At 44.3% G+C, this 60,948-nt stretch overlaps 1 protein-coding gene across 2 annotated transcripts; it reads right to left on the bottom strand.

The window, feature by feature from the left end:
• Positions 1-997: 997 nt before the first annotated feature.
• cnksr1 (connector enhancer of kinase suppressor of Ras 1) lies at positions 998-36,014 on the bottom strand. Of its 2 annotated transcripts, none has more exons than XM_036542450.1 (21): positions 35,899-36,014; positions 32,793-32,950; positions 30,670-30,872; positions 28,247-28,331; positions 18,173-18,214; positions 17,633-17,752; positions 14,784-14,843; positions 11,981-12,049; positions 11,215-11,346; positions 10,305-10,375; positions 9,550-9,656; positions 9,048-9,193; positions 8,694-8,724; positions 8,217-8,404; positions 7,200-7,273; positions 6,373-6,444; positions 4,586-4,659; positions 3,809-3,882; positions 3,273-3,375; positions 1,958-2,139; positions 998-1,639 (listed from the first exon to the last, which is right to left on the bottom strand). In XM_036542450.1, the coding sequence occupies exons 1-21, from the start codon at positions 35,948-35,950 to the stop codon at positions 1,262-1,264; spliced, it is 2,421 nt and encodes an 806-aa protein (XP_036398343.1). In that variant the 5' UTR covers positions 35,951-36,014; the 3' UTR covers positions 998-1,261. The 2 variants fall into 2 exon arrangements, with proteins under 2 accessions (XP_036398343.1, XP_036398344.1); XM_036542451.1 differs by having other exon boundaries at positions 8,217-8,392.
• Between the last annotated feature and the right edge of the window lie 24,934 nt (positions 36,015-60,948).

The following is a 60,948-nucleotide window of genomic DNA, read 5'->3' as shown; positions in this document are numbered from 1 at the left end:
AAGCAGCAATCATGTCAAGAAATAGAGAGAAAAGATATTGTTCAGTATTGTAAAAAACTATCCTTTTCCACTTAATGTACTCTCACAAAAATTTTCATAATCTCCATTGACATTTCCTCATTTGCAATCTCCTTCCCTTGCCAAGAACATGTCTTGCAAATATGCTCATATTTTCAGATATGCGGCAACCAACAAAAGTAAAAAATTATGTAGGAATGGATGAGAGATATACTGATAAATCACATGAAAATGTTATACTTGGGTAGTCTTGCAATAACTATTACCGAACAAGCACTTCTCAGTGTAAATAATATTTTCATAAAAGTCTTCTGTGATCTTATTGCTATTTTATTGGTTTAATACAATGGACAACAGAGAACGATCTGTTCTCCAGCATCATTCTGCAGTGATGACATGCATGCTTCCACAAATCGGGGGCATTGAGCAACAGGGGTCACATGAGGTTTCCCCCTCACCTGAGTTGCCGCGGGTGCATTGAAACGGTCACACTGCAGTTAAATCCAGAGTGCGTCATGTGTAAGGGTAAGTGGCTGGCTAGATGCAGCCTAAGGAAAGTGATGAAGCGATCAATGGCAGGTCATGGCTCTGCAAAGTAATCATCCATGCAGCCAATGCATGAACACACTTTTCAAAAGGTCATCGCTTTCAATCACGAAAGCAACATCTTGGCTCTCCAAACTCCTGCTGCAGTAGCTGAAACATCACACCCTAAATTTCAAAATAACATTGTCTCACATCCTGCGCTATAGCCAATGACCCTCTCAATCAGAGCAGAAGAAATGTCACCCTTGTTGAAAATAGATACACTTTCACTTTGTTTTTTATGGCAAAAACCTAATGAGGTACTTCTTCTTTACAACATGTATAAAACCAATATACACACACACACACATATATATATATATACAGATATATTAAACATTTCCATAAAATCAGATAAAGCAAAAACTGGTTAAAATTGCACATGGAAGAATAAGACTGTACTGTAGCCTTGAACCACATAAATACATAAAAATACACATGTTGGAGTCCTGACAGAATATGTCATGAAATCGATATCATTCACTCCTCAACCCACCCTGTCATATGAAAAGTGACAACAAAGCACTTTTTAGACGAAAAAAAAGAAAATTATTATTTTCCACTCAATAAACTTTGATTCACATCATTTGGCCATTCTGAAACTAGGTACTGAGATCCTAAGCGAAACAATCACAGCGCTACGAGACACCAAACGTCCTCATATGAAGAAGTAACTGTCTGTCGACGGAGGGGCCGAATTAAGGCTTTGTCTGTCCTCCAGCGAAAGATCCAGGTCGGAGCCCAGGTCGGAGCTGACATTATTCTCCGGGCTGGGCGGGTCTGCGTCCACCAGCTGCTCTCCGTCACTCAGCCTCAGTCCGTACGCCCCGTCGCCCATGGGGCCCGTCTCCGCAGTGGGCAGTTCTGACCCCGGGTGCGCCGGCTCCTTGCCCCGCCGTCGTGCCCTGGCGAGCGCCTGCCGCTCGATCTCCTGATACAGGTCCTCGTTGTGCTCCTTCCACTGGCGGAACTTGAGGGAGTTCAGCTCCTCGTCCTCCAGGATCTTGTTGATGAGCTGCAGCTCCACCTCCTTCGCCTGGACAACAAAAATAACAAAACAAGACAGACGGTAAGCTCTGATTAAGAGTGCAGGGGACCCATGTGACTTTCTAGAGATCCCTGGGAGTAATGTGCCATGCCCCTAACAAAGCCTTGCAGTACATACAAAGGTGATTTATTCCCGACACTGAACAGCCCAATTTTTACCATAAAAGCACGATAATTCTGCAATAAATATCTTGCCAACTCTTCTGAATGGTCCACCTGGCTGGTGCTGATGTCATATTCCCAGGACTGCAGCCTACAACAGTACCTATAGCCGTGGTCAAGGGTGAAGGAGTGGGTCCAGTCTGACCTTTAACGTGCTCTGTAGAGCCCGGAGCGCGTGAACCTTCTCGTTGATGATTGGATTCTTATTCCGGCGAATGAAAGATTTTCGGAACTGCGCGTGCGTGATGGGTTGTTCATGACCAATCAGAGAGACCCCGTCCTCCTTGAGTCTGTTGAACAGCATCCCCATCTCATCCTCTGGGGCAGCTGAAAAAAAGAGGACAGTGGACAAACAGAGATACTGAGATCAGTGAGCTGTACTGTATTAGCAGCCCTGCTGCCTCCTTGCAATGAGTGTGCTCTACCTTTAGTACTACTGACCCTAGGCAGTATAAGGCAGCCACACTGTATCTGTAGCTCTACTGCCCCCTTGTGGTGAATGGTAATGTGTCTCAATGTTGAATAAGAATAACATTTTCCTGAACAGATGTGATTCATACAAGCGCTATATTGGATCAGACTGTACTGTCTCTGTAGCTGTGCTTCCCCCCTAGTTAATAGTTATTGAATTGTTCATTAGCTACTGATCAGACATTATTTGTTGTTTTAATAGTCAAATACATACAATACATACATTGTTTGAGCACTATGTTTATTATTCCTTCAGAGCTCTAGAACTAATTCTTGTCAAATGATTGAACAGTTTTTCAGTTCAAACTCGTAAGAAGTTCACACCTTTCTGTTTCTGCGCAATTAAATTTTTATATCTCCGTATCATACAGGTACAGCTTCTTCCATGTTCCTCTGAATCTTTCTTTCCCTCTCAGCACTCCTGAACTTTTCTCATTCCAACAGCATTTTAAAAACAGAACCGTGACATTTTCATGCTTTTGATTTCTGTTTTAATATTGCAGCGCTTGTACGCCCTTCATAAAGACATTTCCACAACAGACCTTTCATATACTGTGTGAGGCATATATCACAGGGACCATTATTTTACCAAACTGTCCACAACAGCAACAAGAAGTTATTTTCCACCAGTGGATGCCATTTTTAAGAGATGCAGATGTTGCTATGCCTTTAGCTTGCTAGTAAAATACATATTTCACTCATGGGTCACATGCTGACTTATTGTACCTGAATCAATATTGTCAAATTCACTTGAAACAATCCCCACACTGTATTTGTTTTGCATTTATTTTACTTTTGTCAACCTAATTTTGCATCCTCCAGAGTGACCACCATATCAGAAAGCTGGTGCACAGACTAGAATGTGCACCATATGGCAGCTGGAGTTAAAGCATACCCACTGTTTATAAGTGTTTTTGTTGCATCATATAGATTCTTTACGGAGATGCATGTAATGGAAATCACTAATGGGTCAGAGAGCTGTGCACTACCTGCAGCTTTGCTGCCCCCAGTGGTGGGAGGACCTCCTGTACTGCCAGACGCCTCCTTCTTCTTGGGCTTGGTTCTTGGCAGTGTGTGGGGCTGAGATTTCTGCTGCAGAATGACACACACCAGCGGTCAGAGTGAACACAACAGACACTGCTGCCTGCGAGATTAGCCTGGGTGCGAGTATTTAAAGTGTGTATGCATTGTGCGTGCCTTTGTGTTGTGTCTGTACTGTTTGTGTAGTTTGATTGTGTGTGTTTTTATTTACTTAGTATATGTGTGTATTTTGTGTATGTGTGCGTGTGTGCGTGTGTGCGTGTGTGTGTGTGTGTGTGTGTGAGAGAGAGAGAGAGAGAGAGAGAGAGACAGAGAGAGAGAGACAGGGACAGAGAGAATGTATCTGTAGTGTATATGTGTGTGTGTGTGTGTGAGAGAGAGAGAGAGAGAGAGAGAGAGAGACAGGGACAGAGAGAAAGAGAAAGAGAGAATGCATTTGTAGTGTATATGTGTATGTGTGTGTGCGTGCCTGTGGTAAACTCACACCATAGACTTTGTGCCTGTGGGAGCGTGGTGAATGAGATCCCTCATCTTCTGGCTCAGTCTCACTGTAGCACTCTGCCCATCAGGAGACAGGGCAGCAGAGGTGTTAACACTCACAAAACACTTCATACAGAATGCTCATACAGTATTTACACTTACTCACTCACTTACTTCATACAGGAAACTTGCATATAGCAGACTCTTTTGCGCGCACATGCACCCACACACAAACACACACACACACACACACACAAATGTCCGCTGACCTACCAGCGCCAACTCCTGTGAATAAACTGTTCCATAAAGGTCAAAATTTTTCTGTACAAGGAAGAGCTCTCTCATGGACCAGCTCCCCCAATGTGAGGATAGAGGCCTATACTGGGTTGCTATGGAGACTGGGGCCTAACTCTTAACCCGCAGCCTACGGCAATGTTTTACACCAACAGAAAGAATCTGGGAATATTTATATACCTACTGTATATGTTTCAATCAAACCCTTCTCCTCCAACAGTGCCCACAAGATCCATGACAGTTAAGTACTTAGATCAGTCAGGTCACCACTTCAGTACTTACACTGTATCCTTCATGTAAGGTTTCCTACTGACCTAAAATGGTAAACCCTTTTTGCTTATTCATTCTTATTTTATTTAAATGAATAAAATACTTTGTTCTACAATTTTTTTTCATGTAGATAAAGTCATCTGTTGAGTGCATTGATTACAGAATATTACTTCAGCTTTAAATCACAAAATGGGAACATGGATATCCACTCTATTACCTTCCTCACTGTCCGGTGAACTTTTGTGAAGCTTCTTGTACTTCTGTATGGCTGTTAGTAAGCAGCTAACCCACCTGAGCAAGACACAATGGGAAAAATAAATCAAGGTTTCTAGCTGCACTGAATGGAAATATTGTATTTGCAGTTACATTGCATTGCATGCACCATTACGAAATGCACCATCTTCTCCGTTTTCTGTTACACTGAATACCCCCACATCCCTCCAAAAGTCCAAATCTCCCCTTTCCCCCGGCTTTCCCCTCTGCATTCATTCAATATTCAGATGGAAGGAGCCAAAGGAGATGCTCAAAGCTCTGCTACTAATTATTTAAAGACTTTGTTACAAACATGCAATAAGTTACAGCTTTATCTAAAATGCTTTTCTCCTCCTCTCTCCCCGTTTGAATGCGTCTGCTACTATACTGAGCAGCTCGGGGCGTGCCGGAAAGCCAAGCTCTCGACTGCCCTGTCAGAGAAGGTGTAGGAATCCCATTAACCCACAGCTATAAATATGTCTCATACAATGGAGGCAGTGAGCGCAGAGCACGCGTCATCTGGCAGCTATATAGTGATTCACATATTAGTTCAATCACTGCTACCCAGCTGTATAAATGGATAACATGTGAAAATTGTAACCTGTGTAAGTTACTCTGGATAAGAGCGTCTGCTAAATGCCAGTAATGTAATGTAATGTAATACATCCAGGTATCAGACATCACCTACAACCTCTTATCAAATGATTTAATGGACACGATGAGCTGACACTCTACAATTACAGCTAACATGTTACTAAGGGATTCCCTGACTATCTGTGTTTTGGAAAATACATTAAACGGAGCAATCCTGCGATTTACTTGACATGCACAGCCCTCCCCCCACCCCACCCATTTCTTTCTTGCTAGCCTCCTCTTACTGTAGTAATCACTAGGCACCAGTAGATGGCATAGTTCACCCTTGGTTTTAGTTTCCAGCACTTGTGAAACACTCAACCCACCTGCTAACAAACAACACCATCTGTGTGTCTAGGAGATAACACAGATTTTTCTTTAAATGAGAGATAATGCCTCAAGCAATGGTAAGCAAGACACAGGTCTGTCTCAGCTGCTATAGAATGATTTTACAGTCCCATCTTCTTGTCTTGCTTTAGCTGCTATGGAATAGTGGGGTGGGCAACATTTAGAAGAACTACAACATAAACAGTACATCTTTGTGCCATTTCATTTGTTTGTCCTGTGTGATTTTACTTGCTTCAAAGATATCCTGCTTCAAAGTGCCTTTAAAGCAGGATATTAATTCAACATACCTCAACTCTTCAATGAAACCTTATTTCAGCATATTGATTTTTATTTTTGGGGAAGAACATGACTGCACCATGCATTCACAGTGGAGACCAACAGGCCTCAGAGGAACTGGTCTTACAGGAGTACCTGATGCTTACAGGTTCTCTTAAATTCATTCATATGAGCTGTCAAGCTCGCAGGCTTTATTGGTCCCATTAGTAATACTAGCTTCTTGAAAGCCCAAAAATAATCCATCCAAAAAAGAAAAAAAAAGTGTTTCAAAATGTACATGACAAAACAACAGAAACATCCCTTACTGCCCAAGCACCCCCGCTGAAGGTGGTGTGTCTCAGGCAAAAACCAGACAAAAAACAATGCCAAATCCTTTATCACTTTCTGAGGAGGACCGGAGAGATTTGTTCGAGATCCGTGGACCGCATGGCATGTTACAAACAGCAGTGATGTCATAGATGGCATAACAGAGGGCAAACACAATGCCGCACTCACTTGCTCATGTCGTTGAGGTTCTCAGCAGCGAAGATGAAGGTCTGAAAGCGCTGGTGGCACATTTTGAAGACGCTGGGGATAATCGACGACAGCAACAGTTAAAAACGATGATGATGAAATGCCGAACTGAGAATCCAGCAAAGAGAGTAAAGACACCTCAGTCAAGGGCTGGAGAGGGTTATACAGCACATTGCTAACACTTCACTGCCTTTGTGTGCCTTCACACTTGGTGCAGGGCTGAGCTGGAGACAGTTTATGTTATGTCAATGATGCACAGCATCAGCAAGCCCAGGGTTAACCGTCTCAGCTTGGGAAATATGTAAAAGTCACAACTTTTGGCCCTTATTGTAGGAAATATTTTCCTTTGCATGAAAGAAACATACAAGAAAATAAATAAATCACAGAAGACCTGTACCTGCCCAAAGAGGACAGTAGATTATTTATTCTAAAGTATGACTTCATCCAGGTTAACAGGAGCATGTGCTTGTTAATTCACGATTGCTTGCCAAACACATACTTTCAGATGGAGATGAGGTAGCGTACACCATGCAAAACACCCCTGATGTGCTGCATTACACTGATGAGTGCACTTGTACTCTTGTATCTGACAGTGCTCAATCACCGCACCAATGAACCTCGGGGTATTAATATGCACACCACAGCTGACAATTGCCGCTGCTGTGACTTCACACTCTCCGGGGCATTAATGTGCATTTGCGTTTAGAGCTTAGAGGGAATATTCTGGAGACGCGGAACATAGAAACCCCTGTACCCCCCTCCCCTCCTCCCCAGGGCATGTTCATGGAGTTCAGTGCTTCATTACTTACTACTTCCTCTTGTGCTCCCCTGCACTCTCAATATTGTAGCTGGAGATCTGGACCAGGCCCTCTGCCTTTTCCTCCTGAAAAACACAACTGTTATCAACCATAGCTGTTTTCAGCTACAACCACTTCCACTCACAATGGTGGTCACCTGCTATTGCCATCAGCTATACCTGTAACTATTCGCCCTTAACTGGTTCAGCCGTGACTGTTGCCATGGCTGTCAAGCATAAACTTCATCATCCATTACCAGTGCTAACGGCATCCATGTTTCACCCTAACCACATCTATACATTTTACTGTTTAAATAGACGAGGTAGGGAAGACAGTCACTCAAACATCTTAAATCACCCTTTGAACGCACCCACAAAAAACTGTCTCGGGTCTAGTGTCCAAGACAATGACATTATTGCCACAACTTGTTTTTTATTACTATATTTCACAGGATAGTTGACATTACGTTTTGAGTGGCTATTAAATTAACCAACATTAAGCAAAGGACTGTTTCCACGCTTTTTTCTCCTTTTTTGAAAGGGTAACAATTAACATCCTATTTAATCAGCAAGGACACTCTCCACGATGCAGAAGCTTTGCCATTCAACCTGGGGAAGGAAGAAAGAAAGGAACAAAGGAAGAAAGCCCATTCTGAGAGTGAAGTGGGTGAAAAAATGGTGAGAAATTTAACAAAACCTCCACAATCTTTCAGCCTTGGATGCCAGACGGGAAAAAAAAAACACTTAAGATTGACTCCAATGAGAATGCAACTTCAAATCAATACTCAATCATTCTTCTTTTACCCAGAACCTCTGACAGGAATTTGCCTCCCATCATGATATGCAGGCCTCCAAAGGCAAGAAACCAACAGGCCACGGATTCTGCGACAGTGAAAACACTGCCAGGAAATTAGTTTAAATTTTTTGGGCTAAAGGAGCACATTAATATCGCCGCATTTTATCACGGTGTATGGGCGGGACGGGTGTCTTGTGGTGTTGTGCCGCAGCAGGCTGGTTGCGTCGTGCTCACCTGCTGGCTGGCGTACCAGTATAGGGACGGGCCTTTCAGGACGAACCAGAACCGCTGCCACTTCTGGGCCATGAAGACCCCGCTCTCCTTCTTCTTCTTCCACAGCCAGCCGTCACAGTCGGCCCGGCCTAGCTCACGGCACGACACCCGGCGTCGACTCATGGCCGTCCGTGTGCCTGGGGAGGAAGCACGAGGGGCAAGCGAAGAGAACAAGGACTCAGTGCACACACTGAGACTCCAGAGTCAGTGCTCCACACACTGAGACTCCAGAGTCAGTGCTCCAGACGCTGAGACTGTGCCTAGTCCTCATACTGAGACTCATGAGTCAGCTCACAGCACTGACAGACACAGAAACAAATACTGGTTTCAAGCACATACTGAAGCACTATGTATTCAAAACACACACACACACACACACACGGTTTTACAGTCCCACTGCTGTCGAAGTGCTAAATTAACTTTCAAGCAGCACCTTACCTTTTGTGCTTCTCTTTGGATCTCTTTCATCCTATGAAAAGTGAAGAAAAAAAGATTTTATTATTGAGCCCTGGTATTGTCTGTGATACAAAGCTGTTCACCTACGAGAAGGAGACGTGAGTCACTAACACATGGAAAAAAAAAAACATACACGAGTCAGCAAAATGAATCCCAGTAAATCATCACCATTTCAGTCATTTTTCCTCCTTCTTTGCAATTATTATTATCCGCACAATCATTATTCTACATCACGCGCATCATCATATTCATCCACCCCTTCATCATCACAGGAGTCTATGAGCAAATCCTCCATTATTTCCAGGGCACGCTCAGAGAATCAGGGAGAATCCTGACCCTGTGTCCTGCCACCTCGGGGCAGGAGCTGATGCTGGCTCTTCCCGCCTCCAATCCCCGGGACGACAGGTTGCTAGGAGAAGGCGAAGCCTCGCCTCCAGGGCTGGGGGAGCCCCGTGACGCTGCCCCCTCCAAATCGTCGCTCTCTGTGGCAAATGGAACAGGAGAGAGGACATGGCACAATTTACCCTGGCGTCGCAGATCATCAAAAGTCTAGACTTACTGCAGCACAGAACAGAGTCACCTAATGACTTGCACATTATTTTCTGAAATCTCTTCATGTGATTATATTCTTTAACTCTGGACAAAAGGAAGACAGGGAAAAACAGTATTTTTTAGGTAAAAAATCTGCATACTGAAGCTTAACAGCACTAAAGCTGTGAAGTTGGAAACCATGTTGTATGTAACTTTCTTTAGTCAATGAAGTAGATTCATAAGTTTATTAATATTAGTACATTATCAATAAAAGAATGGGCATGGATGAATGGGTGTATTCTCTCACCCGCCACCTGGTGGTAGGAGTGGTTCCCTCCTGGATGGACACTTTCACAGACCAGTTCCGACTCTTCCTGACCCATGGACCGCTTGGTGTCTGGGTGGACCGCAGCCCTACGGAACATTGGGGGGTGTGGTTTGTTAAAATGGATCCAGACACTTCAAACCCACTAGGACAGCAATAAATCACCATCAAGAGTGACCTTTACATTACATTACATTCATTTAGCAGACATTCTTATCCAGAGCGACTTCCAGCACAAAAGAAGAGAAGTGTATCCATTCAAGTTGAATGAGCACCAGTGTCAGACCAGGCTAACAACACTCCAGTGAGTGTGAGCATAACACTGTTCAAACCCTAAAACAACTTAACTTGTGCAACCTGACCAGACAAGGGAAGCCAAGTGTACTACTATATACCACAGTCACTAGATCACAGTATCCAAAACACATTGTGATGCTACACATAAAAGACCAGACCCACAAGAGTGACTAAGGGTCCTAAAACATGACTGTGCCTATGAATGACTCCCTGGTCCTGATGCAATCACAGACATTTGCCCCTGGGCTTCAGACCTCTGTCTTCCAGTATTGACCCCCGTGACTAATGACTCTCACATTGGTCTCATAGGGCCATTTCAGTCAGGAGAAAAACAAACCCTTGAGATTCCTTCAGAAAAAAAAAAAAGTTTCAGGAAACCTGCTCCGGTTGTGTCTCAAGGCCAGGTCATCCGTGCATAGAAGCAGCGTGGGTGAACTCACCTGAAAGAGAGAGATCGCACAGAGGCTGTGACCCTCTCAAAGATCGAATGCCTGCTCTTCTCCTCTTCTTCCTGTGAAAAGTGAGAGAGAACCAGAGTTACCACCCCTCCTTTCTTCCACCAGTCCAACCCCCCCATTCCCTCCCTGCCACTTAGTATGAGGAGGGTGCTCTTTGCTTTGCACTGAGTCACAACACTCAGGAGAGGCTGATAAAAATGACAGAGCATACTGTCTTTGCTGGTGGGGTCTGACTGCATGGCCATCTCCAGCCTGAAACAACATCCTAAAGACTTCTCAGTGTGCGACAGAAATAGCCTCACCTGAAATCTGATGTTGGTTTCTGATTAGCCGTTGTAAAAAGCTTTTGATCACAAAATTTCAGGACTCCACTCACTGAGTCGTTTACTGTACTCCATTGCACTGACTGAATAACAGAACTACACTTATTAAAACTGTTACAGTATTCCACTGCTCCACTGTATTGACTTGTTTACTGTGTTCAAGTCAGTGAGACTGTTACAGTACTCCATTGCATTGACTCAATTACAGTACTCCTTTCATTTGAGTCTTGTACAGTGTACCCCTCATCTGAGTTTTATGCAGCCCTCCACTGACTTGGCTTCCTGGCTGACAGAACATGCTTACAAAACAGTCACAGGGTGAAGAGAGTTCAATGTGCGTGTGTACAGAGGAGAGATCGCCATGGCGACAACTCCTGTGTGTCAGGAGGTCACGGTTGGCATGGCGATGACTCCCACGAGACCGCAATTCAGACAAGGCCCATCAGAGAAGACCTGTTTCTGGAGTTCCTTCCTCAAACACACTCTAGAGTCCTCTCCTCGACACCGGTAGGCAGGTGGATTCCCCCATACAGGGCACACAAGAGGGCTCAAGGCAAGACAGCGCTCACCTCAGGGGACACCGGGGGCTCTGGGGCACTCTGATGGCGTTTCACAGACACTGGAACCTTCTTCAGGACCAGGGTGACTCCGTTGGGGTTCTCCTTCAGCTTCCTCACCAGGTTCGCCCTGCTCCAACCCACCTGTACATGCCGGAGCAAAGCACGGTAGGAGGTTATTTATTCATTAACTGTGCATACCCTGCCGCATCTCCCACACGTTTGATTAATAAACAAGAAAAGCGGTCAACATCGCATCGTGAAGATTTTAAGGCCCTGAAATATTCACACACTTGACAGTTTCATGACTCACATTTCCTTCATTTCCTCCAGATCGCTTCAAATAAAAACTACACTTAGCCCTGCCAAGATGCAAGGTCACTCATTAACATGTATTAACTTAACAGAGCTAATGTTAATTGTGCCAGTTCAACACTACTGCCTGCCATCAGTGGAATTATCCTTATAATTACAATTAACATCACTCTGACAGGAGTCTGGAACAGATAATCTGTTTATTATAATGAGATATTCAGCTTCTGTATGTCTTCAGTCTGTGAGGTTCTGGATAAGTAAGAGGATATTTCAGTGCTGTCTGTATTCTTCTGCCAACTATGGAAGTTCTGTTTTAGACTACATCCTTTCAATAATGTCCAGAACAAGCCAGCAAATCAGAACACTTATAACTTCAACAATGATGGGGACAGAAACCTCAGTGCGAAGCAAGCATAGCTGATTGCCTGATCGTAATAAGCAGAATCTGGCATGCAACACTCACCACAATCTGATCATTGACTTGTATCACCTCATCCCCAGCCAAGATCTTCTCACAGAATTCAGCTGGTGACTGTATACACACAGGGGGGGAAACACACAGACAGACATACGGTCAGCCCAACCCCTCGTTCCCGAGACCGCCCCCGGAGCTCAGATCCCCAAACCGCTGATGGAAACTGACACCAGATGCCAGCATTCGGCACTGGTCAGCGACACAGAGCTAGTCTTCACAGGCTAGTTCTCATGCATAAGGAATTTCATATTGAGGGTATATATGAATGTGATAGGCTACAACACAGTGTTAGCATGTGTTAACATGTGTTAGCATCTGTACGTGCGTGGGTGTTCGGTGCAAAGGGAGTATGATGACTTCTGTAACAGGAAAACCCCTCGTGATGACGTCATGGAAAAATAGCCTCTCTCCCGCCTCACAGCGAGCTCTTTCCCACTGGACCACTACCCCAAGGCCCATTTCTCATTCCTGCTTCTCCTCCAGATGTTCCAAACAATCACACCCCAATCCAAGTGCACTGAATATCAGATCAGTCTACATCCTTCAGTGTGCCTTAGCCCAGAGTCTCTTGCTGCTTTGCTCCCTCTTGGGGATTCTGCCTCTGATCTAACCAGGGCAGACATGAAATGTAATGCCGCTGCAAGTTAACAGTCATAAACGCTTCATTTCACCAAATCTGTTTATGTTCAGCCACGGCTTTGCTTCGATTACACCAACAGTGCACGAAGGCGCACAAACGTGAGTGTATTTCACATATACTCTGTGGACTATCTGACTTTTCTCACTGAGCAGAATTTAAGAAACTTTACAGGTGAATCTTGTACCTTGTAACTGAAACCTAGGAGACAACAGGGACAGAACTCTCCACGCCAAGTCCTATCCATCTCATTACTAGTGATGTATTTGCTCTGAAGTATCTCATGATTAGTTGGGGGTCGGCATCCTTGTGGGTAAGACTGTTCCACCCACTCCGACCTGAGGAAGAGTGAGATGTGTGTTCCACGCCAGTTGAAAGCACACTAGGCAATGTCATACCATGCCAGTCTGTGGTCTCTCCGTTTCGGATCTTAGGGGGTATATCTGATCACTGGGGTACCGTGATGGGCCATAGAGAGGACTGGCAAACCAGGAAACACACAGATGAATAAGCGCTTGAATCTCCAGTGATCGCCACACAGTCACAGCCTGGTGCAGAGAATTGAGTATTTGTCACTTCTCTGCTTGGCCCCCAAGACTGAAGAGAATTCACCCTAGCTCAGGTGTGTGTGGGGGGGGGGGTGCTCTTGCATGGTGGCACAGTTATCAGGACACACTGACAGTGTAAAAGACTCTGAGACTGTCAACTGTGCACATCACTGCCATCACTGCTGGGGTGTGGGACAGAGAAAGTCACATGATGAAAAGCAGCAGCTATATCTACCTCTTTGTACATGACTGTCCAACAACATGCCGAGGTAGGTCTGTGGATGCGTCACTAATGGTGAGGATGTGTGGACTGACATGCCAGCCACCTTTGCTGTGGTTGTTAGGAAAATGATGAAATCACCTGAGAATGTGTGCAAACATTCCAAATGCCCGGCCTTCACCTTGTGTCAGCACCGCTGCAAGTTATTACACAACAGATCTGTTTCTGTTGCACAACTGTTTGTGAAGCAGCTTTATCTCTCGAATGCAGGCCTGCAGTGTTCACCGCTAGGCCTGCAGAGGCTGAATCCAGCTGCTTTATTATTTAGACACTAAGCTCAGATCCTGGGCTTTTCAAACAACTGAGTAATCAAAGGCCGCTGATTAATTAAGCAGGTCTTTGTGCTGTGACTAGAGAGACATTTTAAATCACATTGCCCAAGGAGCATTCAAACCTTAACAAGCATTCAGACTTCAACTAATAAGCCCTCAACAACAACAACAACAACAGGTGAACAAGATTTACTTCTGAGGCAGCAGATACTGCTTGACTATATATAATACTTCCATTCATATCATTTTGCATTTAAAACCAGTCAAAGCTCTCAAAGTTAAATGCAAACTCTCTCAAGAGTTAACTTTAGAATATATAACAAAAATATAACAGAAATGTAGCCAAAGACAGGAACAAATGTTGCCATGTCATGGTACTGTCCATGCCCTTACTGAGAGTGCATGTGAGCATCTCAGGCCTTTAAATTAGCTGCTGTTCAGCATCATTGCAGAAAAGATTTCTCCACCCACTCTGACCTGAGGAAGAGCGAGCTATGTTCAAATCTAGCTATGTGTTAAATTTGATATCCCACAATTGCAAATGTTTTCTGTTCTACTGGAGAGGATGTTACAAGGTGTGAAACAAATCACCAGTGAAAGCCAAGACCAGAGCTGTTTACAGTTTGATTTTGCAGGTTCCACAGAAAGAGGGCACTGTATTTGAATCCATAAAATGTTGAGCCTTAACCTGGAGGGCAACCTGTTCCTGCCCTGAGCATGTGAGCAAAGCATGGCACACCCATCCCATAGGCCAGTGCAGTTGCTCTCAACAAATTTCAACTCTATGGATGCTCCTGGGTCAGTAGCATGTCAGAAGCTCAATTAGTTAAAAAAAAAAATGCAAACCGCCATACTGGGTCTCTATAGAAGGGCACACATACAGTTACGCCTTGCTCTGTGCATAGAGCTGTCTGGGTCACACCAGTAGTACTCTCTGATTCACAACTTATTTCAGCAGGTGGTTCCACTTCCAGTAAGTTGTATGTCAGTAGGAGCCACTCCTCAGATGCACATGACAAAATGAAGGGCAATAAACAAAGACAAAGGGTCAGACCTCAGCTGCGGTGCCGGTGACGTAGTGAGCGCTGGAGCCAGTGGAGGTGATCTCAATACCCTGGAGGAGGATGGGAAGGTTGGGGGGGGATGGGGGTGAGCGAGACATAGGCTGTTACACCATGGGACATTCACTGAAACTCCCTACAAAGGCACTGATCTAAATGTATTACAGATGCTGCTTCTTATAATTCATTAAATTTATTTGTTTACTGGTATTGTTACAAATGGTGGTGGATTAGACATTTCTGATGAATATGTGATTATTATTGAATTATATTTACCATACTTGTATAACATCCGTTTTGTTCTGAACACTGATTTATAATTCTGCCACTGTACAAGAACACACTGCACTGCTGTGTTCTTAAAGAGAGACAGATAGACGGACAGACACAAAGAGAGAACAGACAGAAGGCAGACAGAGGAGAGAGATTGAAAGAGTGGGGGAGAGAAAATGTGAAGGAGGTGTTTGACTTTAAAGGGAATTGTGCTGTTTGCTTAATGCTAGAGCTAATTAAAAGAAGAATGTTTGCTTACGCACTTGGTTTTGAGGGAGTGCACATCCTTTCACTTGGTATGAGATCTATGTTAGACATACCATCAGCGCTTCAGTAAGAACTAAATGAACTGCTGAGGACTGTGCACCTTCTGTTCAGGGGACATTATCTGTCTCTCAGCTAGGCCGTTTGTCAAATTAGCATCCACCAAATGGATATGTTTGAGTCCAATGTCACTGCTCAATAATTTCCACCAAATTCCATCGCTAGACCAGCTCAATATCGTGGCCGTGTTCACCTCCTGTCATTTCTACCGCTAGACATTTGTAGATCTGACTCGTGCATCAGAAAAGGAAAAACTAACAGCCTCTTGAATAGACAGGGCTGAACAAATCAATAAGAATTTGTCAGTCACGCAGTACTAGCCTCAAAAGGTTTTCAAACACGCCAGGAAATATTGATCAAAATCTGCCGGGAAGGATATCCTCCATCATGTCCTCAGCATCTGCTGCTGAAGTCAGAGACAGAATGGGCTGTGCTCTGTGCATGGCTGACATACAGCAGGCCTCTGCTATAGGCCTCGCATGGGCTGATGTCTCTGGAGTGAACTGACCCGTACTCTCCGCCCTCGGAACACCAAAACATTAAACGCTTCAGAATGCTGGTAGAGCCAGAATGCCAATATCCCTGTGCCAAAAATACACCAAATACATACTCCACATACTCTGCATCCCGCCCTGCATATACTCATACAGTCATGTTTAATATATGGAGCGTCATTGTCTTTATGGATGGATTGAGTGAGGGGAACTGAGTTCTGCCTCTCTCACAGGCATGAACACTCCAGCTTCATAACGTGCGCTGTCTGTAAACATCCGCAGCTGGACCTGATAGAGACGACGCTCACTGATCGCTGTGTCTTTCACAGGCCGTTTAGGCTGGCGCAGCTCCTCTGTGACTGATCACAGGCAGACATCTAAACCTCACCGCAGGGGGAAGCTGGTAAAGCACCAACCTGCATGCAAATACCCAGAAATTCTGATGGGAACTTTAGCTTGAGTCGCACAACAGGTTTGGCCTTTTATGTTTCAGTCGCTTAAACAGCACTGCACATACTGCAACCTGGCTCACGGAGCACCAGGCAGAGCTGTCAGCTGATTGTATTGATTGGTTGATGCAGCTAACATTTTGGAACGCACCAATGAAGGGGTTCACATCCCCCATTTTACTGGCTACATTAATTCCCCCATGTCTCTGACTCAGATGATGTGTGGTTCTTGTATAAAAAGGCTGCTATACATCACCCAAGTGGGAGTGAGACACTGGTGATGACAGAGGTGTCACTTTCACTTCACTTGCAGGAAATCCATCATACCATCCATTACTATCATTCATAGAATAATCAGTAGTAGTATCATTATTATATTATATATCATCATCGTCATCAACGCTAGACGTCCTTATCATTGTGTGACCATGATTGCACACAAACCACAAACTGATGTTCATTAACATAGATATGGCATGTTCTGTGACATTATTGAATTACTTCAGCTTTCTTTGTTTTCAGAGGGAAAAAGAGCCTGTGCTTAATTGCACCTTCCCAATTTAGCTCCTTGACGGTTGTTACATCTCTATGGAGATACAATAGAGGATGAGAAAAGGTTAGGTTAATTTGCAGCTAATTAAAAAGCAATCAGGTGAGAAGACAAAAATACACATGGACACACGGCTTAATTCATAAACATCTCTTCATCTTAATCTTTTCCAACATCTCTAAAAATAACCTGGCACAATCACATCCTCCAATGTACAACCATAGTAATCTAAGGCACGTGAGAACAGACTGCCAAGAAGAAACCCCCCTGCACATTGCACACCAATTCTGTGTGAGGACCCTGATTGGGTATTGTGCTGTTAAGTCACATATGCCTCTGGGCAGAAAGGCAGAAAAGTGAAAAATATGAATGATCCTGAGTGGACCATGGTGGAAAGGTAATCATATCTGAGATAAGACAGGTCCTGAGGATGACCAGTGGATCTAGCTTCTGACGTACAGTGGTAGACTAAACCTTTCCAGATGGAGCATCTGTCAGCTGGTACCACACAGGAGCAGCTTGTCCCTGATCTCAAAGGGAAGGGGAGAGTTGGGTGACAAACAGACTCAGAGACAAAGACAGAAACAGAGAACCTGAACAGAGACAGATGTGATAATGAGAAAAATGTGAAATGAGAGACTGATTACAGAGATGGGAGGGGGAGGAGAGGAAAGGAGGAGTACAGAGAGAAACAGAGAAAGAAACAGAGAGAAGATAGATGGAATTGTGGAGGCCACGAGGTTTCACGCTACCAGTTCGTCCCCAGGGGAGACCGGCACCAGGTCTACGCTCTCTAGACGGGCTGTGTGGTTCAGAAGAGACTCAGGACTGCTACTCAGGATCTCATCACAGATGGCCACCAGCTGACGACACTGCAGGGGCACGTTTGTGGGGAGGGGTTATCAGTTCTATCTTATCAGGTTTAAATTACAAGTGAGGCACTCCTACAGCACTGGCATTGGAACAGCTCTCCTGCGAACAGCCAAATATGTGGAATAGAAGCAAGCCAAATTGCATCGCTTTGGAGCCTGAAGGAAATGATTCAGCGAGTAAAACCCATTATGTGGCACAGGGTCACACTGTGTGCATCATGGGTTTACCCATTTGCATGAATCGGCACAGCGCGGCTTTTGTGCAGTGCTGCAGAGGCCAACTGTGACATCATCAATGACACGGATCAGAACACTAATGCTACTGAGGATAACAACAACAATTATCTAACTAACGGTTATGATTCACAGAAAGTGATGTTCCTGGAACAGACTAGGAGCTAAAGATACAAACATACTCACAGTAGATATGATGTCCTTTTCTTTTTCATAAACTGTAATCTCCTGTGAAGAGAGAGAATGAAACTTGAGCTGGCACAAACAATGACAAGTGACAGGGTAATGAAACGTTTGGGGTAAATTGACTTTATAGGGCAACCACAGCTCCAAGAAGGGAAAGACCTGCTGCGGATGTGCTTTAGACTCCACAGAAAAAGATGGAACCCAGTTACACTGTTAATTTCATATCCTGGGGAGAGAAAAATGCAACTTGGTTTTCTTAGACGTCTTTATAAACAAACTCCTGTTTCAAAGATATGACATCATTCACTGTACGTGTAATCATTAACTGACCTAATGGGATCATACAAAACCTACTTGTACAAAACCATGCCTACTTGTTGCGAAGGACAAATCAGTGCAACACTCCTACACTACCACAACTATGTTAATATGGAAATCAAATCTCTTGATGCAGGTGAAAAATGCACCTCAGCTGAAGAAAGTATCTGCAGACAGACAGAACTATAAAATTGTTTTAAACTAAACTAAGAATTACGGTTCATATTTATGTCTTTATCTTACAAACACAGCCCTCAAAACTATATTAGAAATTGCAGTTTACAATACAATTCATACTGCAGGTTACAAAATTGTAAAAACTGTAATTTAACAAAGGGATTAAAAAAAACTGTCCAGATAAAAGACTCGCCCCAGTCTGCCTCTCTCTGTTCACTGAGCTGAACGCTCAAAGCTTTTATATGCATAAGCCAAGGCCACACATACACACATACACACGCACGCACGCGCACACACACACATGCGCGCACACACACACACAAAAATGTTACTGTTCTGCATTGTGTATTCATTTTGTTCCTTTCCTTTGTCCGCTTTTGCAACACAGAGTCTCTCATTTCCAGTCCATCTGCCGCAAATAGCAAATAGCAACAGACACTGAGACAAACTTTTACTGTGTGGCCAGCAAGAACCCGCCCGTGCAGGGCGTGACGGCCACTCCTCACTGCCGCTACCCAGCAGCCAGTGCACAAGGTGAGTGCCCACTCATCAGCTTCTCCACGCTTGACATTTTAAGGAGCAAAAGCTTGTTCAGGCAGAACTGGAGTCAGGGGCCAGGGGCCAGGGGCCAGGGGCCATGGGCCATAGTTCCCTCTAAATGCAGTGAAAGGGTATGTCCCCCCCCCCCCCGCCCGGTTTGTGCTGCTCGTTACGGCTGGGCAGATTGGCAGTGAGGAGGCCCTAACTGTGCTCCAGTGACGAGGGTGGACACCTGCCACAGATGTAAATCACTGGAAGGTTGGAAGCTCACCTGGCGGCATGGAGGCGTGTGGACAGCGGATGGAGACACAAGCAGATAAATGCCAGCTGAGGACGCTTGGTTTGGCCCGCTCTTGGGGAGCTGGCAAGCCAGAGGCGATAGCTATTTTGGGTCAACGACAGCAGTAACAAGCTGCACTTTGAGCTGCGGGGCGTTGTTCACAAGTACAGTATATGTGCAATTAGAGCGTAGATACTCCCTCGCGTGTGTGTGTGTGTAAAGAACAGATCTCACTCTCAGACAAGTGAGAGAGTTGTACTGACACAAGCCTGTGGCTGTGCTAATGCAAAAGCCATGCCTGCAAGCTTTCTTTACTATATAATCAAGATATTTCAAGTATATATCCCATATATAATTGCACATTGATTGTCACCTAGCCAGTACACAAGTCCCATCATTTAAATTTAAGCAGTCAGCCACACTTTCCGGTCATAACCGAAGGACAGAGGCAAGTCAAACCTTATTTGCATACTAAGCAGTGTTAGCTCTGAATGTTTCCAGCCTTTGATTAATTAATAGATCAGCAAGGGGAACTAGCAACCGCACCTTACTGCTGTGTGAATAGAGCCATATATACCCAATACAGAACAGTTCTCCGTGCAACACTGAAATGTAACCAGGGGGGTCAGAGAAGGACAGAGCAAGTGGCACCTCAGTTATAAACTTCAGGCAGAATTATGACAATTTCCAGTGTCTCATTCTGTCTGTACAAGATAGACTTTCTCCCTGTCTCTCCCTCCATCTTCTCCATCTATCTCCACTCATCCACTCATTTACTTCAGTACCTCTATCTACATTTCTCACTCGCTCATTTGGCAGTTTCTCTTCCTCAGCTCATCTGCATCTCCTTTCTTTCTCTCCTTCTCTCACTCCTCTTCCTCAACATTTTCCCATAATGCCCTCCTTTCCTTTTCCACGAATCAGGAACAAGACACCAATCAGCAAGGTGGCCGCTGAAGAGGAAGAGCTGGAGTCACATTACTGTCACCACAGAAATATCAGCCATGGCCATGAAACCAAGAGACAGCCCAGAACCACCAGCCTAATGAGGTCGAAACTGGCTCAAAGGCCAGTGGAACCTGCAAAAGCAACAGCTGACACACCTAACGAACTTCAACGATTTACAGGGTTAATTGTCAGCCTGTACCTTTTCCAGAGCCTGGAGTATTCAAAGCGGCACTCAGCTGTTATGCAAAGCCAGCCTTTGCGGCGCACCCCTGAAGCCTGATTCGTCCAGCGCGAGAGGGACGCGTGCTTTTCCCCGGGCCGGCACCACGGTTTTCTGGAATAGTGCCGTAACAGTCAGTCACCTTGTCGAAGAGTAGAAACTCTCCCCCAAATCCCCGGGAATGGTAAACTAACGGCACAGTGCAGAACAAAGCAGGCGGATTAAATTAATTAAAGGCTTTGGCGTCATCAGGCTTCGACGTGAGCTCGCCGTGCAAGCGGCAGCTTGAGTCGGATTAACACCGCCAGCATCTCTAAAGATATCGCTGGCCTCTGAACCCACCTTTCCACATTAAATACCTTAATTACATATAGGTCAGCCAAACAGAAATAAAAAGGGAAACTTTTCAGTTGCTTAGCGGACCTGAGGAGCTTGGAGGTATTAGAGGCAGGCTGTGAAATTTTTACGGTGTGTTAATTTTCTGGTTTATGAATTATCATTTAATCTTTCCATTCCCACCAACCACAGGATGAGTGAAACCCTTTGTAAAAATATCCACAGCCTTGTAAGAGATGGGTCATTCCCTTATAAAGAGATCAACAGTTACAGACAGTGTGACTATTGTGATACAGTACCAATCAAAAGTTTGGACACACCTGATAAAGACAGTGGAAAACATGCATTCAAAAGACATTTTGATTAAAGACTTATGCTTAAATGCTTGAAATGTGTTTCTTAGACAAATATAAATAGTGAAGTTGATGCCTATGTATGAATTTATTTCCAAAAAAAATGTATTAAAAACTAATTAAAAAGGCTATTTTGGATAATCTAAACTATAAGACAGTTTTGATTTGTTTATAACACATTTTTGGTCACTGCATAATTCCATTTGTGTTGTTTCATAGTGTTGATGTGTTTAATATTATTCTACAGTGTGGAAAATAGTCAAAATAAAGAAAGAAAAGTATGTCCGAACTTTTAACTCGTATTGTACAGTGCACAGTAAATGCGCACAGACAATGTTTAAGGTACAGGGCCTGCTAAACAGTCACAGTTAGGTCTTCTGAATGGGTGAAATCAAAGGACAGTACATGCTGGACTGAAATTGTCATGTGCAGAGATTATGATTCATCAGCAGTTCTGAGGTCATAGGTTGCTCCTGATGAAAGTCCATGGGTTCAAGGGTATCCCAGGCACAGGCACCACATTCTGGGGCACCTCATTGCTCATTCTACCTTCATACCTTTCATTTTCTCATCACCCTCTCTCTCCGGCTTCACCTCAGTTACAGCCAGGAGCCACGTCAGCCATCCCCTCTACACTGAATTTCGCACCATGTTTAACAAGCCGAAAGCTAAAAGGCTAATTTGGTCCTCCCCGGTTCACTTTGGGCCACGCTGACTTTAAGCACACCTTTTTTCCAGCTGTGTAGTGTATGCTTGTTCTTCATTTCCAAATTTCAAAAACCCACCAAACAGGAAATGATGTCAAGGTGACGTGACAGCCTACCTACTTCTGCCCTGAAACTGCCACTGGCCGTAAAAAGGAACGGTGATTAATGCGACCGCACCTCAACTCTGCTTCTGAAAGCCCTCTCTTAAAACGTGTGTCATTTCTCCTCAAAAAAAACCCCACACACACATATACACACACAACACCCAATCACAGCCACTGTTCCAATGTGTGAACGACAGGTGACGACTTGCTGTGGGTGGGTTTAGTCACCACACCAAGCTGGTTTCAGCTACCCCAAAAAGGTGAATACAGACAAAGAGGTGGAGTAACATATTTGGCAGTCATCATATGTGCCACTGTCTTTTTCCATTTGGCTAAATTCCTAAAGCAGTGTTGCCGAAACAGATCGAGCTGCTCTTTCCAATTGTAAGCTTCTCCTGAGTTATTGGAACTGAAAATCATTTGTATTGAGTCTCTTCAGAGACAGAATATGGGTCATATATACAGGTCATATAAGTGGGTCAATATATAAATAAATGGGTTCATCTTTGCTTCTCATGCATGTGCGCATATTTTATGCATACATGCAAAGCAAACATAGGACATGCACAGTATAAATGTGATAATAGTACATAAACTGATATAAAGCAGCAAAGCTACCCCCAAAAGCCAAGACAGCAAACTACATTTCCACCTAACTCCACATACATTAAACCTCAGTATTGTCTCTCAGAAATCCACTCTATTTCACCAGTGTAACCACCTCTAGTTAGAAACTACTACTGCATCTAACAGTGGAATTGTGGAAGTACAACGTACCCATACATTGTTTATTGGCATGAAAAGCCATCATTAATAAGCATGTTTCATGATGAGAAAGAATGTGCCTCACATTCAATTTGTAACACCCAAATGGAATGCGTGCTCCTTGCATGTGCATGTGTCATGTTGCCTGTTTGGAAGTAACATTCTGCCTTTGCCATCAAATTGTGGCTCGGTGACTGTTAAGATGTTTGAGCACTGGGGCACAGACTTAAATTAGATAAAAAATGATCTCTGCTGCTAGATGATAGGACTCGCTGCAGACACTGACAGTCTAAAAAAAGAGAGGGAAACATAGTTACGGTATATCTGTTACAGCCTACAGTCAGAGGGCCCTCCGGGTGCAAAAATATCACAAATACAACTGAGCTATAAGCACCAGAGTTCCCATTTCCTCAGCCCGTCGTGAGTTAAACATTTATAAGCTTGGGTTCCTTGGAATCATTAATTTAATGAAATCTCTCGAGTGCACTTTGATTTGTTTACGGATGCTAATTTATTTTAATAAGCGGAAATGCTTTTGAGGTGTACACTCAAACTCTACTGATGTGCCCCAATGGGTGGGCATGATTTGGTCTTCATCTCTGTGCTGCTGTTTTGTACACACACACTCACACTCACACACTCTCACACTCTCACACACTCTCACACACTCTCACACACTCTCTCACACTCTCTCACACTCTCTCACACTCTCTCACACTCTCTCACACTCTCTCACACTCTCTCACACTCTCTCACACTCTCTCACACTCACACTCACACTCACAAAATGCCTCTGCCTTCTTTGCAACCTGCTCCCTGACATAATATCTCCCAACAAATATTAAGCACAAAAGGAGTGAAATCTGGGAACATGCCTCAAAGGATAGGGTCACCTGGATACAGAGCAGTGAGCTTACATATGTGTGCGTGTGCGTGCGCGCGTGTGTGTGTGTGTGTGTGCGCGCGTGAGTGTGTTAGCATTCATTCACCTCTGGGATATTGTTTAATGAATGTGTGAAACAGACAGTCTCCCTCAAAATATATGTTTGCTGCAGAGATTTATACAGGAATTATTCTACTAGTTTGACTACTGAACAGAGGAGCCCTCCCAAGACTGAGGGGCCCATCTGAATCCAGTTTGTGGATCATAAAGAGTTATATTTTTCCAACACAGAGTCACAGATTGTGCATGAGCAGCTTGTTGAATTGTAAACCTCCCCAATGCATCAACGCACAGAGAAAGTTAATAATTAATTATTCACTGCATCTACAATGAGCTCTTACCATGTTCATGTTCAAAAACCATCCTAAGAAAAGAAGTATAATTCATTCCTGTCTACTCAGAATTGGAGAATTGAGGATTTTACCTTTTGGTTCAACTGAAGGCAGCCTCAAAGCTCAAGTCACAGGACCAAAAAGTCACATTCAAGGGCGATTAATTAGAAACGCCGCCAACAAAAACGGAACAAAAATTCATTCTCTCATTTTACACCATCTTCCCCTTTTAGGTGTCACATCCCTACCCCCATTCAATCATAAACTCACACACACTGGGCCATGAAGCATGAAACTCCACTTAAAAACAATTTTTTTACCTCTTACCTGAGAACATGCAAGTGTTGCATCACAAGACAGGAAGAAGTGAGTAAAAGGTTAACTACAGTAAGAGGTCCTTCAAGGAGTGACTATCACAGCCTACCCTCCCTCTCATTTACTGTGCTGTTGCCTTCTGATAAACAGAGTCTGAGAGTACTAGTAAGATCACAGTCTGCTCTAAAGTTCTGCGATTCAAGCTGAACATTCAGCTTCAAAATGTTTTTACCAAACAAAAATGTGACACCCATCACAGGCAGCTTTTAAGCTTGTTCGCTTTATATTTCACTTTCCTCAACAGCCTTCAACTCTTTACCAGACAGCGGCTTTCATCCTTTCACACATACATTTTAAAAGATTACACACACGGCAATAGCAGGTGTGATTTAACTTTAACATCTGCGAGCGCGCATACCTCAACAGGACACCGTTCTTCAGCCTCACCGTCTCCACGTCACTCAATCACTTCAGTCCAGTTTCTGTTCTCTGCCTCTCCCTCTCTTTCTCCCTGAAACTCTTTTCCCCTCTCTTTCTCAGTCTGTGACTCGAACGTCCGCTGCCCCGCTCTGGTATCTGAGCCTGGCTCCTGCGTGGGGCCACTGAGCGCTGAGTCAGTGAGAGTATAAATACGGCAGCTGACCCTGCACCGACGGAGTTGGAATACCCTCACTGAGCTACGGCAGGACACCAGGCAGGCATGCAGGCTGGTACTCAATACAGGAAGGGAAAAAGGGCCTCCTTTCTTTTCTATAGGTCACTCTCAGAGTGACGTCAACGCTCACACAGACGCTCACACTCGCACAATGCCTCCCCCTTCCTGGCCACCTGCTCCAGACATAACACCTCCCAAAAAATATTAAGCAGAAAAAAAAAACTATTCAGTCCATGCCTCCCTCTTTAAATAGAGTCAAGGAATGCAATCTGGGAGCATGACTCAAAGGTCACTGGACACAGAGCACCCACGTCTGTGTGTCTGTGTGTGTGTGTGTGTGTGTTTGCGTTCACTGACCTTCTACCTCAGGCACTTGATGATGGTGTGTCGAGAGATGGAACAGTGGAGACAACAACAGCCGTTCACCTGAGCCAAACCATGGGGCTTTCAGAGACACGACAAGTCTGGAAACCCTGACTGATGTAATCACTTTGTGTTTATTAGTGCCTGGAGGACAGTACGATCAAGGCAAAACTTTACTATCGCTACCAGCAAATCTCCATTCTTAACCAGTCACTTGGTGTTTCCACACTTGCTACTTTAGTAGGTGTGATGACAGCAACTCCTTTTACCACCAAAAACTAGAATTATCATCACATTACATTTACATTATATTTTTCATCATTTAGCAGATGCTCTTTCCCAGGGCAACTTACATAGGTTTACAGTTTTTATCCATTTTTATGGCTGGATATTTACTGTGGGTTAAGTACCTTGCCTAAGGGTACAACAGTAGCACTCCAGCAGGGATTCGAACCAGCAACATTTTGGTTAAGAGCCCTGCTCCTTACCACTACACCACACGGCTGCCCTCAATTATCAAAACATACTATGAGATAATCTTTGTTAGAAAGAGATCATTTTTATGCATGCCTAGTTATAATGTCAGGGTACATATTCATTCATGCATTCATTCTGCCAAACTCAAAGAACAAATTTCCCAGTGATGCAAGGTAAGAGAATCCCCAGCTTTACAAAGACATGAATGGTGAAGCAGCGAGATGTCAATACTTACAGAACACTGATCAGCCGCCCTACGGCGAATGGGAAGAACAAAAGGGGTTTCCTTGAAATCCAATGCTATACATTCATTGCAGGGAGTTCAGCTGAAATGACCCAGCCCGCTTACACTGAGCACCAAGCCAAAACAGGCAAAACACTTACAATAGGGGCCAACAAACAGGAACCGGCCAACAATGGCTCGCAATAAAAAAAAAAAACCCACAAACACGATCACCTCGTGCATGAGGACTTCACTGTCAAAGTAACCAAGCTCAATGACAAAGTACTGTAATCACCATCCCTGCAAAAACAACAGTCACTGAGCAATCAGCTTCAGAAATACCCCACTGAAAGCCTCAACATCCTCCAAAGAGACATTGTTTCTCCATAGGGCTCACTACACAGTCATTTCCCCACTTTCCTTCCCCTCTTGAGGCAGAAAAACAAGTTAAATCAATAATGTGTTTAACACAGCATCACTACTTTTTGCCGTAGCATGCAGGAGCTTTATCACACTTTGAATTGAGAAGTCAATGAGCGATAACAATAAGTCTGTTGCTAATGTTCACTAAGAAATAATATTACTAACAACAGAAGATAACTTCAATTGGCCTCACAGAAGCAACCTTTCAATCTAAGCCAGACGCCGTGTGTGTGTGTGTGTGCGTGCATGCGTGTATTGGTGAGCTCAGAGCTTCTTAAAAGACAGCGCACGACAAACCTAGACAAATCTGTCCTTGACTCACCCAAAGGGCAGCTCCACAGCACTGCGATTCTCTCCTCTCTGCTTGGCTGAACTGCTTACAGCAGTTGAAGAGAAGTATAGAGGAGTGTAGAGTTCCAGTGCCCTCTCTCTCTCTCTGGCTCTCTCTCCTTCCCTTCCTTCCCCCCCACCCCAACCCCCACTCTCCGCCCCCCACCCTCAGGCTGGTGACACATCCTGGCCTGCCCTCCTCCACACAGGTATCAGTACCTCTAGTAACCTGTCTAACCTGCCCCATAACCCCAAACCCCACCCACACTGCTGTCCCACAGCCCCCCTTACCCTCCCACTGGACTTAAAGCACCAGCAGGAGGCAAACTTTTCATAAGAAATGCACAAGCAGACAAACACTATTGACTCTCAACACTCACTTCCTCTCTCAGCCTTCTCATAGGCCTTAAAGGTTGTACCATAGAAACTATTTGAGGTATGCTGAAATGAAGAACGTAAACAGCCAGTATATGGTGCTCTGAGAGGCCAGGCACATTTTAGGGAAGAGTGTGTGTTTTGTGTGTGTCTTTCAATCTAAGCCAGACACCGTGTGTGTGTGTGTGTGTGTGTGTGTGTGTGTGTGTGTGTGTGTGTGTGTGTGTTTGTGTGTATGCGTGCATGCGTGTGTGTCTGTGTCTGTGTCTGTTTGCGTGTTTGCTGGGGGGCGGGGGTGGTCCAATAACAATAAAGCTCCTCTGGTTCCTCTTTCTTAGTTTGCACAAGCATTACAAAAGAGCAGCAATGTTCCTTTACTGACAGGTACAGCTTCATTACCAGGAACACCAGTTTAATCCAGATTGAACTGCGTGCACTGACAATTACCATAGCATTTGCAATGGCCATAAAGCCCAGCACGCTGCCATGACACAATGAGACCTGCTCTGCAAAAACACAAAGCTCATTTCATTAACCACTGTGACTGAGCCTTGGACAACAGCCCTACCAGCAATGCCAGCTTGTGCCCTTTGGGACAGGAGAGGATCTCAGTCACTGGATCAAGGGGCTAGTACTGTGGGGTAGTCACTGGGATGGTAGTGTGTGGTAGCCACTAAGGTAATAATGTGTGGTAGTGACTGGGGCATAATGGTGGCAGACACTGACAAGTACTGTATGGTAGTCAATGGGGCAATAGTGTGTGATGGTAGCTTGTGGTGGTCACTGGGACTGTATGGGGTATTCGTCACTGGCTGGTATCACTGGGCCTATAGTGGTAACCCAGTATGAGACTGGGATTTTGACAAGTGGCCGGTACTCGGGACACTGACCTTGTTCACTGTCATCCCCAGCTCCCTACAGAGGGTGATGATGTCTCTGCTGGCCGAGTAACCACTCAGCTGAGAGATCATGTACCTGGACAGAAACACACCAAACAAATGAATGACTGCATGCAATAACAATAATGAATGCACCAATATACAGAGTAAGACAACAGAGGAGACTATATAATGGTAAAGTATAAAAGAAATAAAAATATAGATACAGAAACAGGCAGAAAGAGAGAGTTCTCTTTGACTCTATATTGCTGTAGCTGATTGCTTTACATTATTCTTCATATTGCTTTGGTAACACTGTCCTGCCAATAAAACACCACTGAATTGAACAGAGAATAAGTGATACAAGTAGGCATCTGCACTATGTAGACATGGATCACAAGGAAAGGGCGGTGGGCAATGGTAGACTCCAATGACTGCAACGGAATGTGAGTGTATTTTGTTTTTGTTTTTGCTTTTTTTTTCCCAAGCACAGCGAAAAATAACCCGCTGCAACAGAAGGCCAGCTCGCAAACAAACCCGCCACCATCTCTCCGAGTAAACACACTTAGGCTGCCAGGCCCGGCCTCTCTGCCCTGAGGGGTACTGCTGGACAACTCTCAGCACGAGAGGCATCTGGCCTCTCCATGGAGGAGAGGAGGCTGGCAGGGACCTGCGGTGGGACCAGTTCCAGTACCACAGGCAGGACGGGAAACACTTCACAGATACAGCCCTGCACATCCTCTCTCCATACTGCTCAGCCTGACAAGGTTGCTACCAACAAACAGAGTCCGGAGGAGTGCTTTACTTCAACAGCATGGTCTATTCCAGCGCAGTGTTACCATGAGACCAGCTGTGTTTTTTTAAATTGTTTTTCTTCCTTCCCCCTTAAAAAAAAATAATTTCCTATAACTCAACAGCAAAAAATACTTTCAACTCCCTCTATACCGGGTGGCGAAATCCCAGAAATGAAGTGGAGGATATGGTAACAATAGAGGTACGGCACATTTTACTGGTAAACATTTGTTCAGAGGGAATAACTGGCAGTAAGTGTGGGTGGGGGGGGGGGGGGGGGGGGGGCATTAGGAGAAATCACTGAGCCACAGACATTCTATATATTGATCAGACAGTCACCTCTGTGTGTTCATGTTGAAAGTCCTGTCTTTGCCACTGTCAAAGCTATACGTGCTGTGTTTTGCTGGCTATGGCCATTCTCAAAGTGCTGTGGTTAAAAACAAACAGAATATCCATAGCTAGCATAGCACTGGGGCCTGCAGCACTGTAATAATAACCTCCTGTTACCAAACAGAGCCTCCAAGACAAGGACACATGGAGGACAGAGGGAACACGGGAGATGAATAGAACATCTGTGATTAAATGCTACAGTGCCTTCTTGCAAGGTTTACACTTCTTCCAATGATTTCAAAACTGAAACGACTGAGAAAAATTCGAGATTACCACACAGGGCGCATTGTACAGGGCCCAGCCAGGCAATGGTAAGCCTGCATTTGTGAGACAAGCCTGCACTGCCAATGTAATCCATTGTAACACAGAGGTTTACTTCTTGTACCGAATCAGTGTAGCTACTTGTGTAACCAACATGGTCTGAGCGACAAATCTAACCACGGCCATCACACTCAAACAGTAAAGCCTTGATTACATCACTAGGCCAAAGACCAAGGTCCCTTGGCCAAGGGAATCAGATCACTTAGCCTGTCATCTCCTTATGCAACTCTGTAATGTGCACCACAATCTCCCCCTCTAAACACCCACAGCAACCTCACAGACTGCCCAATAGGCATCTGCCTACAGTATCAGAGTCCAGCCATATCAATGTAACCATTGTGATCCAAGCAGGGAACTGAAGCAAAACCCCTGGCCTCACAACCACATTGCCAGACAAGAGACACAGTTAGTTTGTGGAGGTAAAGACCCAGGTCACTACCCAGACACTAACCATACTCCTCTCCTGTCTCTAGGGACAAAGTAAGCTTCTGTAGTGAATCCTCATGACCTCTGTGCTACACCTGCCATGCTCCAAGATGCATCTGTTCAGAATCACTGAGCCCTTTTCTGAACACAACTACACCGCTGCTACCGCCGTGAGTAACCTTGTACCACTACCTGCACCATCCTGTTTAGCAAGACCTGTACATCTGCCACACAAGATAATGATACTTGCACATCTGCTGCATGAGTTAGCAAAACCTGTGCGCGTGCTTTACCTGCTGTAGCAACATTTGCAATATATTTGCACATGAGTCTTTACCTGCGCTGTCCACTCGGTCGTATTGTGGAAGCCAGTGAGGCTGTGACATATTTTACACATTATTTATTCATAACCATATTTTGCAATACATGTTACGATATGCGGTACGTTTCCCTGAGCCGCAGATGCTGGTAAGGGTTTGGCAGTTTGTTAACAGGGCGTGCCGTACCTGTTGAGCAGAGAGAAGAGGCCCTTGGCGGCTGTGATGAGCTCCAGGACAGAGTGGAGAATGCCAGAGGGGAGCTTGGTGGTGCCCTGGCCGTCGTAGGTGTTGACCCTCCAGCGGCTCTGGATACCCATCTGCAGGGAGTGGGCCACAGAACGCAGCTTCTCCGTCAGACCGCGCAGGTTCTCCCCGCCCATGCCGTAAGTCTGTGTGGACGAGTGTGGAGGGAGGCGTGTCAATATGCAAATGAGGGGTCAGGGCAGCGTGTGCATGGCCTCGTTCCATGCAGAGCAAAGTCAAGGGCATTCAGAGCTGCATGAAACAGCTGATCCAGATACAGACCCGAGAGTCAGATACATGAAAGAGAAATGCAGAGGACAGCCAGTGCAACTTTCAAAGCCCGTTGATCGATTGATGAGATCAATCTTAGCATTGGAATTAACGTGTAACTTTCTTACATTTCAGTGTGACATTTGCCTTTCATATATATCAAGTGACGTTTAATGGCATATTGCTATTGACAGGCAAATTTCTGAAGTTAGAATTAGAAATGGTGGCAACTGAATACACTAGCATGCAGGTACTTGCATGCACGCACGTGTTCACACGCCTACACGCCCACACACACACACACACACACACACACACACGCAAGCAATTAGTCAGTTCCGCATTCTCAACACTCTCCAAAACCTGCCGTTCTGGGAAGACCAACAAATACAAATGTCTACCACATGCTGCCAAAAAATCATTTCTGCAAAACACCCATCAGAAAGGCTTTTCAAATGAAAATCCAGAAAGCGGGAATGGCAGGTGCTTGTTATACACAAGCCAAACATCCACCACTGCAGAGATTTATTCCTGAGGTGTAAGCCTGATCAGTCCAGCAGTGCCCCTGCTGTCTGTGACGCAAGAGTGTTGCGACATTCACACCGCGCTCAGGACTCTTGTTAGCTGGAGACCTAAGTTCATTCATGAAAGCAGAGGGACAGCCAGCGCCCGCGGGAGTAACCGCATTGGCTCATGGGAAAAAAGTCTGTGAAAATATTATTCCTCCAGCAGAAAAGCAGATCAGCAGCTTAGCGCTCCCCTGACGGCTGGCGTTACGTCACTATGGCCGAGGCCTGGCACGGTCCGGGGCCATTAATCTTGAGAGGGAGGGAACGAAAAGGAGGAATGAAGTATTCAGGAGAGAGGGGAAACAGAGTGAAAGATCCAGGCAGACTCCACACCACCCTAAAAAAAGCACAAAACAGAAACAACAGCAAAGAAGAGGATCCAGAAAAAAAAAATAATCAAGAGTGTGGGGGAAGTGTTTTAGTGGTCAGCAGCAAACTTTAAAGAAGAAACTATTGTTGTATGCGCACTTCTCAATCATCTCTTTGCATGCTCTAATGTTGCTCTGGTGAACATTTCCAAGAGTTTGAGGTTAAGCAGCAACTTAACAGGAATTCAGTCTATTTGACCTCAGACAGGGAAGACTGATGGAAGTAAATAACCAAAATGGCTTGAATCCAAAACCCCTGGCCTTTCTGTATATCACTGATAGAAGAAGAAGATTCTATCAGTGGTAGAAGATTTGGAAGTGGACCGGACCTGGGTTCACTATCGTGCTCAGACTAACACACAACCAGAGACCAGTTTTAAAGGTCTGTTTGTTCTAATTTAGGCTCTTTGCCTGTCCATGCCTTCAAGTCTCCACCACTAACAGGTTTCAAGTCTGCTAAATTTATTGCAATCTACAATTAACTTGCAAGGAGGATATTGGTATCCAGCTTGACTTCATACATAACCATTGAGAGGTTAATGTCCCAGTACAATGCAGTAAGAGTACTCAAACACACAAGCGTCCAGTCAAGATTCATTGTCCATCAACTCTATGCTGTCACATAAGAGAATCATTTCAGTACCAGCATAATAAATGAGTATCACTTTAAAGCAACTACATCAATTCACAGTCCACTAAATGAGCCTGGCTTCTGTAGAAACTCAATAGCCTTCAGGATACAATTGCCTGACTGATATGTAAAATGTGTCATCAACCAAAGCGATTAAAAAAAAAAAAAGATTAGTCATTAGTCATTAGTCATTAACCCTCCACCCCCTCCCCAACAAAGTTAACATACCAGTGAGCAGAGCTTCTCCACAGACTCCAAGATCAGCTCCTGATGGCCAATCTTGTGGACACCCAGCTGCTCCAGATCAGCACAGGAAAGGTGCAGCAGGTCTTGCCCAGAGAGCTGCCATTCCTCAAAGGGGTACTGCTGGAGCGGGGCATCTAGACCTGTGAGAGAGAGAGAGTGAGATTTAACATGGTATTGGTCACCCTATTCAGTTTCATCACAGTTAAATCTGGTGAGCTAGTTTACGAGTATATTTTCATGGGAGCATTGAAGTGCGAAGGTGTCAGGTAAAACAGCAGTGTTTATGTTTGTGTCATTTTTTTTCTCCACAGAATTTGCTTTGCTAAAGAGAGAGTGAAAGTTGAGTTCTTCTGCGTTTGATTTTCTCTCTGTTGTTGGCCGCGTGAAAATCTGGCCAGTTACTCAGTGCTTTAAACTGAGCAATTTCGGAGAGGTGTGCAACAGGGGGGGGGGGGGGGGGGGGAATGACTAGAACAGCAGTTATGGCTCTGTGATGCTGACCTGTATTTCTGTTCTCTGACAAGGGAAAGGATTCATTCAGAGGTGCCACTCGTAGAAAAGGCTGAGCAGACGACCTGATTACAGACAGCTAACAAGCACTTACCATTTTGCATGGGACACTAGTACAGTAGCAATAAAAATGTTTCAGGTTTTTTTTTTTTTTGCTTAGAAGCACCCAGCAATCAAAGCGAACAAACCTGGCTCAAGAACACCTCAGGGGAGAAAGGTTGAGACTCGCTGGAGAGGTGCTAGAACATCACAGCATGCTCAAAAACACTGGAATTACTATTTTTTTTAACTGAGGACAATTTTAAAAGGCTAATGATGTACAGGCCCCTGATTAAAATTCATAAATTCATGTAATTTAAAAAATGAGCAAATATATTAGATTTTGCTATAAAAGGGAGAAGACTACTAAAAGATTCATATGCAAGTGCCCCCTTGACCACTCAACAGACCCACAATGCATTGCCGCCACACAAAATGGACCATTGAGAGCAACCTGAACAGCATCCCTGAGCAGAAAAGGTCACCCCCCCCCAAAACAATTAACAGCATATGGATTTACATTTTCATTTTTCCCCCTTTACAGTGTTCATTTGCATTGTTTTCAGGAACACAAAGGGGCAGTGGGACGGCAAGTCTCTGATGAGATCTGCAGTATTCTCCAACTCTGGAAATATGTGACACATGAAGGATGAGCACTTTACCCGTCGCATTTGGAACAACAATGGCAATTACCAAAAATCCTGTCTAGCTGTGCCAGAGGATAGGGATGTGCCTGTATCACACAAAATCCCCTGCTGCGCTATGCCACTGAAGTTCAGTACCAGAAGAATAATGTTCTTTCTTGGCTACACTGAACGTGCACCTACATATTATAAACTAAACCACCAAGGAGATTCCAGTTTTGCTGTCTGAGGTGGATTAACTGAAGAGCGATTCAATTTGAATTGCATCAATTAGGTCAATCTGTGTAAAATCACAGATATTTTCAAACTGTACCACGGGCATTTCCAACGTTACCACACAGGTGAAGCCTCAAAACCACACAGGTAAGGCCACTACCATAGCATGGAATGCAAACCACTTTCCTGTGACATCATTCTATCTTGTATCATGTGTGTGTAGGAGAGATCAGCAGCATGAGTGAGCACCCGAGCAGCTATGACAGAATGTTACACCACCCCAAAAACCAGAACAATCAAACAATTAATGTAGTGCACTTATCTAGATTCTTGGATCTTGACATTGGCAAACTAATCAGATCCGTTGGTGTGCCATGTGAATGGCAAGGGTAGCAATTCTAAACCTGTAGCAGACCTACCACTGCTGCATGTAGATCAGACAATTCAAAGCCTGGGTATTCGAATAACAGGGGAAAAACAACTGAAATGAATCAGAGCTCAAGAATTTAAGATAAAATCTGGAACTTTGCTTTGACATAATAAATGTTTGTGCTAGATCACACCAACATCTGAAATATGTGAGATAAACATTATTTGAAAAGATCAGAAAGCAAACCCTCAAAAAAAAACCTTTGAAACAAACTCAAGATGAGAGATGAGAGTTGACAAAAATAAAGAAAAGAGAGTAAAGGATAGCACTGGTTATCCATGTCATGTTATTGGAAGCTGTTCTTCAGAGGCATGAATCACCAAATCTCAGCTATGTCAATATTTGACAGGTGCTCATTCTTCTACAATGCAAAAACAGCACATGCTTTCTCTGTACTCCCTTCGTTTGACTTCGAGGAGGATGGAAAGACTCGCTCATTACGTGTCCACTTGCTTATGACGGTTCAAATCTCATGCAAGGAAACAGAACAAAAAACGTCACGTGTATCTTTAAGGAACGATTTAAATTTTACCACCGACCGAAAGCGTCTGTTATCTGACAAGCCGGATGGTTGGGTTGTACACCTTTTTCTTAATAAAGTTAAAAGATTAAAGTGTTCTTACTAGAGTGGTACATCTTTTCGCCGAGGCCAAATGCCATAAATCACAGACCAGAGTAAACCTAAATGTATGAATTGCGTTCTTACGTCTACCTGTAGCCTATACGCAAATGGTAAGACCAAATACATCCAAACTCTCATCCTGTAACATTTCAAAAGCTCTGCACAAAACAGAGACTGTGACGGTCACAATCGGGTTTACTTTACGTGAAACTGGAGAAATTACAAACTGACTGATTGGAATATTAGCACCAGCTACGTGTTTGGTGGTGGCGCACACGGTAAGACAGTGCAACAACATCCTTGATATCAAGGAAAGTAGTTCCCAACTAGTTTGTTTCCTCGTCGACCAATTTTACGTCAATGGCAATGTATCAGAAGTCACCCACTTTGGGTTGCGAACTAAAAACGTGCACAGGTGTAAACCCACCCTGGCTGTAACCTGTCCTCAGAAGACCTTCTCCACATATTGTTAACATAATTGAGACGGTCACATTATTCACAACACTTCCTCATTCCTCATACACCTTCGCTTCCACGAGGATCCGTGCTGTTGCTATCTGTATAATCGACTTTTTTGCGTTAAAGTTTAAAGTCATCAGCTTGGCGCAAGCATAAAAGGAGTTTTACCTTTGAGCCAGTCGCTTACTTTCTCCGAACTCCAAGCCACGATAGGCTCCATAACTGATGTCCTGGGAATAGCCTATTTATTTGGTTCCGAGTCGGAGACTTCACCCGACCCTTCCAAAGATCGGAGGAAGGAATAGCAAGCTAATCTTTGTGACAGGCACTCCCACTCACAGGTAAAAGTCTCGGGCGAGCCAATAGCAGGACGTTGATCTCAAAATTCTGTTAAAACAGAGAAGACCAGCTTTTTTCCCAGCGCAGCCAGCTAGGAGCAGGGAGTGGTAGAGGAAAGTTGAATTTCTACTTTTCTGGTCCTGCCTCTGGCGAACAGCGTATTTAACAGTGAAACAAGGCCGTGCTTTATTCAATGGCTTAATCCTCTTTCTTTAGAGTCTTGCCTATGGGAGTAATCACGGGTGTTTTCCCAAGAACGAAAACATTGGGAATGTCGGAGTGTGGTGAGCAACATGTAAACACTAAATAGTGGTAATAATCGTCACCATGCTGCAGTACAGATCTGCAATACGTCTCGCCACATCGATAGTTGTGATAAATTCATCAATTTTTGTTGGAAAACTCAAACCCAGTGCAATTGTTAAATACAGACCAGATATTTTTAAATAACTCGGACAAGTCACGGAGGCATTGAAGCGTAGAAACAAACGCTGACTAGGGTTTTCGATACAATAGTGAATATAACATTATATTGCATAATTAATGCCCATGTGAGGTTGAACCTCAGCGCCTCTCACTTAAAGGTAGTTTATACTGTGCGATTTTTAAGCATTTCGAAATATAAATAAAATTATATATGTATTATTCATTTATCAGTAATTTATGAACGATGGTAAATTATTCACTGCATATTAGTTGGTGGAAAAATATTTGCATGAAAAAATATGGTAGCACTTCACAGCCATCAATCATCAACTTTTCCCTTTTTCAAATGTCTCCTCTTCTACCACAGTCAGTTTTATAAAAGTACGTGTTCTCCTACAATAGAGGGAATCTATTTAGCAATAAAAGGAGCCTATTTGAATTTGCCTCCTGGCTGTAATGCTGGCCCTGTGTCCAAATCCATATTATGGGATACTAACCTCCCAGTAATGAAAAGGGTCACCTTACCTTTTTTCCTGCTGTGTCCCAAATTAATGTAAATGTTTAAACGTGGTGGCATTAATTAGTTATAGGACAAACTTTCTTTGCTGGTGTTTTTCTGCCACTGTCCACTGACAACAGCTAAAATCCCTGCCATTGTACAGAAGTGTGTGTGACAAATAGGACCATGACCAATTCATCATTTGCATAAATATAAGCCTAAACTGCCAAATGATAACAGCTCGACCCTTTCCACACTAAGGTGTCCTGACATGCGAGGCAGTGAGCATTTCACCTCCCGTTGATCTCCCTAAATTTATCAACATTTCCTGTGCATTCTGGGTAGTGGAGGCAGAGAGGCACAATACTGAAAGGACAGTTGTCCATTTTCAACTGAAAATTCATGGAATAACATTCCCGTGAAACATGAATGGTTTAATAGGTCAGCCACCTGAGCATGCTTTGAGAGATAATATTCAGATTCTACAAATGCCATCTTGTTACATAACAAGAAATAAGAAATTAAGTATAATAATTATGATAATAATAATAATAATTGAATTTGAATATACTGGCTAATAGCTCCACTTCTTTGTACAGCCCTGCAGTAATAGTTATCAACTAGGAGTGCACTATGAATATATGTAGGTTTGCCTGTTTCCATGAGCTCATCTAGAGATTTCTTAAGTTCTGCCTGTAAAGCTTTTTCAAAATACATTCAAATAATCCATTCAGTCAGACTGTGATTTTAACTGTGCAGCTTCATATTACCATGTTTTATGGTAATATAGCATCAGTGCAGTTGTGGTTGTCAAGGGTAACCAACGTAGTTGGGGGCTGCTGTTATCTGAATGCAATTACAAAAATGTGTTATGCACAGAGTGCACTGATAATAAAAACTGAGAATTTTCTAGACGTGGCAGAGAACAGCAAAAGTAATGTCAATGGCAAAGCGACACAAGCAGCAAGAGACTATTTATTGTCGTGATGTTGTTTCCTTTAAGAAGTGTACCTGTTTCCTTGTTCTTTTTTTTCGAGGCTGCAGTACTCTACATTTACATTTACATTTATTTATTTAGCAGAACTCTAGAACTGCAGTACTCTAGATGAACCTCACTTTTGCAAAAGGCAGCTCCAATAATTAGAGGTAGCAGACAGCCACTGTACAGCAGTGTTGTATATAGGTCTGGAGACATCAAGTGCATTTTTCCCCATTTCCATTGACCGGGGTCCAGAAATCACCAGAATGCAACTCAACACAATACTTCTCGCCTCCTAAGCAGAAACTCCCTTTAAACCTGTTCTTAGCGATGCCCCATCCACCCCCACGTGGCCTCGAATTGACAGCCTCGTTTCTCCTTTTAAATGCCTCAAAAAGTCAATAGAAATCAAAGCAACCCAAAAGGGCATGCCATGAAAGACTCCTCGCTGAGATCTAGCGCCCCCTGGTGTTTGTAACTTTAAAGTTAAAGAGGTGTGGAAAGAAAAGAAAGAGGGCAAAGGCTAGGCCTACATTTTGAAAGCAAATAACGCAAAATAGCACAGGGCAGCGGGTTCAACGGTGGATCAGGATTCACAGGTGTATCATGAAAAACATTTCATTGAAATCTGAATTTATAGCACTTTTACATAGTCCTTCAAATGAATATACCTACACTTGCAGTGTGCATTTCATTAAGGGAAGCGCAGTATGGTGTGAATGATTTGAGTTTATGTCTCAAATAGTCCCCTTCTCATGCCAGGAATCTCACTTTTCCTGAACAATGGCACTGGCATTGCTTTGGTGGCTGAAGCACACAAGATGATGACCAGATGAACTGACTTTATGATAACTGATATTGGTTATCATAAAGTTAAGTTGGGGAAATTTTGACATGGGGTATGGCCATTGCTATTTGATAACTCGCAACTCACAAAACGGGTAGAGATGTTTAATGTTTAATGTGTTTGGTGTTTAATTTAGTGTTTAATGTTTACTGGTAGTTGAATATTAGCTTGGATTTAGCAAATTAAATGATCTTTACTTCTGTTAGCAACAGCTGACAGAGCAATCATATGAGCACGGACTGTTTTTTGATCATATCATCTGCGGTACAGCCATATTGATGGTCAGTTGTAGGATCAGATGCACATGTACAGTGTGCTTGTGCAAGACTTCTCCTGCTGCTCTCCCGTCCTGTCCTCCATTTTCTTGCAGTCACATGCTGTCGCCAGGTGTGCTGGGGTATTGCCGCTCCCTTGGCCCTGATGAAATTCCTGTCATTCCTCCTCAGGTTGCAACTCGCTCATCCCCAGAGCACAGGAGTTCTGTTATAACCAGCGATTGTATGCTGCCTGTTACTGGAGACGACGGAGAAACTGTTTTTTTTTTTTTCCTCAGACTCTAACAGTCTAACAGTCCCTGATGTGATTGTAAAATAGGCATGTGTTCCAGGGCACAAAAATACCAATTCAAGTGCTCTGACTCTGCTTTCATCTCCTGGATGTGTTCAGATCACAGCAGTGAAGTTACACAACACCCTGTTTTTGCATGCATCGCGTCCAAGCTTGGATATCTTAAAATAAGCAATTACTGATTCAGCTGCATTGATGTTTATGGTCATTAATGTTTTAATGGTAGCAATCACTGGCACTCAGCCATGCTGAATTTTCCATAATTAATTCTTTCACATCTTTGCACGAGGTAGAGACTGTTGGCCACTTACTCCTTCCCTGTAACAGAGCTGCTAATTAATTCTGTCTGGGCTGAAACCTATTAGAACAGCAATGATGACTGTGTGACATGTCTATACTGGAGATTTAATGTGGTGCGAATTTGCATACACTTCCGCATGACTGGTGGTTTGGGAGTTGTCCTGAATTTTACTGCAGTATTTCAAATGGCAACTGTGATAATTATTTGTCATTTCCCCACAAATTGATTGAGTTTGTTTTTTTTCCATTGTCAGTGGGCTGTCAATCACCATCTCTGTACCATCAAAAAGTAACCTGTATGGTAAAATTATTCACATCAAAAAAAAAAATTTCATAGCAAAAATACAGACCGGAGTTTCACACTGGAAGTATTTTTTTCACTCAAAGCATTTAAAATGCATGGAAACACTTACAAGAAAGCAGAGACACTTGGAGCGTTTGAGACCAGCCTGGACACAGTGTTAGATGTAGTAATGTAATTTTTTTTAAAGAAAATGTAACATTTAATGAATAATGAGCCATTAATGTGTCTGTTTCTTGTTAATTTGCATCTCTATTATTATTATTATTATCTCTTGCCTATTTTCACCCTCCCCCTCCCTCTCTGCTAGCTTGGCAGGAGACTTAAGATGTAATAGGTTAACAGGGTGGTGTCTCTCCTGCTAGGCACGACTGCTGTGTTGCTGTCACAGGACTCAGACCTGCCCCAGTCCCTTATCCATGCTCACATCCCTGCCTCCAGCTTGCTTTTAAACAAGAGGGACACTTAGTCTGAATGCTATCTGTGCCTATCACGTCCACCCTCCCCAAAACCCCGTAATAAGCAATCTGCTGTCTCGAATTCCCTCCGTCTCTCTTTGAGGGCTGAGTCATAACCCCTCCCCCGCTCCCCGCTGATAGGCCAGGGGGCTTCCACAGCCTGTCAGCGCAGGGATGAAAAATCCCCTCGTGGATCAGATTCTCCTCACGACCTTCGCGTCTGATGTCACCACACATCTGCAGGAACCACCTGTCTGTGGAGACAGGGAGGTTCAGGGATGAAGCAAGCTCACATGTGGCTGCGGGTGACAAAGTCTCCGTGCTGAAAGGTTATGTGATGTTGTGTCCGCCGCGCACAGTGAAAAGTGGTAATGCCATGGATTTTTACCATCGCATGTTGCAGGCTCACGTGGAGGGATTAAGTGCTCAGCAATGACGGTTAACCCTGTTCAAGCGTGTGCGTTCGTGTGTATGTGTGTGTTCTTGTGTGTCTTATGTGAACAGCCAAAGCTGCTTGTGAGAAGCTTATTGTGTTTGAATATCCCCTCCTTCTGGACTGGTTCAATTTTAAGGTTTAAAAAAATAAAATTTCAGAATGACCATGTTTAAAATGTACCATTACCTTCGTGGAACAACCCCGCTGTTCCATGGTGGTGTTTTCTCCATATGTGTCAGTGTCTTCATAACCTGCCAAGTTCCATCAAGGGCAGCAGTGTTCAGCAGTGGTCTGGGCACTGACGGTGAGACTGCAGTTGCCACAGTAAGAATCCATCTCCATCAATATTACTGGGTTAAAACATTGCCTAAATCTGTAAGCACTGTAGGTAAAGTTATGATGATGATGATGTTTGTTGTTATTATTAGAAGTAGATATCATCATAGTTGTACCATTAATAATAGTTGTTATTGTTATCATTATTATTATTCTCATCACCATAATCACAATAATGATAGAACAGGTGGCTGATGGGATGTGCAGGCCTGTGCCCAGCCCATGGGCCTGATTCATATACCTGGTTGGGATTGAGATGTAGAAGGCCAGGCAGGGCAAAGGAGTTGAAAAGAGGCACAACTCCTGGCACAACAGCTTCCTGTGCTCGGCCCTCACCTCCGAGCGCAAATCACTCAATGTGCCCTGACGTCAGCGTTTCCATTAGTTACGCTCACCAATAGCCCCCAGTGCTGGGCATGGTGTTAGGTCTTTTTTTTAAAGTTATCATTTCTCAGCCGATGGAGGGTTGTAGCATTTAACCTCAGGGCAGACACGACTGTCAGTCACAGCAGTCATGCTCATGATGGCATTCATTGGCAACTTGGGGGATTTGTGGAAACGTCAAGATAAGATGCCCCGATTTATTGATTCACTGGATGGCCTTTGGCCCTCAAAACACTACTGATGCAGCAGCCCCCGCCTGCCCACAAACACACACACACACACACACACATACACATACACATACACATACACATACACATACACACACACACACACACACACACACACACACATCCCCTGACAGAATCAGCATGATGACTGGATGTGGAGCAAATGTAAATCAAACCCACAGAGAGCAAAAATTGTACCATATTACATATGGGCATACACTATTGCATACTGCATTACACTAATCCACTTCATATCATACAATCCATTGCATGCCACATAAAAGTCCACAATTTATGCCACATTAAATCATGTCATTACAAAATATAATTTCACAACTGTTTCTGCCTTGAAATTTGCAATATTAGTTCTCAATGTTTTCATCCTCCATCGTAGAGATAACAGTTACAAAAGGTTTTTAAAACAGAAATTATTTACAATCATTGACTCGTCCACGAATCGCATCTCAGAGGCATTAAATTAAGATTCTAAAAATCATGTGCAAATGATGCTCTCATAAGCATCAGCCTTCATGCCCTGTTCTATCGAATGAACAAATCTTACGAAACAAGATCATTATGATGTAGAACAATAACCGGTACGAAAGTCCTCACACATACTATAGATAATATGTAGGGTAGGAGAAAAAACATGCCCGCTCTCTTCATTTTCATTTCTATTGAATGCATCAGGTCTTGTGCACCAAACGGTAAATAATGGATTTATTAATAGTTTTGTACATTTAGGATGATCATGTTTCTCTACAGAAATTCTAGTACGGAGGAATACTCTGTGCTAGAATATCTGTAGAGAAATTAAATCTGAAATTAAATTGCACAGGAAATTTACACTTTTATCTTTTATTTATTTTTCCTTCTGGGTAATGCATCGCCTTGCATCCTCAATGTTCCATTTCGAACTGTTTTTATTACGATTTCCATGGTCCGTCTGTTAGTGCTGGACTGTGTGTGATCAAAATTTGATATCATTTTTTAACCCAGCCCACTCGGAAAAAATAACTTAAATGAATCGTTGCAGTTATAGCATGCATGTAGGTTATAGATCTACCCTGACGTATTCCTATTCTGTGTGAATATGCGTGTGACCGAGAGAAATTGAGGCAAACTACCATTGACTCAAGGTTTTCACGGTGTGTTTTCTCTGAATCTTCCATTTATGCCTGAAAACTGAACCAGAGGTGTCAAAAGCATCTCGCAAAGGTAATTCACAGCGTGCTTCATACCATTAAATGCGCTGGCTGTGGTTCATCAGGGTTCAGTCAAAGACAGCGTTCCCAGAAATATATGTAGCTGAATGCATGACTACAGATTAAAAATGGAAATTCCAGCAGCATGTAATGTTGAGGGAGCATCCAAAATCGTAGCCGTGCTCCTGACAGTGATTCCATTATACTTTAATTTCTGAAGCGCAAAAGAAATGAGTTCATTAAACTAAGCTATTATATATCTTAAATTCAGCTCTGGAGTTTTTTTTTTATTTTATTTTATTTTTTTTACAAGACATTACGGAAGACCTGCAACCTGAATATTCTGTTAGATGGCCATTGTATTTAACCTGTCGCGAGGGCGAGGCTTCCAAGGGTTCGCCGTTAGAGTGCACTGATTTTCAGGGCCCGATACTTGTTCAACCATATCACCCGATTCTCTGATTGATACTAGTATTTCAGGGAAGTGAATTACTGAACTACTTAAGAGTTCAACAAAACACATTTGCATAATCTGTATTTATAGCTCCTTGTTTTATACCAACTGTAGTTACTGTTGCCCAACTGGCAAATTATATGAGCAGGAACGTGTCAAATATAAGCAAACATTTGGACTATAACCAAATATAACGTAAAAAAAAAAAAAAAACGTTGATCATACTAACACGTACACGTTATGGGTTCACATTAGAAGAATACAACAATGTTTTTCACAGCGATTTCTTCCGATGACGTCATTCACCCAATAACGTCACCTTCCCCATCACACTAATGAACACCCGTTTGTTGCCTCTTATAAGTCACGGTTATTTTAATGCTTAAAGAATTATTTAACTGTGTATTTCAGCTCATTAGTCCGAACTGGAATGTTGATGGTTCAATTAGTGAGTGGGCATAGAATTTGCTTTGGCTATAACCAAAAAAGCACTCACCTGGAGTGCCTGAGTTCATTGTCACACATTGTTACACTTTCCCTGAAGTGCTGATGGGAGAGACAGGATAAGTACAAAGGTGCGTCATGTTAAGACGCAGTCACCTGTTGGACCTATCCGAAAACGTTTCACAACGTTTGATGGTTGAAATTAGTCTTGAACTTTTGAAGAGTCCGCTGGCTAAATTTGTAAAAGCACTATAGCTGTAGTGCAGCCGATTGCTATTTGTCCGCGTTGCAGTTGCAATAACTCCGCGGTAGAGGGCGAAACATTCATCTCTGACGAAACAAGAAAGGGGCTGGCTAAAACCTGTTCGGAGGCTGCCAATAGCAGCTTGAGTTCATGCTCTCAGTGTTACATTCAGAAGAAGGATTGTACGCGATTCTCAACGGGAGCCAGCTGACAGTCCGAAATTCTGCCTCATGCAATTTTAGAACTGTCTGAGGGAAAAGAAACGTGATTGGAATCAGAAAGCAGCTGATAAGCGAACAGTCGTCCCGAGAGAGAAGGAGTGATTGCATTTCAACGGCATTCGAAGACACGGCCGCACAAGTAGAGTCAAATCCACCTCGGAGCTGCCTCTTTGCACCATTCTTTCCTCGGTGCAAACCTGTCCTTACCTGTCTTGGTTCTCTCTGTTCACTCAGACGTTTCGAGGAACACTCACTCCCATCGCCGGCTGCTGGACTTGCATGAAACAAGATTGGTCGACGTCATTTTAAAGGGATTATTTGTATTTATATCAACCTAGACCGCTATACTAAGGCTATATTGCACCCGAACATACGTGTCTGTCTACCTATTCTGAAAAAGAGTTTATTCATCAAACCTTGTATCACAGGATCTACAAAGAAGACGACGCAAGACCGCGTTAAACTCTCCAGACCCCACATTTCTAACCCGATTTGGGCGAATACGAGTTTCGGCTGCTGAGAGAGGAAACGGGAGCGTTGCAGAATGCCACTCGCACAACTTGCAGACCCCTGGCCTAAAATGGAGCTGGTCCAGCTGGAGACCGAGGTAAGCAGGACCTGCGTGCCGGAGCCACCGCTCCGATAATCAGACGACAATGTCCTATCTGGTGTCGCTCCTGCCGATTTAGGAAACTCTTCACCTGAGGGGAGGATACAGGTGCACGTGGAAGACAGGGGCACAGATACACACCTGTCTTTGAGCTGTGCTGTGTATCAAACATTTAGTATGTCGATATTGGGTTAAGGAGATGCAATTCGGTATTACCGTTTACTCATATGGGAAGGTAGCCCATTGTTTATATTTGTGGCCTGGCCAACAGTCAACAATGCCAGTCGTGAGCGTTGGGATAGCAAGAGTGCGACGTGAAACGGTAATTAATGCCGGTTTATATAGAACTTGAACGAAACGACGGTTTCATTTTGACAAGCTAATTACATGTACGTTGTATTAAACGTTAAGTTAGTGTGTTCGTTAATTAATAGTCTAAAATATTGTAACGAAAAACATCTTTGCTGCCCGTGCGACCATTTGCATATATTAGAATGCTTTTTCCCCTTAGTAGCCTGCGTTGTGTCTGCTTGAGACTTGTGGATACTTAGAGGCACACCTGTGCGATATCGCCTCTTGTGTCTGAAGAGCAGGGATCATGTGTTCACCACTTAATGCATTCGCTATTCTTGTAAAGAACAGTGCATATTCAATGGGTGTCGCTGAATATGGATCTGTGCGCCATACACCTCTTAGGGTCCTCATTTGTTCTGTGTTTTTCCCAACCCCCGTTGAGTTGGTTTCTAAATGTCAATCTGAGATGGAAAGAGCAAATTCCTCCCGACTTCATTAGTTCACCTGAGCGGGTGATGTCATTTCTAAATGGCAGGTTTGATCATTGAGTTTGGCTTCACCCACATCTCACCATGACTCCCGACCCAAATCGTTAATCCTTCCCCATCCTCATCTCCTTTGCCCCTGCCCCTGAAGCAGAGGCAGCAGGTGGTCTTGAGTGTCACTGTGTATGACGTCACCATGGTTTCCCAACCCCCGACCCCCCCCCCCCCCCCCCCCCCCCCCACACACACACACACACACACACACACACACTCCAACCTTTGAGGCCCCGTTGAGCTGTGCAGTTGTCACAAAGCCCTCCCAGTGTTGTCAGCAAAATCCAACTGCAGGGAGAATATGACCCACATACACACTTCCTGGCCAGAGACACAGCAGAGGCTCTTCAGAGTATCTCTGTCATATCTCTGGTTCATAAATCCTTGCGTGTGTGTTTGTATGTGCATTAAATGCTTGTTCACACCACAATAAAAAGATAAAAGGTGTTCTTTCAAACAGTGCTGGAGATGCACTGTTATATTGTTAAAAAAATTGCTACAATAATAATATTTAGTACAATATATAAACCATTCTGAATGGCCTAAATTTTAGGTTTCAGAATATGCTAGGATGTGTTTGTGAACGCACAGTCATTATCACCCACTTTCATATGCATGGGTTTTGAATCGGTTACTTATTAGCTGTTTGAACTGCTTGCAGAAAGCCTTGATGGTCTCCAGCATACAGATCTGGCCTTCCCCCATTTCATGTCAGGTTTTTTTTTTATGTCGGGCTGAAGTGCCATTTGGTATTTGTAACTTCTTGTTTTGGCTTTACTGTCCAGACTCGAGCTGTAACTCATTGTAGCAGGCTCAGAGCATCAAGGAGGTGTGGTTTAATAGCATGTGAGTTTACGAATTCCCCTTGGGAGATTTGTTTTACAGATTCATTTGTTTATGGATTCATATCTTCAAATTTGAAAAACTTGCTTTTGATACCAAGTATCCTTTCTAGAGGCATGTCCTTTTCCTTGTACGGATGTGGGCAATTAATCACTGCACCATACAAATCCCGGTTAAATATAATTGAAAATTCTTCCTTTTGCCCTTGATTTCTACCTTTCAGTTTTAATGCTTTAAATCCTAAACTGACAGCAACTGGAGCGATTTTTGGAAAAGGATGACTTCACACTCCTTTGTGAGGAAGTCTGGTCGTCTCATATTTAAAAATAGAGCTCAGACAAAGAAGCGTTTATATTTATTGATGAAGGTATTGAGTTGGGAACCTGACTTATAGCAGTTTGCTTTTATCGCAGAGCACAGACAACAGTCCTTTGTCTGCCTGACCATGTGGAAGGTGATGATTATGGTGTTTTGCGATCCCCACACCTACACAGACACACACACACACCCTCACCCCCAGCAATACCACCTCCGCCACCTCCACCTTTGGCTCCTCCAAACCTGCTGTTTTTTGAAGCCGGCAAAGAAGTATGTTCTCAGGCTAGAGCCACAGCCAGCTCTGTCACCTGTCCCTCCCTCCACTCAGTCCCCTGGTTTTTGGTTGGCTGCTGGCCATGCCCTCTGCCGCAGGCTACTCCATGAATCCGGCGTTCCTAAAAAAGGCTGACAGCTGCAGACAGAGATGTTGCTTTTCTGGCTTTGATCTTACTTTGCTTTGTCATTTGCAATCGACACAACTGCAAGAAAAAAAGCCTGCGAGGAGAAGAGGAAGTTTGCTTTTCTTCTATATTTGGAATGTCCTTAATATTGGGGGGGGGGGGGTCTTGAAAAATACATCAGAAGTCTGCATTCCCAATTGTGTGTTTTAGAGCTTACAACTCGGAGAGCTCAACCCACCAAGGAGATGTTTAGCGTGGAAGATTTCAGACCATTCTTGTCAGAGTCTATCTTGGGAGTTTATTGTCGGGTTTACATTAATGCGCCGAGGCTTGTCTCTCTGAATCACTGATCCGGGGATAGCGTGAAATGAAAACGAGGGAGAAACCCAGCTGCCACTCATCTGGGTGTGACTCCAGGAATGAGGGCAGGGAGGGGGGAGGCCAAGAAGGGGGGCATGTCCCAACCGCGCCTGGTGCTGAAAGTCACGTGATAAGGGCTCTGTACACACCTTGCAGAGCCGTGGCTGTGAGCCTGGGCATGGAGCTCGCCAGGCCGGTGAATCATCGTACCATGTTGAGTTAGATGAGGCAGGCATTTTTACCTCTGCTAAGGAAAGCAGGGAGGGACATGAAAGTACTCATTGGGCCTAGACCATGTAACTGCCAGTCTGGCACTTTGAGTTGAGTCTGTATGTTTGACCCCTCCCTTGCCCAGTGTTTTGCAGTTTCCTTTATATAGAGTGGCCCCCTCCCCCTTGTGGTTATAGTGCCACCAAGTCCACAGTGTCAAAATTTGGAACTGTAGTATGCTGCGTAGTATGAGCCAGTCCTGTTGAGAGTTACTGCCTTTGTCCTGTCAAAGTACATTTTCATTGGCTGCTTGCAGAGGTGAAGACATTTGAGAAACCTACCAAAATTAACAGTGATTATGGTTGTTCATGAAAATTCCATCTCGCATTTATCACCTGTATCCTTGTGTTTGGATCTGAGAGTTAAGTCCTGAAAGATCCTGTATGTTCACGTTTGTGTGTGTGTGTGCAGGCTTACCTGTGTGTGCGCGCACATGTGCGTTGTGTGCATGTGTGCATGCTGTATTACTGTGAGGCCATACAGAACTAAGCTGTGCAAAGTGTGTCTCTACATTCCCGAGAGGAGTGGTGATATAACAACCCAGGCCAGAGGAGGCCTAACTGTGGCTCTTGCCCTCGCTTACTGTCGAACTGCTCATTCAGGAACCCCGAGGCCCGTGCGTGCGTGTCGCTGAGGAAACCTTGGAGATGGCGTGGCTAACGGGACCACTTGGATCCCTTGCGCGGCTCTAATCAGCCAGAAATGTGTAGAACGGCATCCCAGGGATTCCAGCCCTGCCCCCTCCCCAAGTGCCCTCCGTTGCGCGGCTACAACATGCCGTGTTCCAAGGGAGGGAGGGGAGGGTGGGGGGAGGAGAAGGCAGTGAGAAAAGAGACAGAAAACGCTTCATCTCTTCTACTGAATTTTGTGGATTTTCACTCCAGGCCCCACGTACAAGCTGCCTGGGATGATTGAGCTTTTCGGTCGCCGGACGACTTCAAACGGTGCTTTCACTGTCAAGGCGAAGCGCTGGACCGGATCATCACGAGTGGCTCGACGCGCAGGCTTTGAAGAGGAGAGGAGGGGCCTCGTCTGTAGCCGCAGCTGGCCGCCTTTAAGGGCCGCCCCCGGGGACAGCCCAGCGCAGGAATCTCCTGTCTGTCGGCCGAGCTGAGCTGAGGGCAGGCGCTGCAGGAGATCCGAGGGGCTTACCGCCGGGGGTAGCAGAAACGCCGTGGTTGCTCTCGCATGCGGCTCGTGACATCACTTAGCGGAAAAGTCACAGGACGTGTTCACCTGCTTTCCGATAATCCCAGGGGGCTTTAATTCCAGGAAGGACAGTAAAGCTGAGATGGAAGTGGTCGCGGCAATGGTGCTTACTGGCGCCGGCCCCCTCATTTTTCCGACCTGGAAATTGTCATCCCGTTTGCTTTGCTAGTTGAACGGTGCCTGACTTGTTTCAAACGCCTCTGCCTCCACCTCCACCTCCCCTTTCATGTTTCATAGATTTTTGTACCACAGTCGTTTCCCACAGGCTTCCTAGAAGCTTCTTTTGAGCATGTAACTGAACTGAGTTCCAGTGGCAGCACTAAGGCTTTGTAGCGGCGCTGGCCTCTAAATGGATGTGTCAGGAGGGTGAGTGTAGTATAGGCCCAGAGTTAGGACCCACAGGAGTGCCTGTCTCATCACTCCATTCTCCTAGGAAGAGGAGAGCTGTGATCACAGGCCCCCATATCGATCTCCCTTTCTCTACTTACCTGCCAAGGCCAAGAGATTTTACAGCACAGCTGACTTTACAAAAAAGGAAAAGGAAAACAAGGAAGGGAAAGTCTTGACTTTTGGGACAGCTAGCTGTCCTGTAATGGTGTGCCCTCCAGTGTCTTTTTTTTATCCACCACCACTCTACAGGTAGCTATAATAAAGGACGCAGTGGTCATTTTTCCCCGTTAATGTTCCCATCGATTGTTTTGTCAGGCTTCACTGATCCCATCCTCAGCTGAGGGTGTTTGCAGTTAGTGATGGCAAAAAATTAAACTGGCACACCTGGCTCGTGCGCAGCAGTCATCTGAAATAAGAGCGAGTTCGGGTCCCGTCATTTGCCAGTCATACGTACAGTTCAGTTTCTTACTGTTAAAAGGACTGTGTGAAAATACGGTCTAAAGACACTGAAAAAGGGATTCAAAGAATGCATTCACCGTTTCATAGTACATTGTGTTCTTTGTTAAGAAAATGGCCAACAATGAAGTGTCTCAACAATGAGAGTGTGTGTGTGTGTGTGTGTGTGTGTGTGTGTGTGTGTGTAAGAGAGAGACAGAGAAAGAGCGGGAGAGAGAGAGAGAAACCGCAAGTCCCATTAGAGGAAGGATAAACAGCCCCACTGGTAGCTCAGTATCTAAACCTGCCATAGCCTGAGGGACAATTAGTCCATCCAGCATGGACTAATGGCAGGCGAAATAACTGTGCATATATTCTTAAGCTTTATAGGACTGATTATTAACATGTTGTCTGTCTTTTTGCAGTTATAATGTTTAATCTGTTTGGTATAGGTTAATGGGTTTAAATATTATTTATTAGTCTCTGAGAAGGAGAAAGAGTGATGCAAATGTGCACTGACATTTGGTTAATGGATCACCCCCAGCAGAGCCCATTTCATGTTTCTTTCCTGTTTAATTGGGGGATCAAAGGTTGAGTATATTCTAGTGGGAATGTTGCGTTCTGAGCCTGGAGAGCTTTCGAAGGGTGTGTGTGTGTGTGTGTGTGTGTGTGTGTGTGTGTGTGTGTGTGTGTGTGAGAGAGAGACAAAATGTGTGTGAGTATGCATCTACAGTGGCTTAATGTGTGTGATAACATATGTACCGTGTTTTGCGTATCCATAGATGCAGTGCTAATTGCTTGAAGCAAAAGATGGTTGCGACGTACCATGTTGTTGATGGACACAGCATCTGTTAAGGGCTTAAAAAGAGACACCCCCATAATTATGTGAATTGCCTGACATTTTCACCCCAGAAACAGTTACTCTTTGTTCCTGCTGTGAAAGTCACCGTTAGCTTTAGAAATTAGATCATGAATTACTTGAAAGGCGATGTAATGGTCGGACTAATGGCAGTTTCATTACACTGAAAATCGGCGGTTCCTTTAGTAATTCCAACAATGAGAAGCACGTCTTGTCATTGCACTTACATTTTTTGTAATTGTGAAACTGTGCTGCATGAATTACTTCTCTTTTTCAGCTGCAAGAAACTCAGGTCTTATAATTTATGCTGTACGAGCAATATCTACAATAAGAGCACAAATTAAAATTACGTTATTAATTAAAAGGAGTGATTGGCAAGACCTCATTAACCCCACAGTTGGTGGAGCTCAAGAGGTGTTCAACCCATCATATTGTTTCTCTTTGGACAGCAACGTCATATGAGTTATTCAGACAAGTCTGTGATTGATGAGGCATGGTAGCTTCTCCCAATATGGGGTTCAAGAAGCTTCACACTGTCATTACTAGTTAAAAATGAAATATTTTTGCATAGAACACCTCTAGTGGGTGGGGATTTCTGTGTGCAGTGTCGAGCTGAATGGGGCTTGTTACCATGGCTGTGAAATGAGACAGAGCTTTTATGGTGCCATTCTAGTTGTGTGTTTGCTGTCTGATATTTAAACCTGTCTTTGTTCTCTTTGCAGAATGGACAGAGCACTGCTGAAGATGGTGTAGCACCAGCAGTAAAGGTAAGAATACATACAAGCGCACACACCCTCCCCTAGAGAACATGATGTTCTCAACTTTTCTGTGTGCATGTGTGTATATGTGTATGTGTGTGTATGTGTGTGTGAGCGAGAGAGAGCTGGACTGAGCTGAACCCAGACCGTTCCATTTGATTTCTTCTCTCGCGTTTCATGAAAGCGCAAGGGGGCAGGACCATGATCCTATCTACTTTCTATCACAACATTCTGGCATTTCAAATATGCACAAGGCATACAGTATCTGTGCACATCAGTGACAAAATGCTGCTGCTTCACTGCTCTGCACTTGTACACACCAAAGCAACTTGTGGGGACCTGACAGAAGATGTGTGAAGATGCCTTTGAGATAACAGCTCTGATGAGTTAGACCTGGGCAGTTAGGCACTTTGGGGGTAAAAGCTTCAATGTCAGGCTCTGAAAAGGCAGTGCCCATAAATCAGAGCACACATTAAAAATTAAATGATGATAGAAGGGCCAACCATTGAACAATGAGGAGTACGAACGGCTGTTGTTTACTGTTGCAGTTAAACATGACAATGGTGATCAGAATTATTTCAAGTTACTTTGTATTATTGTTATACTATTTGCCATAAAACCTGGACACTTCACTTCTAAATGACACGTAATTGTTGGAGTTGATGTGAATTTGACCTTAAATTTATGTGGCTGTACCAGCTGGTTTGGCTTCTTTGATAACCAGTTCAGTTCAATTAACACGCCTGGGATATCACAGGTAGGGCAACCTCCTTTGTTCTTACTTTGAACACTTGTGCTGTGCGCAGGGCTGTGTGAATCTCTGTAAATCTCTGTAAATTTAATGTGCCATTTGAATATACTTTACATACTTGACGTCTTTCTTGTAGACCTTTGACAAAAAGTGCTTGTTGTCCATGCACTGATTGACATCCAAACATCAAATGGAGAAGTGCCACTGTGTCTTGGGTAGGAAGTGTGCAACACATTCACATCCTGGTCACTGCATTGCTTGCCTGCCACATGTGCATTTGGTCCTTTTTACTGAAAAAAAGGGAAGAAAAAGAAAAGGAAAAAGTCCCTCATTAAAAACTTCTCCTTTTTTTAAAAAAAAAAAAAAAAAAAAAAAGTATCTTAATTTATTTTCCTTCATTTCACATTTCACCCAAAACGTTGAAAATCAAGCCTGCTGTTAAGGGGAAAGCACCCCTCCTGCCTTCCAGGGGGGAAGTAGTACCAACCGCAAAAGTCGGACCTGAGCTATGGCTCAGCCTGTTTACGTTGTCGTCAAGGCATCGGTGACCTTTTCATCCTATTTTTTATCCTTTTATCCTGTGTTTTATCCTGTTTCCCTGATTAGATTTCCTAGTACAAAAATACTTTCTGGAAATGAAGTGTCCCTTTTTGTTGTGGTTATTCATTTGTTCCCAGCCTTCCTCGATGTCTCAGTACCCACTCTGGCCTGTGAAAGCTGTCACACTTCATTACGGTGTTAAGCTTCAGGTTCCGTCACGCACAGCAGCACTGCCCTGATGCAATCGGTATTGGCAACTGCCAACTTAGATGGCATTGATTGTATGTGTGTTTATGCATCACCCAGGCAACCAGGCAGCGCACCTGTAGGGTGGTGGGCGGATGGGGGGGTCAGTCTGAACGGATTGGCATTGGAATGACATGCACATTATAATGCTCCACTCGGAAAGGGGAAAAGCCTGCTTTCAGATTTCAGAACTTAATACTGTTTTTATTGCAGTGCTCTTTAATGTAATCTTCGCTTGTTAGTTTGTCATTAAGATTGACTGAGTTTTGCACTGTTTTTTCTTCTTTTCTGAAAGATGTCTATACCTCCTCGCTTTATTGGACAGGGACACGGTGTTCTTTCCTGTTTTGTGTGTGTGGGGGGGAAACAGTTTACCGTGACCGCCCTGACTGAACAACAACAACAACAAGGTCACTTTTTTTCTTAATCATTATTATTAGTAGTATTACAATTATTATTAGTAAAATGCTGTTTTCCGGGATGACTCACAGAACATTAGAAGACACAAGTATACAAAAATACGAATTTTGGCCTTGACCTGAATAAGACAACAAACAAACAACATAAAGCAACACTTGTAAAGAGAGCTCAAGCAGTGAAGCTTCCTCTGTAATAGGAGCCTTCCTGAGCAGCGAGGAATGAGGAAACGAGGCTTGCTCACACCCTGGGAGAGAGGCAGGGACAAGGCCATCAGCGGCTGTTGGAGATTTTCTCGCGCTGGAGTGAAAGACGGAACACCATGTCTGCTGCGTTCATTAATAAAATCACCCCGGTATACGGCAGTTAAAGAGCCAGCGTGTGGGTGCAGTTCCATTCTGCCCTGTGATAGGATCATTTTATGGCAGCTTAGCGCTCTCACACCACTGCTGCTCGATATTAAGGCGACACACTTCGCTTTGTGCTTTGGATTTGGAAGGCGTATTCTTTTTACTACATGTTCGGCGCACGGTTTTTGTTTTCTGCAAATGTCAACCTGGGAAGTGACAAAGCTGCCTCGTAGCGAAGGTGGCCCTGCGAATGTTGTGCGTGTCGCTGTAGGAGGTTTTGACCTGCCACCTGAGAAAATGTGAACATGAGAATGAGCGCCTCTGTCAGCAGTCTCACGGCAGGCCTGGCTGTCATGTCACCGCCTGCAGCTCCTCAAACACAGAGGTGTCTGGAAGAGGCTCAGAGCGGGGTCGGCCCTCGGATTTTGCGCTGTGTGAGAGAACGGCTCCTAACGTAGGCGAGTAATTAGGCACAGACGAGAGATAATTAATCTCTTGGCGAGGGACGGGATCGCGCGGAAAGGAGCCAGCCTTAGCTTGATGCTGTTGTGCAGGTTGCCGTAGGATCTCTTAATTGGCCTCTTTTTAGAAATGTAAAGCGGTTTTGCGTGTTGCACAGAACCTGTTTGCAGATGTGCATGTTTGTGTGTGTGTGTGTGTGTGTGTGTGTGTGACAGTGCATGTGTGTATGGGAGGGTGCGTGTGTGCATGCCTGTGTGTGTGTGAGAGGGTGCATGTGTATGAGAGGCAAAGAGACAGAGTGTGTTTGTGTGTGAACAACAGTGTGTGTGTAGGCGTCTGTGCGTGCGTGCGTGTGTGTGTGTGCGTGTGTGTGTGCGTGTGTGTGTGTGTGCGTGTGTGTGTGTGTGCGTGTGTGTGTGTGTGCGTGCGTGCGTGTGTGTGTGAGAGAGAGAGAGAGGGAGTGAGTGTGACATATGAGACGCACAGCTTGCTTTCCCGGCACGGGGAGGCAGCAGTTGCAACCTCGCGGGGATCGATACGTCTGACCCGTTAAAACAAGGCAGCCCGATAATGCATCCCATTATGCTCTACTCTCCCCGCACTCCCTGGAATGGGGGGAATAAATAGCTCCAGGTCCAGGAACAGCAGGGAGCTGCTGAGCGCAGAGAGGGGGGAGGGGACTGAACAAGAGGTAGCGCTGTAATCGCTCTTAGATTAATAGGGGCAGAGTTTTTAATGAGGTGTTCACACCTTTGTTTGACCGTAGATACTCGCTACTTGTTCTGCCTGATAAGGATAAGTGGAGTCCGGCCGTTTCTCCTTCGCCCTGGGCAGGGCAAAGGTAGCTCCTGCTCGATGGGCGTGGCTCACGGCACAGAAACCGAAACACCTCAGAGGAGCTTTTGAGCCACCCCGGGGTGTCTGGGCAGAAGCTTTTATGTGGAGCAGCCTTTGACGCATGAAAAAGAAGATATCTCGGACAGTCGCCAAATCTCAAATCTGCGAGTCAAGTGATTGCAATCAATTATATGTTGATTTTTTTTTCCCCTCATTGAAAGGCTAAAAAACAGTTCATTATCCGGTATTCTTACAAGAAAAGAAAAATATAGCAAAATAAGCATTAGCATAAAAATGAGGCAATACATTGCAGAATAACAGCAGCAACAATCATTACTGTAGGCTGTTAGCATTGTAGGTATGATAGTAGCCAATCAGAGATGCCCCTACCTCTGCTAACACCATGCGGTTCATGCAGTTTATCAGAGGTACATTCCAGCCTAACTGTCCTCTGGAGTCCAGAATCTATGCGAAGCATCTGGTCTAAATCAAATCTGTAAAATTGCCTTTTCAGCAGAAGTGAAGCCAGAAAACAAGTCTATATTTAATTAAGGTGTTAGTATAGACTCAGTATTTAACAGGCTATGGTGAGGATTATGATCAAAATGAGGTGCAGCTGTAGCTTGGGGTGCTGTCTGTTTGCTAGCACATCTATGATGATTTATTTGATGGGTAGGGTTTCTAGATGTTATGTAAAAGTTTGACCATACTGTATCCCAGTTTGGGTTAAGCCTGTATAAGTCAAGCTGACTGTGCTAAGGTGATGCAACGTATTACTTATTTTAAAGCTTTTTAACCTTTTAATTAGATGTCCAATATGCCTGTCCAGAAGCCAGTTAAGAAGGATGGCTTGTGCTGCTACATACAAATGCATTTTCCGTGTTTGTTCATTTTACCTGGCCCTATTTCAGAGGAGATGTGTGACAGTACAAAAAATAACTCCCATAGCAGACACACATGGCTTCTATTGTACAACAGCAGTAATCAACGTTTTGGTCAAAGCGACCTCTTGCGAGAGGCAGACGTGAAGAATCCGTTTGCCTTTCTCGTTTCATCCAGGACTGAGCGACCTGAGGTAATGATGTATTTTTGTTGATTTCTCCATTTCCTAATGTACGCACTTAACAGTTTTAGAAAGCAATTTGCGCAAAAGGTGAAGCAGGCTGAGTAATAAATTGGAGGAAATTATCAGTAGGAGGGAGATGTGGTCCTAGCAACCCTCAGAGGCAGCAGGAGCAGCACAGATTAGAGCTTCAGCTCTATAGCCCATGAACTGCTGGTTGTTGATGTATTCGCAGTCCAGGCGGGGGAGCTCAGACCTGGGCACTGCTGAAGGCCTTGCCCTCTAAGCTTCCGGCCGAAATGGAGCTCAGTGTTTAAGTGATGGTTGGCTTTGTGTAAAAAAAAAAAAAAAAAAAAACAGCATGTAGATGTGTGTGCCTGTTTGCTACTGTTCGAAGGAGAGGGAGGCGCTGTGGGAAGCAGTGGCGTGTGTGTGTGTGTGTGGGTGGATGTGCGTTTTGTGTGGGTGGGTGTTTCGTGTGTGGGCACATGCAAGTGCAAATTTCCCCCCACTGACAGATTTATTTTCCATCCATATGAAGGGTAGCCTTCCCCCCCACTCCCGTCATCTCCAGCCGTGAGCAGCATGGCGGTTTTATAGGATTAGAAGGCGAGCGTTAGTGTGACGGATGCTGGAGAGATGAGGGCATCCAGCCTAGTCTTTGTGCCATTCATTAAAATCAGTATAACTGCCATTCATGTTCTTTCTTTTTCTGCACTGCGACGGCAAAGCAGCGTCTGGATTGGACTGCAGAAGGGAATGTTTAAATCAAAGTAGATTACGCTGATGTCACCACGCGGTGTCTCGTAATCACACGCTTAATGTCACAGGATACAAGCTGCTAATGCCGTTAAAGCAGGAAGTGAACGGCGCAGGTACTGGATTGAGTGACCGTGTAATGTAGGTGGGTGATGAGATCAGCGAGACAGGATTGTCTCAGCAAGGTATGTCAGTCAGAAGTGAATCCTGCCTCTATCTCACACCTGCCAGGCTACCTAGCCTCCCACTGTGTGTGTATCTTAAAAGGTTTGGTCCTGGTTTTCTCATAACCTCAGGTGCATCCCAACAGTAATTATTAATATAGATGTTTTAATACCCCTCAAAGAAACTCACATGTAGCCTTCGTTGTTCTCATTAGCTGGGAGATGACCCCCTCTCTGGAGCCACAGTACGAGTGATTAGTTAGTAACCTTCGCTGAGGACCTCGCCTTTTGCTCAGTGGACCAGTTGTGTCTCTTGTTGCGTGTATGGTGACAGCTGCAGTTTCGAAACCTGCGGCAGACCTGCCTTGTTACATAACCAAAATCAGCTGACTGTTGAACGGTGGTCATGTGACTGCACTTGAGCACCTCAGTAGTCAGTAAGACCGGAGGATCCCTCTATAGCTGCACTTCTGACTGTTGTCATGTGACTGGGGAGGCATGAGGGGGAGGGGTACCTCTTACATACATGTCCGTGTTGCACTGGATAGGGTGTAAAATCTTTTCTTTGCCCAGCCATGACTACACTGTAATAAGGGGTGGGTTACAGAAGATATGTTCACTTCAAGTGGGTCATGGGCAAGTTTGGGAAGCCCTCGTGTAGATTGGGTCGAACGAAAAAGAAGAGTGTGGCACAGGACCTATGAGTGAGAGTGTGTGTGGTGGGGGGGTGGGGTGGGAGGCTGTGTTGTCATGGTGTTCAATAAAAGATAAAGCAAATGACATGTGCTCTGTTGAAGTAGGATCAGAACTGAATAATTCATGGGTTATGGGGGGAAAAAAGGACACATTCTGGTAAGCTTTTGTTAGTGGCTTTTGAAACAATGAGATTAAAACACATTTTAATTTAACATCATTCCATTTAATGTTACTTTAATTTAAAATGTAATATGTTTGTTCCTTACCTTTACAAAAGTAAGAGTCTGTTCTGAAAATATCCTCAGTGGTTTTAATAGCTGTAGAAATAAACTAGAGTGAAATCTTTCTGAAAACCCAGAGCACATTGCTGTGTTGTTTCTCATGATTTGTATTGCTTTTTTTGCACATTCGGGCTGTTTATACCTACAGCTTAACTAAGAATTATCTGCTGTAAGTAAGCTAAGCTTGTTTGTGCCTGAGGATTTGACTTTGTATCTTTATCTAGACTTTTTAGACTTTTTATCAGTGTGCTAACCTCTTGCTCACGGGCAGGCCAGCCATGACTAATATCGCAGTGAATTCTGGGGGCAGCCAGGAGCTAGGTGATGTGCAGCAAGACTTTTCAGCAACATTTTAATAAAAATTAAATGGCTTAAATTGCAGGACAGCCACCTGTTGGTCATTATGTGCACACACTTTTAAAGCTGGTAATGTGTAGATGAAAATGTGATGATGTATGTATGTGTGTGTATATATATATATATATATATAGTTTGTATGTATGTATGTATATGTGTGTGTGTGTGTGTGTGTGATATATACAGTATATATGATATAAATATTCATGATATGCAGTATGGAGTACCCTAAATTTTCAAGGTTCTTGAGTTTGTAAGCGAATGCTTCCCAGGACGCCAGCATGGCGTGTTGCAGTCCTGAAAGCACAGGAGCTCTGAATGGTTTTTCCAGTTGTTGAAATTAAATTTGTGAATGCACTAAACGTGGATAACTGCCTTTTAGTTTCGATCTGCGCCGCGGCTGAGTTTCGCCTCGGGCTGGTATCAGTTTCCACAACCTCAAGCGATGAAACGCCTTGAGGTCGACGCTGCCTAATCGCGCTTAAAATCACAGTGTCATCAGTTTTTCAGCAGGTTTCGTGTGTTTACGGAGGTCTGCTCAGTAGATACTGTGTGTGTGCGTCTGTGTGTGCGTCTGTGTGTGCGTCTGTGTGTGCGTGTGTGTGTGTGTCTGTGTGTGCGTGTGTGTGTGTGTCTGTGTCTGTGTGTGCGTGTGTGTGTGTGTCTGTGTGTGTGTGTGTGTGTGTGTGTGTTCGTGTGCGTGTGTGTGTGTGTGTGTTAAGCGCCGCAGGCTGGTGATTCACTGAGGACTGTAATTTGTGTCTGTGTGTTTTACTTCTCCCTGAGACTCTCTGTTCTTCAGTCGACTCTCCCCCAGCATCTCTGTAGCGTAACGCGCTCCGCAGAGGGATTAGTAAACATGAAAGGCGTAAAGTCTTGACCTCGCGTTTCGCGGAATTTTCCCTCGTTCTACATTATCGTCCGTTTGCTGTGGATCCGTGGGTGTTGGTTTGGTGGGGGGGAGAGGCATGCCCTTTAACCTCCCGGGTCTTTCTGTGTTTTCGCTGTGCCAGCCAGGAATGATTAAACATTGAACACAGGAGCTGCTGGAGACCGCAGGTTTAAAGAGGCTTGATTTGTGACCTCTGGCGAAACAGCCTCCGCAGTTGCCGGGGTCAAGTGGGATACGGTTAATGACATGAGCTGCCGTTAAGCCTTCCTGTCTCAGATGGAGCCACAGGCGGCAGCGCCCTGCCTGTGTACATGACGTAGTCATGGCTACTGAGGCTCCCTGTGCAATCCTGAACTATGCCTCCACCTGTAAGCAGCTTTCGCACCTGATTGTCCAAGGTTCAGGGGTGGGGGCCATGGCAACAGAGGGGCCATAAAGAGGCCTGCAGGTTAGTGCCACTATCAGACACTGCTGTCCCTCTGGAGGTAATTGCGGGTGTATTTCTTCGCTGCTGACTGTGACAGAATAAATGGCTCGCTTGTGGAGCTGGAGCTGCGTGTGGGTGTTCAGGTTTTGTCTCTTCTGCAGAGAGAAAAGGTCAAAGTCCGTATTAAAAAGAGAGGAACAGATTTTCCATTATATTTAGCCTTTTCTTGGCAAATGCTGTGATCCAGAGCGACTCGCATATAAGTAGCGTATGACAAGACACAGAACAACTGCACGTACAGACAATGTCATACCACAGGTTAGCATGTCAATACACCATACAGTAACTCCTGCAGTACTGAATACATACTAAGTGCTACAGTAATTTCAAAATTTCAAAGTGCAATGATTAAGATCCCCCAAAGCACAAAAAGGGCAGGGTTTAAGTGCCATGTGCACTGAATAATCTCAGCCAAGATGTGCACACATTTTAGTTAAACTATCAATTAGGAGAATGAGGTTGTAGAAGCAGGACAGGGGACTGTGTGTCAGCATTACACTGAATCTATGAAACCATAATAGTTTCCCTTAATGAATGATCAGTAAATCAGTGCTAGTTTGTATGTTTTTGAATTTCATCAGAAACCCCCCTTAATCTCCAGTGTGTTTTCTTTTGTCTGGTGTGTACTTTCAGAGGGTTGTTTTGCTATTATGATTCACACCAGACGTGATTTAAAGGGTGTGGGGTGAAGCTGAGTGGCTGGCAGTTCTCAGTCGGCTCTTGCTGGAAGGGAATTATAGGGGGGGGTCAGCATCCTGGGTGCTGGAATCCTCCTGTCTCCAGCAGCATATGTGTGGGAAGGTTCAAGCTCTTCAGTGCTGCGAGCCAGGCTGTCACCTCACCCTCACTCCTGCACAGGGTATCCCAGAATCCCTAACACCCACTCAGTGCACCTGTGATTGCATGTCCCTCCACAACCCCAGGGAGGAGTGCGTGTGCGTATGTGTTCTGGGACTGTGT

This window comes from Megalops cyprinoides, chromosome 12 (genome assembly GCF_013368585.1).
Source record: "Megalops cyprinoides isolate fMegCyp1 chromosome 12, fMegCyp1.pri, whole genome shotgun sequence".
Taxonomy (NCBI): domain Eukaryota; kingdom Metazoa; phylum Chordata; class Actinopteri; order Elopiformes; family Megalopidae; genus Megalops; species Megalops cyprinoides.
Note: the sequence above shows the minus strand (reverse complement) of the source record. Positions and strands in the feature narration are given on the sequence as shown.

Coding starts and splice junctions, on each gene's coding strand:
- cnksr1 (XM_036542450.1), bottom strand. CDS start 35,950: ATGGAGCCTATCGTGGCTTGGAGTTCGGAGAAAGTAAGCGACTGGCTC. Junction 6,445..7,199: donor GGGGAGCACAAGAGGAAGTA/GTAAGTAATGAA, acceptor GATTATCCCCAG/CGTCTTCAAAATGTGCCACC. Junction 3,376..3,808: donor ACAGGCACAAAGTCTATGGT/GTGAGTTTACCA, acceptor GTCATTCTGCAG/CAGAAATCTCAGCCCCACAC.